The sequence below is a fragment of the Chlamydotis macqueenii genome, chromosome 23 (assembly GCF_036417535.1).
Source record: "Chlamydotis macqueenii isolate bChlMac1 chromosome 23, bChlMac1.mat, whole genome shotgun sequence".
Lineage (NCBI taxonomy): Eukaryota > Metazoa > Chordata > Aves > Otidiformes > Otididae > Chlamydotis > Chlamydotis macqueenii.
This window is the reverse complement of record NC_141578.1, coordinates 6,133,765-6,199,289: the sequence shown is the minus strand read 5'-3', so window position 1 is coordinate 6,199,289 and position 65,525 is coordinate 6,133,765. Positions and strand designations below refer to the sequence as shown.

Here is a 65,525-nt window from a genome sequence, read left to right as displayed (position 1 = left end):
TGGCCTTTACCTGCTCGCTGCCCCGTGTTTGAATGCATGCCTGGAAAAGGAATTGATGCACAGGAAATCCTCTGGGAACGGGGCTCAGCAGCTATTTATACCTAATCTGGCTGCCGCAGCAGCGGGATAAAGCGGATGATCTCCTCCTGGACCGGCCCCGCGGCGCGGTGGCTTTGTCCATTGACAAAACTCTGGCTTGTTCTCTAACGAAGAGCATCCCTGGTTTGTAGCGCGTATCATTTGCCAGCCAAGTGCTTTGTGTATCAGCGCTCTGTGCCATCAAAATGCTCTGCAGCAGGCACTACGCGTTCCCAGAAGCTGTGAACGCCACGGGGCAGTGTCTGGAGGCTGGGATGGCAGCCAGCTCACCCCAGCAGCTCTGCCGTGGTACCGTAACCCGGCTGGAGAGCCGTACTCGGGCCCGGCTGAACGTCTCTCAACGCCGCGGCGCGTGCTGCTGGCGGGCAAACACCGAGGAGGAAAGTCAAAGATAAAACTGTTTGTGCTTTTAAAGTGACGAGGAATGGCACAGGGACACACGAGAGCCCCTTGTATGGAAGGGAGCTGTAGGGATGTGTGGACAGGACAACATTAGGTGGTCCTTCGGGTTCACCTGCGCAAGCCTGTTCCTCTTTGACCTCTGAATTACCACAGCTTTGCATAGGGGTTCCTTTAGCACAGGCTAGCTTTTGAGGCTTTCTTAGTCCCCAAGCCGGGTACACACGCCAAGTTTGTTCGTTATCATCTCCTAACAGCTCTGCACAGACCAGCGTGCAGCCCACACCCTATGGGGCCTTGGCTTTGAGTGGTGGGCGTGTGGGGGACCCTCATCCGGCGCCTCTGCTGTGCTCCCCAAGCCCCGGCTCTCCAGGTGGAAACCTTCCAGCAGGGACTTCCAAAAGTGACGAGCAAAATCACCCACTGCCCGACACTCTGCTTTATTCTCACCTAGCTTCTAACCTTCTGCTTTTAGGACGGCTACATGGATTTTATGGAGTATGTGGCAGCTCTGAGTCTGGTTCTGAAAGGGAAGGTGGATCAGAAGCTGCGATGGTACTTCAAGCTCTACGATGCTGACGGGAACGGCTGCATCGACCGGGGAGAACTGCTGAACATCATCAAAGTGAGTGGGCTCAGCTTTTTCCGTTTCCATCACAGACAATGGTGATGAGACGCAGACAGACAGAAAGGTTTTAACAGGAATATTCCAGCCCGAGAGACAACTCCCTGGGAAATCAGCAGGCACTGGCCAAACCTGCCCTTGCCCCCTGCCAGCCCTCCCGCCGGGCTGGCGTCCCTGGCCGGTCCCGTCTCGAACACCCCACCCGCACGGCGCCTGCGTGCTGCGACACGCGGCGACCCCATCTTCTCACTGTGGCTCGTTCAGCCACGTCACTGGACCCCGGGCTGAGATAAGTGCTTGGATTTAATCTACGGATTTTCAGAGGTGAACGGCTCCTGGCTTATCCCAGTTTGCCCGCTTAATCTTTTAATGCATTGATTGCCTTTTTCAAGTGATTTTAATCTCCACTTTTTCAGAAAGGACTTATTCCTTTCAAAACCCAACTGCCGGCAAAAAAGCTTGGCTTCTCACGTCCAGTCACTTGGCCACTCATACCGAGGGGCACACAAACCCGCACAGCGCTCCGTAATCGTCCCCTGTGTCCTTTCTCTCCAGGCTATTCGAGCCATCAACCGGTGCAACGAAACCATGACGGCTGAGGAGTTCACCAACATGGTGTTTGACAAAATCGACATAAACGGAGACGGTGAGGAACTTCCTTATGTGATGCCAAATACCGCGCCCGCTTCCCCCTTGCCCGCAGTCCAGTCTGCCAGAGCAATTCCAGATGCTGCACCAGCACACGGGGAGAGCTGGCAGAAAGCGGCTCTCCGTGAAGGTTTAGGGCTGCAGCCGGCCCGAGGGGACACCGCACACCGCTCTTCACCGTGCGGGCAGGGTGGGGGTCTGCGCGGGGTGTAGCTGCGGTGGGGTTTGGGGCGCGCGATGCGCAGACCCAGGACAGGCTCCGTTTTCCAGTCCCGGCAACCCCTGCGGGGCTGCTGGCCGAGGGAGGAGAGAGGCTGCGGGATTTAACCACCGTTTCTGAATGTTCTCTCGCAGGCGAGCTCTCCCTGGAAGAGTTCATGGAGGGCGTGCAAAAGGATGAGGTGCTGCTCGACATCCTCACGCGCAGCCTGGACCTGACGCACATCGTCCGGCTGATCCAGAACGACGGGAAGAACCCGCAGGAGCCGGAGCAGGAGGCGGAGGCTGCCCAGTAGGCTCTGGGACGCGCTCCTGTCATCTCTACCTTTTCCCCCTCGCATTATTAAAACGAATCGGGCTGTGCTTGTGGGAGCTGGCGAGCCGTCCCAGCGTCGGTGCGAGCAGCGATAGATGATCCCGCTAGCGCAGAGACCAGGATCTGCTCCGCACCAGCCGGCGAGAGGAAGGGCTGCTGCGACGAGGGGGTGCTGTGAGGGCGGCTCATCGCCCCCGGGATTGCCAACACGGCCACGGGGCCCTTCGCTGCGTGGGGGGCTCGGGATGGGGCAGAGTCTCACCTCCCCGAACGCACCGAGAGCGCCTCAAAATTCACCCCGAGGCCATGGCCAACACCAGCGTCTGCTGCCTCTGTGGGGGACGAACCCCGGGCTGCCCCGGTGAGAGGGGGCCCCCAAGGACACACCTGCGAAACCCGGAAAGCGGACTTGCACCCTCTCTTTCCCTGGACATTTCCAGAGCACGAGAGCAGGGGGCTCGGTCGTTGTTCCTTGATTTGTTATATTACGTTAGCAATCATCAGTGATAGTGTGAGATAAAAGCATCTACGAGCCCAAAAAAGGAGTGGTGAATGCAGTGGCTTTTCTTTATTCAAAAGCACTGAAAATGTAGAAAGGTGCCTTTTTTAACAGCTGTCTGAACTTCAAGGACCTTGAAATACCTGGAAGGGCTGCAATGGCAGTAACGGGAGAGGAAAGTTTTGCGTGTTTGTAGGAATACTCCTGCCTGTCTTCTCACCCGCACAACAAACCTGAACTCCCCCGCACGTTACACTGCGTGGCACCCTCGAGTTTTAATTACGACGGCAGGGAACCGTCTGCAGGGCCAGACACAGCGTCCGCGCCGCGAGCATCCGCAGGTACCCGAGCGTTCCCGGGCAGGCGCTGGTACCGTCACCTCCGCGGTACCGTGGGCTCGAGCACCGTCCCCCACGGAATAAAACCCGGTCACCCCTTATCACAGCAGCCAGGGCACAGCCGGTGCCAGTCACCAGTGCCAGGAGCAGGGGCTGCACCCAGGACCCAGCACACGCACAAGGGAGGCTGCGACAGCCGCGGCCTCTCCCCCGCACCGCGCGCCGTCAGCCGGGGCTGAGCCTTGCCTGCGCCGGGAGAGGAGCTTCCTCATCCGATGGGAGCCAGTTTCAGGCGCGGGGAGGCAATGCAGGACACCGGGAAGGATGTCTTGCCCAGCTGAAAGACTTGGTATCTAGCACTGGACTCCTGCAGTTCATAAGCAACTTTCTGGCCATTGTTTCATGGGCATCTTTTTCATTTGACAGCGTCTTACCTGGAAGCTTTTGTACTTCCAACCTGATAGTGAACAAATAAAGATATTTTACAGGATTATTTCAGGTCATGCTTTTTCTTTCCTTCAGTCATCCATTCTGTTTCCAGCAGGACAGAAGAATTCTCTCATGCAAGAGCAGAACCCTTCGTTTTGGCTTCATTAAAATAGTTCTTTTGCTAGAAGCATCCGCGTAGAAAAGGGGCTGCTCCCGGATCCTCGCATCCCGCAGGCGCTGCCTGCTCTTCTGAACCTCATCTGCCCTGCGCAAGCGTAGCTTGCTTTAACAAACCTCACCCCCCTCTCTGCTCTGCTTCACCCATCCACGCTTCTCAGCACCTCCCTGCTGCCTCCTGGGCTGCGTCCGACAGCCCGGCTCACGCTCAGTGCTCATTAGAGCGGGGCTGAGCGCCTTACTCAGCGCGTAACGCTCCTCCTTGCAGCAGAATTAACTTCCCCACAAACGATCAGCACAAAAATTTCTGCACTTTGTCTTTACACCAGCAGCGAGGTGAAGGCTCCCGTGCACACTCCCTTGCAGAGACGCACCCCGTCCTGCCCGTGCTCCCTTCGGCCCCTCTCTCCTCTGCCCCAGAAGCCACGAGAAGCAGCCCTGGCAAGCTCAATTTCTATTTATAAAGACAAAGTTATTCTAAAAGGGCTGTTTCAGAATTGCTGGCTGGCCGAAAGCACCTTTCAGACCTCAGCGTCTCTCCCCAGAGGATGTTTTTTCAGCCTCTAAGAAAGCAAATTAACTATAATTAAAAACTCATATTGTGACTCTCCGTGCCTGAACTCCTGCATAATGAATTTATTTCAAAACCGTGGTGGCTGCTCAGGTGCCAGCCATGGAGCATTGCTCACCCTGGGCAGTCTGACCGGTGAATGAGCTCAGCCTCGCCAGCGAGCGTGGGAGAGGCTTCTTTTGGGAGCTGCCGTCTGAGGGGCGATGGGCCTGCGAGGCTGCGCAGGTCTGAGGTCAGGTCCTGGCTCTGCCCCCGCTTTGCAGTGACCTGGGACAAGTCCCTGGAGCCAGGTGTGATAAAAGAGCCACAGCTACACTAAAACCAGCCAGCGCGTGACTTTCGGCAGCACCGTGCCATTTCTCACTGGGGTTCAGGTGCCAACACACCGTAACAGCTGCCACGCACACCTGCCTTCCGAGGGAGGCAGACATCCTAGATCATCCTAGATCATGGAGCACCCGGGGTTGGAGGGATCCTAGGGGGACTCTGTGCCCGCATCCTGCCGTCAGCAGGGCTAACCTAGAAGCTGGGCTGCTCAGGGCCATTCCCAGCCTGGCTTTGGAGGGAAGATGTCGAGCAGCCTTTCACACACCCTCCGCGGTGAGGGAGCCCAGCCCAGGGCTCTGCCATCCCTCTGCCAAGGTACCCGCCCGACACCGCTGCTCCGTCTGCTTGTGCTGCTTGTCCTGGGGAGCCAGGGCCACCCCATCCCATCCTCATCCCCGCAGTGCCAGCATGGGGTGGGCAGTGGGGGTCCCAGTGAAGGCACCTCAGGCTGCAGAGGGGGAGCAGCCGTGCTCGGGAATCCTGGGAACCTGCTGGGAGTTGAGCCCACGGGCTCTTAGCAAAACCAAAGAGAAGCGAGATGATGAGCTCAGGAACGGATGATGGTAAATTGCAAAAATATCTCCTTTTGCATCCTGATGCGGCAGGATGTAAGGCTCAAAAGGCAAGGAAATGAAACAAAACAGGTTCTCAGCCAGGTGCTTCTAAAGGTCCCTTATCCCCAGGGAGACAGCAGCCCTAAGGCACCACTCCGGTGTTCCCATGCCACGCATCAGATTCCAGGATACCATTACATTACCTTAAACACGGGGTCTTCAAGGGTAATACACTTGAGATGCTTCCTAAACTTCTGCACTGTCCTTTGAAGAGAAGGAAGAGGACAGAAAAGTCTTTCCCCACACTGCCAGAGCTGAGCAGCAGCGCAGTGAGAAAACGACCGAGTACAGTGAGACCACAAAAAGCCCCCATAGCGATCAGCACGGGGCTGCATAAGTCCTGGCGCGGCCACTCCGGTTTCCAACACGACATTCTCAAGGGGAAGCTGCATGTGGGTGCGTTGGGAATGACCTGGACACAAATCTTTCCTCTGGCAGCCACCGAGCCCCAGCTACTCATGGGTCAACCTCCCCTCTCAGAACATCAGGTGTGCAAACAAATAAAGAGCATGGCTAAGCATAGTGAGGCATAATTACCTGCTTTCCTTCTCAGCCTCATTACTTCTGCTGCTTTCCCTGGGAACACACCTTACAGAGTATTTTAGGATGTGACACCACCTTGGTGCCTGTTCCCCGGTGCCTTTCCCCATCAGCAACCTCCAGCAACAGCCTCACCTCCAGCTTTCTAACCTGATTATTTCATCTTCAATCCCGCCTGACTTCAGGGCCTCAAACATCGGAGCAGATGGTGGAAGCTCAGAAAAATCACACAGCATTTGCCTTTTCCAAGCCATCCTGTTTCCCAATTTAGACCAAAAAGAAATCCGATCAGTCAAATCCAATTCTAGCTGGGCTGTAAGTCTGGAAAGATGGATTATGCAAAATGTCTGACATCAACAGCTTGATGTGAATGTTGAGTCGAGTTTGGGAGCAACTCAAAGTGTTTATACCTATGGATTTAAAAATAGGACTCCAACTAAAGCACCTTGCGATTTCTTGACAAAAGATTACACGATCGATAAGAGGAACTATTTTTCCAGTGGGTTATGCCAGCACTTACACCAGCGTTACTAGCCACGCGCACCTCTGCCATCCTAGCTCTACCCGTGCCAGAGGAGGTGGAGGCGCCCGGCTGCCGAGTCCAGCGCTTGCCCCTGAGCCCTAAATTCTTCAAGGCTCCCGGTTCGGTCCTGGCAGGGGCCATCCCATTGCAGCGCTGTCAACTCACTTTATTGTAAGCTACTATTTCAAATTCCATTCAGGAAATAATATTTTTTTTTTTTAGTGAACACATGCTTGCCACCCTCATTACATGGAAGTTAAACAGAAGATACTCCTTTCCTACTCTGCATCTGCAACAGCATCACCATCTCCGCCTTGTATTTGCCTTACCCAGGGTAGCTGCTGCACTTAGCACCTCCCTTAATCCCACCTTGAAGACTACCATTCTGGTCTGGTACCCAGGTGCTTACACAGGTCTTCACCTCCGTTCCACATGGAAATTAAGCACTGCAACAGAGTTTTAATAAAGAATGCTTTATTAAATTCACATTACAAAATTTCTACCCCCAGCTGTGCCAGTGCTCAGTGTTAGGATGCCCTCTACCACCACAGCAGAGGACTGCCGGCGCGGGGACAGCCAGCACTGCCTCACTGCCCGGCCTGGCCATAAATAAATAAAAATGGAAAGCAGTACAACTGCAGTATGCAGCTACAGGAACTAAACATCCACTTCACAGTTAGAAATTGTGCAAGAAGCAGAAGGAGAATGTGTTATGTTGCTTGAGATGCTGAAATTTGAGGAATTAGGGACTTGCATCCTATCACAAAAACATTTGTTCATAAGTTGGAAAATCAGTAAAGTGAATCTTTTCTCCCTGGCCCTCAAGTCAGAAGTCAGATTTTCCTTCCTGCTCTTGGCTGATAAACTATCAACTTGAATGAGCTTTAAACAGCCGCCTTACCGCAGCATGAACCAGGAGTCTGATCAGCTCCGAGAAGTGAGCGTGCCACAGGTTAGTATGTATTTACAGAGAGCTCTTCGAAAAGCTCTTTAGAGGTGGAGATGTATATGGATTTGAACTCTTGCACTGACTGGGTCTTATCCCAAGAACTTCCTCATGTTCCTGAATTTAAACACTGGTTAAATTGACAGGACCACAAATCAGCAAATGAATCAATACTGAAAGATACTACGGTCATAAAGGCCACAAAAAAGGACTGCAAATCTTTCTGTGGGTATGTCCTGGCCCACTGGTCGCATGAGAAAAGTAAAACAAACTCATGTTATTTTCCTAAGGAAATTTTCCTTGCAAATAATCCAATAAATCCAATAAATGTGAACTAAAATATTGGTTGAATTCAAATTCTCTGGTCCTCAGGAGGGAGATGTAAGGAGTTACTGCTCCTCCTGTCCAGCCCACACAGCATACTTTCCTCAGCACTGTGGACTGTCTTGGCTACACCTTATAATTCATTTTTGATAATGATACGTTGATGTTCAATAATTTTACAGCAGCAGCAGTATAATCTACTAACTATGCATTCAGACATCCTGAGCGTAGAAACCCCACCAGAGCACCTCTTCCATTTCACTTTTGGTCCAAGGTGTTCGTACTTCTGCAGGTACCACCACACCAGGGTTCCTCACTTCCCAATCCCTCCTGCCATCAGAACAAAGCCCTGGCCAGCATCCGCTGCAGGAAACCATGAGAAGTTTGTTCCTTGGGGTGTAACCAAAAACCAGAGCTGGCAAACACAGCATTGTGTACACAGACAGACTTATTCATGGGTCAAAAATAGTCTCTGGGTACCAGCAGTAAGCAGCACATGGGTTTTACACTGAGATGTGGCTTCTTCAACCACTGAAGTTTTCATCTGGATGCTGAGATTGTGTTAAAAAGGAAAGCCACTACCACCCCCAGTACAAGAGCCACAGTTGTAGTCAGCACCATGTTTTCAGCCGTATCAAAACGGAATTCTCTCAAAACAAAGCACTCTTTCTCCTCTGCTCGGAGATCCATCCCCCAGGGTTTACATCCATTTGCAACATCTTCATCACCCACTTGTCTTTCCTGGCCCCATCAATGAACTCATCAAGAGACAACTGCCCTGTGTGGGAGATGAGGAGAACACAAGTTGGGGAGATAAGACACAAGAAAAGGAATGAAGGAAGGAAAAGTAATCTAATTCTAGGCTACTAATACAAAAGCTATACTTCATTTCCCATGTGGCTTGGGCCAGCAAACTGAAAGCCAAGCCCCCACACTGTAACCCAGTGCAGTCCCACCAACCCCAGCCCACTGGCTAAGACAAAACAATGCATTAGCTTACAGGTGCCTCTCCAGGAGGACGGCACGTCCGATCCCACCAGCTCCAATCTGACTGGAGCCACTGCTGTTACCCAGGCTGTTTGTGCTGGGACTGGGATCTGCACCTCTGGCTACCGAGGGCTTTCAGAGGATGGGATCTGTCTGGCACCAAAAATCCAAACAGAATAGTGACCCCTCTGTATTTTACATTAAAATAGCAATGAAAGTTATTTCCTCCTGCCGCACCAAGTTGCTCCTGATTCCAACAAACACACCAGAACCAAACCCAATGTGTCTGAGTAACATAGAAGTCCTAAGGGATTTCTTGATAGACATAATTAAAGCTGGCCTGCCCAGCACTGATAACTTCTCATTATGCATGAATGCAATCTGAGCCATCGATCACTCACCATCCCCGTTCTCGTCCACCAACTGAAATATCCTGTCCACAACCTCCTCCGGCGTGAGCAGCGGGGTCCTCTCCTCCACATCCGCCCGACACACTTTCTTCAGCTTATAGATAGACTGAAAAGAAGTTCACAGATTAGGAGGACAGGAAAATGAAAAGCAGTGAACTCCATTATCTTCCCATCAGCACTTTTAGGTCTCTTACAAAGGCTGCAGCTTTAACCTTTCTGTAAAGGTCTGCCCCTCACCAGCCTCAGACCTCTAATGAAACCTCCGACCTTACGCTCACACACACTGATTACTTAATTTGCTCTTTGAAGCTGCTGCCCTCCTGTTTCCCTTACACATGTTGGCCAGACCTCAGGGTTCCTTTGCAAAGAACAAGGCAAGAGTTTCACAGATGGGAAAGTCACTTGACTTTGGAGTAGGATTTTTTTTCTAACATCTGAGGCCAGGCACATCTGGCCTTACCCAGCCCTCTCTCCCAGGGAATCTGTGCCCAAGCTGCAAGATCCAACACGTATTAACACATATTTTGACCCATGGTTTCTGTTCCTCTTTGTCACTGGAAATGGGCAGATTTTATCTGTTCCTCCCATGACAACCACCTGCTCATTATTAGCTTTCCTCCTTAGGCTGAAGGGTTTTGCCTAGAGCCTTCCCAGAGAGGGGATTAGCAGGGCCCTAACACAGCCCCGGCCAGTGCCTGTCTGACCTCAGAGCTATAACTGGACCTGCCCCAGACACTCCCACAGCTGCTGCGGGTAACAAGGGTCACACTTCCCAGCCAGACGGACCTGCTTCCCACAGGTTCCATTCCTGAGGTTCTCTCGATATTGCATTTCACCTAAGGTGCCGCAGTGTTTGATAACCATTCACTGAGCCTCCCAAGTGCTGCTGTGCCAGGGTAACACCCCTGTGGTGCAGGGGTGACTGTAGCCCAGTCACCGAGGTATTTACCTGAAGAACCCCCGTACCCTGTGTCTGACTGTCTGCTAAGCCCAAGCTTCCTCTCACGCCTTCACACGGCCACTAATTAAAGCCAAGTGCAGAACATAAGAGAAACCCAGAAAGGGATAATTACAAAAGAGATTTCTGTACTAATTTGTGCCTCTCTGTATTCTCACCAGCTACTCAGGCAGGAAACTTGGCTCCTGTAAGGGTTGCGGGGTGAACCCCTCTTCCACTGGCCAGTGCAATGAATCTTGGTGCAAAAAGGTTTAAATGAAAGGCAGAGTGGAGATACAGGAACCCCACAACAGTGCCCAGATGCCTGCAGCGGGTGCAGCTGGTCCCTCAGCCACCCCACAGGGCTCCACCAAGCCACCCAGTCCACAGCCCTTTCACCAAGGTCCGGCATTTTCCCTTCATCACTGTCCACAGCTGCCTTGACACCCGATTATCACAAACCCATATGCATCATTGCATTGCCAAAGAACAGCGATTGCTTAAATAAGTGATTAGGCAATGCCTACTCACCTCAACGATTTCCAGCAGCTCAGGTTTATCTATGCAGCCATTCCCATCCTTGTCATATACTTTGAATGTCCACCTCAGCTTGTGTTCCAGTTTTCCTCGTAAAACAAGATTCAAGGCTGCCACGTATTCCAGAAAGTCAATGGTATTATCCTGTAGAAACAGAAAAGCAGCAGCTGAATGACACTTAAGTGGGCACAGTTGATAGAAAACTGCTTACAAAACCTGGATAAGAACTGACAGAGATGCTCCATGGGACAGATACTTATTTGCCACTTTACAGAAGATTTGTGCCCGTTGGAGACCACCAGTAAGCCCAGCCATAGCCCTTTGCACCAAGGATGAGTTCATGAGGAGTGTGACAGTGGAGAGCAAAGCAATTCTCCAGTGCAACAAGGGGGCAGACCTGCCAGGACTCCAGAAATGAGGGGTTTAAATTCCCCAGGACAACACAGATGACAGAGGATGGGGGGGCAGGTGGAGATCAGTGCAGGCAGCATTGCCTTTTTGGGAAGGGATTGCCATTCTCAATGCCCTCAGCTGCTTCACCACTGAGACCAACACCCAACCATTACTCCTTTCTTCCATCCTTCCCCCTTGTTTGATCTTGATTGATCTGAGGAAGAGAATGAAAATGTCACCGTTCAGGAGGAGGCAGCAAGAAAACCCACAGTAAAGGATTTACATCAGGTGTTCATCCTCCTAAACACTTCAGACAGTGAAGGGATGCAGGGCTCCCTGGGCAGCCTCCAGCTCACCCTCACGCAGGTCAGCACCGTGCCAGGGTAAGCCGGGGCCCCGCATCACCTCACAGCCCTCCCGACCCAGTTAGCAAAACCCCCTGGAAGATCCGGGCTGCGCATCTCCTCCCCGGCACCCAAACGCTCTGTGGTAACCGGCAGCAAAAACCGCTGCTACTGGACTTGGAAAGCCAGGAAGCATAGAAAGACAATTGGATCTGGTTTTATTTCCTTACCATATTACTAATGATCCTTTAGATTGTTAGTTCCTGCTCAGCTGATGACATACCATGGCCATATCTAAGCAAACACATGAACCTGGGCCTAATTTAGTGTTGGTAATGCAAATACCAGCACCCCTTAAAAACAGATTTTCAGTCTCATTAGGAAAACTCCTATAAACCAGGAATGGAACCTTGCCTTCTCTGCACACCATTTGCTCTGCAACCCGTTCTGCACAGCTTTATAACAGACATTGGACCTGGACCTTGTCTCCCCTTCTCTTGTGTTGATGTACAGCAACAGCCAACCCCAAACTTTGAATATGATCAAGACCTTTTAAAAAAAAAAAAATCGTTTGGCAAGCATTGCTTACCCATTTCAAGATGAGAAAGGCAACCGTATTACATTTCTCCTATCTGCAATATCACAGGCTATATTATGCTATCTTCTGCGCCAACACACGGGTATGCATGAACTGCAACTAAACCAGAAAGCCCGCTTTCCCCAGGTGTCTGGTGACAAATACAGCAAAGGGAATCAAAACCAGAATGTCTGAATTGTTCAGCACTCCTTCACTTTCGAGCAGTAAAATCAATATTTTGTTACATGCCACCTGGCCACGCTGTAGATGTGCAATTCTTCCAGCGTACAGCAAGCCCGAGTAGGCCTTTCATGGATTATAATTTCTCCTCTAACATAACAGATAAATATTTTTTTCCCCATGCAGCAACCTTGGCTATTTGTGGACCTTTCAACAATACTGTCTCAAAATGTGACTGCCTAAGTTTCAACCTTTTAATCCATCCTTAGTCCCATAAAGGGACTTTCTAGCCTTAATTTGTGCACAGACGTATGAGGGATAACTCCATACCAGCCCACGTGGAGTGGTGCAGCACACGCTCTTCTGCCCTAGCAGGTCCATCACCCCCACCTTAGTCTCATGAAGCGTAGCAACAGGGGTGGGAACTGCACCAAACCACCTCCAAACTGCAGGAAAGAGAGGTGTAAGTTATTAGACAAATAATTGCAAAAGCTCCTCACCACTTACCCCGTTCTTATCAAAAGCTCTGAACATGTTTTCAATGTACTCTGTTGCTTCCCGGTTGTCCTGGACCCCAAAGAACCGCTTGAACTCGTGCATGAAGAGAGTCCCGCTGGGACACTCAACCACAAACTTCTTGTACCATTCCTGCAATTCAGCAACATCGATCTCTCCCTGCTCCCCTTCAGCGTTGGTAAACTGCTGTCCCATTTTGCTCTGTAAATCAAAATTTTTAAAAAAAAAAGGAGGAACAAAAGAAAAGCCCTGCCAGAGTCCTTTGCTTGTACTGTCCTTTTACCACCTTTAGTTGTTTTTCCTTTGTTCTTTTTCTTCTTGCTGCCTTGTGCCTTTACTTGATGTTAATATTCTGTCTTGTTATTTCACTTTTTTTTTGTTTAAATTTCTTCTTTCTCTCCCACAGTTTTCACTGCCACAGTTTTGTGTGCTTCCTTGGCGATCGGAGAGTTGCTTCTCTGCGTTAGGGCGGTCACACACGGGGTTTCAGGCATGTATAAAAATAACTAAGACCATTAGGAGATTCCCATTTATGAGCCACAGGGACCTTCAGATGTTCTGAGCCGTGCCCTATTTAGGAGCAGACTGCAGGGGCTCAGGGCCTTTCTGCACATTAATACCTTCGTGTCTAAGAACTCAGGAGCTGAGGTTCCCTTTACACCAACCCCACTGGAGTTTTTCCAGGGAAAAAAAAAGGATTGTAAGTGAACATCCCTAGCACTAGTTTTTCAGCACTGGCATACACTACCTGCTTGTGGGGGATGCTCCGTGTTTCAGTGAAATAGGAACCACTACAGAGAGCAAATCCTGAAAAAATAAGCAAACAACTCACACAAAACCTGCTACTGCATAAAGTTACCTGAATGCCTGCTACAGGCTTCACTCTGTACAGTGACAACTAGCAAACACACAGATGCAAACGTGTGCATTGCTGTCACTTTCACAGTTCATTCTTAGAACTCTCAGTGAAGAATAACAAAAACATTTTATTGCCATTTCCTAAAGCAGGGCACTCCTTATTCCCTTTCCTCCGGTTGTGCCTTTATCCACAGAAGCACTGCTCCCGCTCACCCCTTCCACTGCACACCCACTGTTTTTATCACAGACAGAACACAGCTCTGCCCCAGCTCCCAGCCACCTCCTCCCAAAGCCCAAGCTCTCCTCCCCCTAGCAGCCCCCTCCTCTGTCCTCTTCCTGCTGGAGCCACCGGCTTTTATCCATACCAAGCAGGTGTTCCGAATGCCACCATTATCTGTGTCAGCTGGGAAGAAACGCCCTGTAGCTATAAATGCATCTGAGCCAGCCTGATATCCAGCTAGGATTCTCCTTTTAAGAGGATTGGAGCAGTGTGAGCAGGAAACTATAGACTGCCCATTGTAGCCATGGTAAGGCCTATCAGGATTTAAGCTATTCCTTTTTTCAAATTTTTCTTTTTTTTTTTTTTTAATGGGCTTGGCAATAAGAGTTTCTTACACAGAAAAGCATCAGTTAAGAATCAGTCTAGAACTTGATGCTGCAGAATAGTACAGCAATCTGTATTTCACTGTAAGATTAAGATTTGCTCTGGATCTGCAAGTAACCCACCAGAGGTACAGCACACGCATGTATCTATATAGAAATCTGCAGGAACACGTTACAGCTCTGCACATCAGGGTACCCAGGCAATGCACAGTTTCACTTCAGAGTCTTAAGCAAGAAGAGGACACAGGCAGTGCAGCAGAAGTACGGAGATGGATGGGAAGGACCAGAGGGGTTGCCAGAAAATTTGACTCCTCTTTTTCAACAAAAAGGTTTTTATCTCATAATGCAGGGGAGTCCTGTTTGTCTCTCTTTGTGCCTAGAAGAATGCAACACAGCTACTGACCTCCATCCTTCCTTTTGGAAATGCTTCGGTCAGACTTCAGCCCCTGACTCTAGGATCACCTGTCTGCAGCAGAGCAGCCTGGGGTCTGGCTCAGCAGTGAAAGTTACACTGGATCCATCCCCCAGCACTTGTCTCCTAGCTAGACCTACGAGAACGAAGCCTTTGGCAGCCACAGTCACTGTGGGATTTATGAAATCGTTCTGTTATGTTCTCCATTTCTCTCTGCTCAGTTATGTACACCACGTGAAGAAATAGCTTTTTCCCCCAATGGCTTTTCTGGAGTCATCTTGGCTAACATCTGGGGCGGGCATGGGTTCTCTCTGGGTCACAAAAAAGAGGTGGAGGTGCTGCTGCCGGGGCAGGGGTGGGGAGGGCTCATCCCAATTTTCCTGCAGCACGGCTGGGGAGTTTTGCAGGTGCTGGGGTGAAGCCTTCCCCCATTTCGTGCTGCTCTCCTGCACCGAGGCTGCATGCTGGAATGTGAGCGCTGAGAGCACGCAACAAGACTCCACATGCCCAGGACATTGTCTTGCCTCGTTGCATAATTCTGTTTTGCCTTATGGGAACTTAGTGAGCTGTTCCCAGGAGAGAAAATGGTTCCCCTTTGTTTTGATGACTACAGTCTTTCCCAGCTAGGAACAAAGGACTGCAAGAGACCTGTGCTACAAAGCCTGGTGCTATTGCAGGTATCATGACATACAATCGTGTTGATAGAAGTACTGATGATAAATTGGCACTGAAATAAAGTAAACCTCATAGCTCCTGGTATGAAAATTCCTCTGCATACACTCTCATTGTACAAAGTGTGTGCTCTGCAGACTGTGTGGAAAGATGCTAGTAGAGGTAAATATAAGCAGGGAGAACTAAACATTAAAAGAATGATTTCCAGAAAACGCTGCACTAAGGAGGCTGGTGCTATTTGGCTGCCTGGATGGTTAGGATCGATGCTTTATATGTTATGTCAGAGCGAACACTTTGGATGCTCAGACACAAACAGGTAACATCTGATTACACGTCCTGCCTAATGAGCTGTCCCTGGATTATCACGTATACAGCTCAAAAGCTACCGAGTTTCCCAGCCAGCAGCATGGAAAAAGACAGCTTATTTCCCGTCGGTTCACTGCCACAACATGCTGCCACATGCTTCAGCAGAGCCTGGTAGAAACTCAAGGGGAAAAAAAAAAACCAACCAACCACCAAACCCTGCAGAGGGCTGGGAAGACTCATTAGTTTGGCATCTGTGTTACCCCTCGGCGAAGGCAGCCGAGGCTGTCACGAAGGTGGCAGGGTGCAGGCAGAGCTGCCCGGCGCGAGAGGAGCAACTTCAGTGAAACCGGAGGCGAGACTGGATCCTTCGCCCACGCCGGAGTGGCCTCACCTAGTCGTTTGGCCACGTTGCTCCATTATTTTCACCACCCCAGCCCTGACCTGCCCCAAAACCCCTCTGTGGGCTGGGCAATCCAAGCGTCCTTGCGGTGGGCCTAGAAAGAGCCAAGCTCTGCCCGGGGCTGCTCCCAGCCCTCGGTCGCAGACTGCCCGGGGCAGGCCGTGAGCGTGTGGCATCGCTGCCCGTGCCCGCTTCCAAAGCTCCCCAGCATCAAATCACAAAGGAAAGCAAACCTGAAGCATCCTTAAATTTACCCGTCGCCAGGCAGGATGGACACGCGGAAAGGAGGAGTGCAGGGAGCAGCGTTTGTGCTGACCCATCTGAGAAGAGATCAAAGATCCCTCACACTTTGGCTGGGAGTTCAGCCCAGTGTCTCCAGGCATCTCTTCCCAGTTGCTCACCAAACTGGCCATACCGTTGCACATTTTTGTACAGCAGGAATAGCGACACGGTAGAAGGTTGTGTTCCAGGGGCAGCTGTCACTGTTTTGCATATCAGAAATGGTACAACTAACCGAACCCATCTGAAATCCACCACTGCGGTGCTACCCCACAAAAAAAAAAAAAAAAAAAAATCCACTGACCTTTGAGTGTCACTTACTGTCTTTTGTTTATTCCCAGAAAGATTTTACTATGTGCTGACAAACTCCTGCTAAATGTGACCTCTGAGTGGCTACATTTCGGCCCGGAATATTTATCTTATGAGGGAAACTTTCCCAGAGAAATGCAGAATTAGCTTTTCTCTCTGCGTGTGAAGATTTTTACAAATTTTGCATCATTCCAAAGTCCTGGCATGGGACTGAGCTTGGGATGTAAGTCAGCCTTTCCAAAACCCGGACTCGGCGCTATCCTAGTGTTTATGATGGGAGGAAGGGAAATTCCCACTGGTTTTTTTTCTGGTTCATTGAAACCGAATAGCAAAGCACGGTATGATCTCCTGAAACCCAAGATTCACCACTGAGTCACGGTTCTCCACCTACGAGGAAAGGCGAGGAAACGCGGGGCTGGCGGCGAGCGCGGGGCAGAGGCGGCGGAGCCCCCGAGGTGGGTGAGCGCGGGGGGCGGGGGGGTGGCGGAGAGCAGCGGCTTTAACGCGGTCTGACGCGAAGGTCCGTCCCCGCTCCGCGCTGCGGGTCGAGGGGCGTGGGGAAAGGTCGGGGTGCGGGGGGTGCGGGTGCTCCGTGTGCCCCGGGGGCGGGGTTGGGGGGGACACGGGACGGGACACGGGGCTGCCGCAGGCCCTCCCGAGGCCGGGACCGTGGAGGGGACCCCTCGCCGGGGCCGTGGGCGCGGAGCGGAGCCCCCATCCCCCCGGGGCCGGGGCCGGGCCCGCGGGGGCGGAGCGGGCGGCGCGGCTGCGCCCGGCGCACCTGGGCAGGTGAGGGCGGGGCGGGCGCTGAGCCTGCGCCGCGGCCGCGCTCCCCCTTCGCCCCGCTCCGCCGGCGCCGCCCCGCCGCTGCGCCCACGCGTGGGGGCCCCGCGGGGCGGCCGAGAGCCCCCGCGGGCGCGGAGCCGGTACCCGCCCGCCTGCACGGGGTAAGTTGCGCGGGGCCGCGGGGCGGGGGGGTGGTCGCGGTACCCGACGGGACCGGCCCCGCCCTTCGCGAAGCCCCGTTCCGCGTGGGGCCGCTCCCTTGCCGCGGCGGGGGGAGCGGGGTCCGTGGCGGGGAGAGGGCAGTTTGGTTGGCACCGGGACACACGCGCGGCGGCAGGGACGCGGCGTGCGCGGGGCTGCGCCCGGGACACGCGTGGGTCCGTGGGAAGGTTCGCGGCTCGGGGCCGGCGTCCCCAGCCGGGCTGGAACGGGGGGCGGCGGTGCGCGGGTGGGGGGGGGGGGATCTGAAGGCAGCCGGGAAGGTAAAGCGCTGAAAATGTCTCTGAAAATGCCTGTTCGCTGCGCCCTTCCCCCGCGGCTCCCGCGGCCTGTGCTGTACTAGCCCAAGGCTACGCCTTTCAAGTTGGCGTAAACCGAGGCCTAGACTTAGGGCAAGGGTCAGATTTGGCCCCTCAGCCCTGTTCACCGACAGCTGTTTTCGGACCGCGCCCCGAGAACCCAAATTACCTGTAGGAGCTCCTGCCCCTTCCCTGGGTGGCCCGGGCATGGCGGGGGGCTGCGGTACCAGCTTGGGGCGCAGGGACCGTGATTAGTAAGAATTAATTGTGTCGGGGTGCGCTGCTGGCCCCGCAGGGCGGGGGAGCACGGGTGGCTGCGAGAGGAGTGATGTACGGACCTCTGAGAGGTGGGAGCTGTAGGTTCCCTATGTAGGGAGGGGATTAAGTGTCAGACACTCGGATGAAAACTGAGCCTGTTCCTCTGTGGAAGCACTGATGTTAAGGGTGGGGTGGCTTGCCTTTGAAAAAAATAACACAAATCCGCAAAATACAGGATAGTGTGATCAAACAAAGGTAACGGGCAAGGAACGCGGTCTGTGGTACGGCAGCGGCGAGCCCGGAGAAGACCCCTTCCTTCTTCAGAGGCTCGGTGACCGGGGTGGAGCGGAGCGCGGAACACGCTGGGCCGTGCAGGTGGAGAGCCGCAGCATCTGCGCAGCGAGGCTGCGACAGGCTCCGGGTCGCGTCTTCCTGCTGCGCTCGGTGTTGTCACCACAGCTGACCGGGGCTGTCCCCAACCTCGGGGACGTGGCTGCAGGACGCTCCTGGGCTTGCGTGAGTTGTTCTTGTTGGGATGAGCATCTCGCCTCCAAGGAAAAACGTGTGACTCGGCTAATAGCTGAGGTGCAGGGAATAACTACATCACTGATGCGTGAGCAGCACAGGGATGTGCTAATTACCCCTGCCCCACCCCGCACCAGCTGGTTTGAGTGGGAATAAAGCAAACTGGAGGATTCCTGGGTATGTGCACCGAGGAGCACCGAGTGAGGGCCAAGCCGCCCTTGGCAAATCCAATTTCTAGCATGGAGCCGTTCCCCGAGCTCGCCCCTGCAGCTCTCGGAGCGGGAGCAGGCTCTGGCGTTGGTGGACCCACTGGATGGGAGTTGAAGGCTGCGAGAGGCTGACTCACCGCCGGAGCCGAGCAGTGGGATTCAAGTTGATTTGCTCTCGGTTGTTGTGTCAACAAGTCATTGGTGATAAAGGGTCATAAAGCATTGTAATGTCGCGTATTGACAGGCGCTGTCTGCCATCCCAGGGACAATCCAAACCTCGTACGGCAGCGCCGGCGCACCCTCCGCGTCACCGAACGTGTTTTGTTTGAGCGAGGCATGAATTTTCCTCCCTGGGTTTGAATTTACTCTGGGTCTGGCAAACGCGTGTGTGTTACTGGAAGCAGAGGGGACTGCTTGCGCAGTTAAGCGTAAAAGAGAGCGTGGAAGCAAGCTTGAGTTAGGATTTCTCCGTTACAATGAGAAGTCACTTTTTTTCCTTTGCAAGGGAAATCGATACCTGGTTTTGGTCTCAATTCTAAGTCCAGGATTAACCTGGACTTTGTGTCTTTGCAAACGCACTACTGCAGGTTTAATTGGATAGGATTTTCGACATGGATAACAGATACAGAGGAGTTTCAGAAGCACAAAAATGATTTTGATGATTGTTTTCTGATCCTTTTGCAGCTCCTGGGAAGCAGTCTGCTAATGTGCCCAGGTCCTTGACGAAGCACGTTTTCAAACTATTATTTAAAGATGATTTGCAATTGAATCTGAACATATTTTTTGCTTAACAGATAAAATAAGTTGTGTTCAGATTAATTTTGTGCGAACACTTGCATCTGAAAGGGATCTGCAGGTATTTGAACAAATAAAACCTGTTCCTAGACTAGTTCTTGGATAGGATTGTTTAATCTCCTCTATCTCGGCTACTAGACACATTTTGCAACTCCTGCAGCAGTATTCAGAGCTTATGGCAAAGGTTTTATTTCTCCTGTAACTGCTTTATTCATGGGAATATTTGTCATTTCTCACCTCTGTTTCGAGACTTACAGATGAATATGGGAGATACAGCTTCTAAGCACACGTGTGGCACAGAAGTCCCCTCCCAAATGTAAAGATACCGAACGCCGTCTCTTCCTGCAGAGCGACAGTCATTGGTTTTGCTTGTTTGGCTTTCTATCTGCTCTGCACAAGAAAAATATTGTCAGTCGGTTGCAAAGTAGTAGCAACACAGGGCTACTTAACAACAGATTTGATCAGTTAAGTGCAGCACTGGTTTTTTAAAAAAATGTAAATGTAAGTCAACATGCCTTGGTTTTTAGCGCGAGCGCTGGCGGACCTGCGGTTTGTGTCCTTCTGGATAAACATCCTGGTTGCTATAGATCAGCGATGTTTGCCAGCGATTACACCGCTTTCAGAGCGTTCATGCAATGACTTTGAACGTCTGTCTCTGCTGAAACAGTCCCCTCCGCTTCAGCCCGGTGCTTCCACCTTTACCTCACCTGGGGCAAGAGCCCCTGATTCCTCATGTGTCTGTGTTCCTCCTGGATGCGAGCCTGACGCGGCTGAAGCAGCAGATCAGATAGGCCCCTTCGCTGAGGCATACGTGGAGGCTTTTGAAATTCTGCTGCCTGTTCCTGCTGCGGCTTGTTTGTGGCTTTCTCTCCTGCGCAGCGTTTACAGCTCAGTTTGACTGGGGCTCGCCCTCCCTGCGCTCAGTTAGCACAAATAACGCCCTGTCTCTGCTTACTGGAATATTTCGTAGTCAGTTGTTGTTCTTGTAACAATTACGGTCCCCGCTTCGTGATGCGTTTGTCTCTCCTGGCAGCAGATTCGTCTGCGTTAGTGGTGTCAATGTGCAGTAACATAACAAACGGTACCAGTAACACTGCATAGGGTCCTTGTTCATCAAATTAACTTTTTTTTTGTAAAGCATATGAGTCTTGGCTAACCCTTAGCAGCTGGTCTACTGTTATCCCTGTCTTTTGTAGACAATGGCGTTGCACCCGCGAAGAGTGCGCTTGAAGCCGTGGCTGGTAGCCCAGGTAGACAGCGGTATGTACCCCGGCCTCATCTGGCTGAACCGGGAGGCGAAGCGGTTCCAGATCCCCTGGAAGCACGCAACCCGGCACAGCCCGCAGCACGAGGAGGAGAACACCATCTTCAAGGTGAGGGAGGGGAAGCGTGGTTGTGCCACGGCTCTTAAGCAGAGACAAAGGGTTGAATTGTTGGCCCAGGAGCTGGATAGGCATCTCGGTAGCTGTTTCCAGGCACATTTTGTCCTATTTCTTTGACCTCAGAAAAGCCATTTTGTGCACCTGGATGCCAAACTTGGCACTGCCTGAAACGGTGTTGAGTTCTTTAACCCTTTCTGACCACCGTAGACCTGACGACGTCTAATTGCATGGACTCTGGAACCTGGCTGCTATTTGCTTCATCTGCTTGGTTTAGGATGTGGCAGCTGGCTTGTTCTTAGCAGCAAACCATTAAATGCTGTTACATAAACCTGAAGAGGTCCACCACAAATTTCCAATACTCGTCACTGGTCTCCTTCGCATTCTTATCTCAAGAGATTAATTATAACTCCTACACTCTTTTGAGGAATTTCTGACCGCTGCCTTGGAGGGATCTCAGACTGATAATCTGATTTTTGGGGTGAGAGAGGGAGAGGGCTAGCGGGACGGCTGCGGCTGCTCTGCCACTCAGTTTTAACCAAGTCCGCTTCTACGCAGGGTATGGCTCCTGTCACAAATGGCTTTTGCTATTGAACCCGAGACACCTAGAAAAACTCAGTGCACAATCCCATAGAATTTGTACTTTCTGAACTTGTATGAAGATGCATGCTCAGAATTGCTACTTTTTTTTTTTTTTTTAAATTTGGATTTAAATCTTTTCCCTGTCTTCTCTTAATTGGAAAAGCTATTAAAGCGGGAATTTCTGTTGTTGTTATCAGAAGAGCTATAGTTAAAACTTCTGCAAGACAAGGATTTTACAGTGAATTTGTTTGGAAGCTTGATTTCTGATAAAAGCTGCTCTGTTGAGAGGGCTGGACTGAGTGCTGTGTACTTTGTCCCCAGGCTTGGGCTGTGGAAACGGGAAAGTACCAGGAAGGAGTCGATGAGCCGGACCCTGCCAAGTGGAAAGCTCAGCTCCGATGTGCTCTTAACAAAAGCCGGGAATTCAATTTGATGTACGATGGCACCAAGGAGGTGCCCATGAATCCTATTAAAATCTATGAAGTGTGCGATATCCCGCAGTCCCAAGGATCAATCATTAATCCAGGTGAGGGCCTTGCTGACACAGGAGCGGTTACTGAGCAGGCGTTGCTCCAACCCGAGTTCCTTTCCCTCCGTGGCGTTAACTCTCAAGCTGCCTTTGTGCGCAGCAGAAAGCAGCAGCTGCCTGTAAGCCTGGTTGTACTCAAACTAAAAGGACTTTGAACCATAGTGTACCTGTACTAAAATTAATAAAGCCATACACCGTTACATGTTTTCTGCTAAACAGCCCAATGCTGGCGATAGCTAATCTGTTTCCTTGGCTTCCTAGAACTACGAATTAAACTGAAAATAATATGTTGTACAGATCAGATTTTTCCTTTTTTTAACTTGTATTCAGAAAAGACACAAATAAATTTCCAATATTGTGCAGAGCCAATAAGAAGATTACATTATCTTTTCAAGAGATGCATTGCAGTGTTTCACGCTGATCGACAAGGGTGTGCTTGTCTGCAGGTTCCACTGGCTCAGCTCCCTGGGATGAAAAGGATAATGATCTTGATGAGGAAGAAGAGGAAGAATTGAATCAGTCTCAGCATGTCCCTATTCAAGAGACATTTCCATTTCTTAATATCAATGGTCGGTGGCACAGACTAATGTATTAGTGAAGGTGTTTGCTTGTAAATTGGTGCATGCCTGAAAGAAAATCTTGGTTTATTGAAGAATTGTTTCCTTATTGTAGATTCTCCAATGGCTCCAGCCAGTGCAGAAAACTGCAGCCCTGAAGCTGTGTGGCCAAAGAACGAACCTCTAGATATGGAAATGCCCCCAACTGCGCTGCAGCACGACTTTTTCAGCAGCCCTGAGCTCTGGATCAGCTCTCTGCCAAGTATGTATATGGATTTGTAGTGCTTCTGTCCTTGTACTTTAAAACAAAAAGCAAACAAAAAATGTTTTGGCTTCTGTCCTGTGGCTGTTTGCTTGTTAGCATGGAGAACTGTGTCTAGTTTAAACACCCCTGTGACTGTGGCATGGGTGGCGTGGTGTGTCTCTACTGCTGACGCACTACATGCGAAGGTCCAGGAAAAGCCCTGCTGACGGTTTCTCTCTCAGTGACAGACCTGGAAATCAAGTTTGAATATCGAGGAAAGGAGACTGGACCGACGACGACTGTAAGCAACCCGCAGGGATGCAGACTTTTCTACGGAGAGCTGGGTCCTATGCCAGACCAGGAAGAGCTCTTTGGGCCTATTAGTTTGGAGCAAGTAAAGTTTCCAGGAACAGAGCAAATCACCAATGAAAGGCAGAAGATCTTCACAAGTCGGCTGCTGGATGTTATGGACAGGGGACTGATCCTGGAGGTCAGCGGCCATGCCATCTACGCTGTCCGGCTCTGCCAGTGCAAGGTGTACTGGTCTGGTCCCTGTGCGCCTTCCTCCACCACACCAAATTTGATCGAGAGGCAAAAGAAAGTCAAACTCTTCTGTCTGGAAACGTTCCTAAGCGGTAGGTAGCTTCTGCTTCTGGGAAATAGCTTTGGATACTGGTCTGGGCACTTGGTGGCAGTGCTGGAAAGGGTGGTCTGCACGGGGGCTCCGCCTGGGTGCACCAAGTAGTTTGCTCATGTGTGGAGCCTGGGTAGGGGCCACTGCTTCCCTGACTTCGGTGGATGGTGGAGTAGGTGTGCATCAGAAGAAAGTGAATGTACGCTTATTTAATGCTCAAAAAAACATTGGTGGGTCTTGCTGTTAAAGAAGGCTTTTCTGGACTCAAGAAATAACCTGTAATTGTGTATGTGTAAGAGGTGGCTCTGGCAAAGGTCTGTGTGTAGGTAAGACCTGGGACGATACAGTGAGGTGAGTGTTTCTAACCAAAGGAGAACAACCCTGCAGCGTTCTGCTTTTCTTCCTAGAGCTGATTGCCCATCAGAAAGGACAAATTGAGAAACAGCCACCATATGAAATCTACTTCTGTTTTGGAGAAGAATGGCCTGATGGGAAACCCAGGGAGAGGAAGCTGATTGTGGTGCAGGTAGGAGCTGGGGCCAGTGTGTTGGCTCTGGATCGATGCCCATGGATACCAGAGACATGTTCTCTCTCGTGGTTACTGACACTGGGAAATCCCAAAAGGCTGGTGGGTTTTGTCACGACAGATGCAAATGCTGTGTGCCAAATATCTTCGGTCTGGGTGCGCTTTAGGTTATTGTGGAAACCATCCCCTGCATCAGGGCAGGGGATTTCTGCAGAGTAACAGGCGCGTACTGTGTGACCGTCAGACTCAAACAACTGACTTCTTCTTGACCAGGTCATTCCAGTTGTGGCCCGGATGATCTACGAGATGTTTTCCGGTGACTTCACGCGCTCCTTCGACAGCGGCAGCGTGCGGCTCCAGATCTCTACGCCCGACATCAAGGACAACATCGTAGCCCACCTGAAGCAGCTGTACCGGCTGCTGCAGAATCACCAGGAGGGCTGGCCCATGCAGGCCCCCGCCATGCACATGGCGCCGCCGCTCCCGGCCCAGTGACAGACGCTTCGCTTTGCCCCCTGGTTTCTCATGTTGTACATAGAGAAAAGTATTTCTTAACAAGTGCCTTGCTTAGATCTGAATAAAGTCTGTAAATCTGGTCATCTGATTAAATTTCAGCAGTCTATGGTACCTTTCTTTTTGTGTTTAAAATAGAGGGAATTACAGGAGTACCTCTCGCTTCGTCGCTCTTTTCAGTTAAACAACCCGTATGTATAAATCAGCTTTTCAATTCTGTAATATTTTTTTTAATCCATGACTGATAGATTGTATATAAATATTTGATCATGAGAGAGGAAAAAAAATAATAACCTATGCTCTATTAAAACCGCCTGGAGAGAATCACCTCGTCTAGTTTTATTTCTCTCTTTAACTGGTTTGTAGCTGCAAGCAGGCTGACGCTTCTCCCAGCGTGCTTTTTATGTGTATATACACACATATATTTAAAACAAACAGCTCTGCGCGCTCCCAGAAGCCACCTGAAGCTGAATGCGGCTCTGAGAGCTGGGGGACGGCTCTGTGCTGTATCCCCCGCTATCATCGTTGCCTCCCCAAGCTGTGCCTGAGGGTGATGGCAGCGGCCTACTCTTCTTTCTCGATGAGGCCGCCTGGGCCCGGGCCCGCCCGGGGAGGCCGCTCCGCCCGGGCCCGGGCGGAGCGGCCTTCCCGGGCGGGCCCGGGCCTAGGCCTAGGCCGGGGCGGAGCGGCCTTTCCGGGCGGGACCCAGCCGCTCCGCCCCGGGCCACCGCCCACGCTAGCGCCGAGGCCGACCCGGAAGCGGTGGGCCGAGCGCCGGTGGTTTCCCTTCAGCTATGGGCCCGGCAGTCGGGACGGAGGCGGAGGCGGAGGCCCCGGCGGGCAGCGCCGTGTCGGCGCCGCGGTTGGTGGTGGCGGCGGCGCGGGAGGAGCTGGGGACCGGGCGGCGGTGGCGGTTGCCGGCGGCCCGTGCCTTGCAGCTGGCTGGGGAGGTGCTGGCGGTGGCGGCGGGGCTGAAGCCGGCCCTGCTGTACGACTGCGGCGCGGCGGGGCTGGCCGAGCTGCGGCGGTACGTGGCCCGGTTGAGGGAGGCCGGGCTGGCCCCGGGTCGCTTGCACTTGCTGGGCATGGAGGGCTCGGCCCTGCTGCTGCACCCGGGACTCGCCCGGTGGAGGCTGGAGGCCACGCTGCGTGCCCACCCCGCACCCTTCATGGACGTCTCGGCAGGGCAGCAGCGCCCGGCTCTCTGCGGGCCGGCGGAGGCCGAGGCCATCAGGGGTCACCTCGCCGCCCTCCTCGCCCATTTAGGGGCCGCCGAGTCCACAGCCGCTGGCCCCGTGTCCTCCAGCGAGGTTGACCCCACGGGTTGGAACCTCTGCACCATTGTTGGGGTGCTGCTGGGCTACCCGGCGGCGTACGCCTTCGCCACGGAGGAAGGCGCTGAGAACTGCCTGGCACTGACGCCGCTGAGGGTGTTCACGGTCCAGGCGTCCTGCCCCAGGATAAGGGACGGTCTCAGGGTCCAGATCTACTCCTTCAGCATCCCAGAGAGCCTCTGCGCGGAGCTGAAGGAGCTGCTAGACGCCTGGTGTGATGGGCTGAAGGAAGCCTTCAGCGCACAGAGTGACTTTGTAGATCTCAGCATCTCAAGCGAGGTGGTGTCTCTGCCAGCAGTTGCCTTGTAAAACACAAACTCGGACTTTTTGACCCATTTCTCACTTGCATCAGGGACTAAGGCGAGAGGTACGGGTCCCGTACGTGCAGCCCGCTGAGGTTCTCAAAGCCCCTGGGCGCCAAAGGCTGAATTGTGTCCATCTCCAGCCTCTGAACTCGTACGCCAGTTGCAAATCAAATACCTGTACTTCCCCGCAGACCAGTGCGTGGGTGTACGCACTCACAGCTGCGTCCTGGCTGCAGTGTGTCCCGTAAAGTCAGAGTATATTTATTTACTGCCAACAGCTGAGGATTAATAAAAAATTTGAACACAACAGTATTTCGTCTTTGTGAAGTTTATTGTGGGCTCCGTATCATATTTACTGCTTGTGCAATGTGGTGTCATGCTCTGTCTCATTGAAGGAGGCGCAAGTGCTACCACAAAGCCTGCACAGTGCAGCTCCAAAAGGAGTTTAAAACCCCTGTCTTGGCCGAGTTAACGTCGTGCTGGCACTGGAGGGGAAGGGGATGTGGCTGTGGGGACTTTTGGCCATGAGACAGGCTCAAAGAGCAGTGGGTGGGAGACGGGAAAATCGCTCAGGACAGGAGTGCGTGAGGGAAGCGTGAGGGGACTGTGCTAAAAGGCCTCTCAGAGCTGTGTTCCTTTGTCAGGTACCAGTAGAGATGGTCCAAGGTTAAACAGCTCCTACTTAGGGAGGCAGTAGGTAAAGGAAGGTAATTCTGTAGTCCTCTCTGCCACAGGGCATGACAACCAGGGAGGCTGGATCCCAAGGGCACGAGATGCCCTGACCCTACTGCCCCGTCCCTGCTGCCCGGGGCGAGCCTTGGCAGTGGCGGTTGGAGTGGCTTTGTCCCTCGGTGCCGCAGGAACCGGGCAGCACAAACTTCTGCTGACGCAGAATAACCAAAGCAGCCAAGGGAAGGGGCGATGTCCCCGCGTTTATTGGAGCCGCGGGAGTTTGGAGTGAGACCAGCTCAGGATGGGAACCAAACAGGCAAGTACATGGCGGCAGAAGGTGCACTGCGCGAAGGTGTGTGGCTGCTGGTGAAGCAGAAGTCAGTGCCTGCAGTGAGATCGCTCACTGAGAAGGTCCTTCATGGTCTGTAGCTGGCGAGGAAGGTGGCTATGGCCATCGCTATCACCGCCACCAGGAGAGGGATCCAGTGACCGCGCTGTCTCTGCAAGGAGAAGCAAGCGTTACTAGGAAATCGGCGGGGAGGAGAAACTTCTCACCTCATCCCTAGCAAACATGTCATTCATCTTTCCGCACTGCACAAATAAATGGGGGGGATTTTTCCCAGACCGATCCGCAGCCCCGGTCCGAAAGCAGTGGAGTCGGGGTGAGGAACGCCTCCCACCTTCGCCTGCTTGCTCTGGACGTGGTTGAGCTCATCCCGGCACTGGCGCAGCCTGCTCAGGCAGGAGCGGTACTCCTCGCTCAGGGCCTCCAGCTCCGAGCGCAGCTCCGTGCACTGCAAGCAGAGCAAGGGCCCGTTAGCGGGAGGGGTCCCCTCGCTTTCGTACACACCGAGAGCGGCAGGGCTGCCGCAGCGGCTGCAGTGCTTCGTGCCCGCATGGGCACTGCGGTGATGGGGGATTTTCACCTCTGCGACCTGTGTGTCCGCAGGTACCTAGGGGACAGAGCAGAGCTCGGTGTTACTGGGGGTGTGGTGGCCGAGGCAGTGCCCTGTCTGTTACCGTCCCGGGAGCTGCTTGGCTTCGCTGCCGTTCTCACATCACGTGAGAGAAAGAAGCGGTGGTTAGTTTTATGATCATACAAGAAGACACAAAGTGCAAACTCATGGAAGGCTTTTCCTCTCATTCCGAAATTCAGTCTGCATTTCACTGGCTGCAGGAGCAGCTGCAGAGTCCTTTAAACCCCGCTCCACACGGAACAGGCACCTTGGTTCCGCTGCGCAGCCCCAAAGCCCAGGGAGCGTCTTTGGTCCGAACGGCCACGCGATGCGAGGCCGCGCTGCGGGAGGGGGCTGCCCGTGCCGAGGGGTGGGAGGGCTGGGCCGCCCAGCTGTTCCCGCTTGCCGTGATTGTGCTTCACCAAACCCTTCCCCAGGTGACGCTGGGTGATGCCTGCTGCGGGTGCCCTCGGCAGCCTGGGTCAGTAGGACAAGCTCTCCTCCTGCGTGGCTCTGAGCTCTGCTATGGTAAGTTACAAATCCTTTTTTGCAAACCCTTGCTATCTGAGTGGTGTGGTAAGAATTGTGGGGCGGTTTGTTGGTAGAGGGCACAGTTTGATGGGAGAGTGTGCAAGAGGCTGGAAAGCTTTGAATTTTTTTGCAGCCCAGTTGTAAGGGCATTGCTTTTGTTAGCAGACCCTTCCTGTTCCTTGCAAGCCTTTTCTTTTCCTCCTCTCCTTCGTGCTCAGGGTTTCAGCTCCTAGAGCGTGGCTCTGGCTTTTCCCTGTGAGACTGTCAAGGCTCTGCTGCCTGTGAGAGCAGAACCGGGTTTGTACGGAGAGGGCTCTGCTGCAGCCCCGGGTGCCGGGCTGCTGGTGCCCTGCCCTTGCCTGTGGATGTGGCATCGGGGGTTTGGGTGAGGCTGGTGTCAGGAGAAAAGTTCAGCAGAGGGAATCCTTACAGGAGATACCAAGCTTGGGTCACTTCCAGGAGCTCTGGTGCGTTGCGGTGTGCCGCTGCTGGGGCGCTTGCACCGGCAGCTCCCTCCCCGGCAGCGCGCTCCGTCCCAGCTGCCGTTCGGTGACTTCCTCACCTCCTTCTCCTTTGCTGTAAGCCGGGATGTCCTTTTCTGCATCTCATCCTTCAGACTTTCTTCTCCCTCCTCCTCCTCGGGGCGCTCTGACAGAGCGTTTTGTTTTTCCTTGGCAGGAGTGAGAGGTGGGGTCTGCGTGGTGAGAACCTGGTCTAGAAAACAGTCAGGCTTCTGATGAGAAACAGGTCCAGACTTTGTTTGCTTGTTTGCTCAGCACAGTTTAAAGATAATATTTGCCCGCTATGCACACAGCAGCGGACACAGGAGCTGAGCTAGTTATCTCAGAACTGCCTCTGCTGTAGCTACGAGGTAATTATCTTTAGAGGAATAAGTAGTTGCCAGAAATGGAGCGGAGGGAAAGTTAAAATGCCTTTTATTCTTTTTTTTCTTTTTTTTCCAAGTACAACTGTAACTGCAATTATAAACTGGAATCTATTTTCTTTGGAAAAAAATGGCATAGCCACTGAAGTAGAATTTGTAATGAAATTCATTTATTTTTTAACGTGTTTGCCATCATAAATACACTTATGTTTAACGTTAACTAGCAAAATATAGTAACTCACTTTGTGCAGCTTTAAAATAAACCTTTATTCTAAACAAGTGCAGGCTTCTCCTAGAGTCAGGGCTAACGGTCCTGCGCCCAGAGGAGCGGGAGTTACAAAGTTTGCTGACCTTTCCTTTGCGCCGTCCCCTCCTGGCTCTTCCGCTCGTTGGCCTGGTTCCGTATCGCGTCTGTGAGGGTGGAAAGCCGCTGTCACGGTCATCGTCCGCAGCGCTAACGCAGGGCTCCCGCTTGGCGAGTCTCCGTGTTACTTACGGTGCAAATGGCTGATTGTCGCCTCCAGCATTGCCTTCTGGTTTTGTTCCTTTCGCAATTTATCTGAAATAATGATGATAAGACAGTCAAGGCTGGTGCCAATCTCTGTAGCTTTATGCAGGCATGGCAGCGTTCCCTTTCTCCGCGTGTGAAGTGGAGTGGATGTTGTTGGCTACGCTGAGCTTTTCCGAAGGGATGGGATTTTTAGCTGCTAATTGCCCTTTTGGTTTTGGCAGCTTTTTCTGGTGTGCCTTATAGTATGTTAATTTATGGTTTATTTTGAAGCTGCTCCTGTGAGACCTGTTGAGAAAATAGAACTGCTACCCATTTACTCTTCCTTAATTGAGTTCTAAAACAGCCGTGTGAGGTACGTGTGAGATTCCTCGCCTCTGTCAGAGCTGGTACTTTAAGGCACCCCTAGCCGGGATTCGAACGCTGGCAGTTCCCACCACCACACAGCAGCTCGCCGCCTTGCTGCGTTTGATGGGTCTGCAAGGATGCAGAAGTCCTCATCAAAGCTGAGGACTCATCTTTTGGGTTTTTTTCAGGTCTCCCATTCCATCCTTTCTTATAGAAAAGTCACTTGACTTCTCTGAAGCCGTTTAATCTCATTGGAAACGAATTGAGGAGCCCTTTGGAAACCAGAGGCTTTCTCGGCGAGCTGAGATGTGCAGCACATTCAGAGACAATCTTTTGCACGCGTGTGTGTTTGGCTTTAAGGACCAGGAATTCAAGAGTGTTTTCCTTACGTCCCCGGTTCGTTTGGAGGCCGGATCCCCGCCACCCCGCTGCAGGCCGTACCTTCCATGGCGCTGATGTGCTCAGCCTTCTGGTCGTTGTCGTCCCGCAGGGCGCTGGCTCGCCGGTGGAGCGCGGCGTGCTCGCTCCGCAGGCTGCGCAGGGCCTGGCCCAGCTCCTCGTTCCGCGCGTCCGCGCGCTGGGGGCGAGAAGAGCCCCAGCATCAGCCCAGCCCCGGCACCGAACGGCAGTCCCAAGCCGAGAACCGAGTCGTGCATGTGATCACTGTGCTCCATCAAAAGGGATTTATTACACAGTGGTCTCAAGCTGGGGGTTTCCCTGCTTGCGACTCGGGAAACGTGAACTCCCGCGGATGCCGTTTCTGCAGGGAACTAACGTACCTGCAGTTCGCTTTGCAAAACGTGGAAGCTGCTCTCGAGCTCGCTGTGCGCCGTGGTCACCTTGGTCAGTTCGGCTTTGAGCGTGGCGTAGTGCTCCTTCCAGAAGGCGAGGTCCTCCCTCGTCGCTGCCAGGCTTCTCTAGGGAAGAGAGCGGGGACCCCCGGGTGGGCTTTGACCCCCCGCCTGGCAGGGCCACGCCAGCCTGCCCCAAACACCCGCAGTCACCCGCGTCCTCCTGCGCCAGGGCCGCGATAACCCGTGCGGGTCTGATGCCATCTGATGGACGGCGTGAACACGGGCGGAGGCTCGCTGTGGAACCCGAGCAACTCCACTGCCGGCAGGAGTTAGAAAGCTGGGAATCTTTGGGATGCAATTTATTTATTGTTCTGAAAATCCCGGTTAGCAATTTGGTTTGGCCCACAGGATAACTCTTGGGGAAAATCCATTTCCATATAAACGAGCAACTCCAGGAAAAAAGTGTCTCTGGAGACCTGGTGCTCTGGGTGTCTGTGTGGGGCTCGCTTCTCCATGTGTGCAGAGCAGGGAATGGGGAGAAGGGATTACACTTAAAACTGCCAAAGAGCGGTGTATTTTCCCACTTGTGTGCCGTTTTGAATAACCTGATGTGCGGCTCACGAAATGAGCACAGGTTGCCACTAAGCTGCTTTGGACTCTGCTCAGCAGCTAAAAAATGGTATTTCAGCATGGTTGTTACTAACGGTAAGCTGGCCGTCGCCTTTCCCTGAACTGTGGGGACTCTGTCACAGCTGGACTAGCTTAAAGCAAAGCCAGGTGTAGAACATGGGGCTTACCTGAGAGTTTTGCAGCTGCTGCTCTGTTTGGAGTTTATCCTCCAGCATCTTCTGAAGAGCCTCCTTTGCCTTCTGCTCGTAGGTCTGCTTCTGGTCCTCCATCTCTATCAGGATCTTCTTCACGCACTCCTTTGAGTAACTCTTTAAAGGAAGAATTGCAGTGCTTGAAGGGTCCCATCTGACAGACCCCTAACCTTGCTAAGCCTGAGCCTTAGCAAATCCAGAGCGTGTAAATGCTGCTGCTAATTTGCTGTGAAGCATTGCTTCAGCAAAGAGGAAAAATCGTTTTCAGATCCATATCTAATCAGATTGCTCTAGAAACTGAGACCAAACCTAATTATATGGTTTGGTATTTCGTTTTCGTGCTTTTCTTCACCGTGTTTGTTTCTCAGTGAATCAGACGTTACCTGGGTGCAGGCTTGCAGCTGATTTTCAAGTGCCCTCAGTTTACACTTCAGTTTATCTTCGTTCAGATGGCCCTGGGGAAAAAACAATCGAAGCGATGTGTGGAATCATGGACTATACACAGCATGTCCCCAGTGGTTTGTTAGCGTGTGTTTTGATTCATTTTCTCCCTTTTCTTTGTGTAGAATATTGTGGTTAAATTTGGTCAAAGGCTTTTCAGCGCTCAGAGTTCAAGCAAGCCCTTTACAACCTCCGAGTAAATGGGATGTGGGGGAAGGAAGGCTTTTACACGTTGAAAACCTCTCCTGAGGCGGTTCCCCTGGTTAGTGAGCAGGGTGCATGCAGTGAGATGAGAAGTTAGGAGCAAGGGGCTGCCGCGCTGCTCTGTCCTCACGTGCGGCCGCGCTCCCTGGCTGATGGGCGCTCCCCGGACGCTCCTTGCCTAAAGCTCCGGCTGGTGCCAAGGTCTTGTCTTGCTGGTTCCCTTAGGAAATAGGTTGCGACATCGAGCAGTTGGGCAGGGGGACAGAGAGCAAGAGCGGTGATTCATTTTCCCTGTTACAATCTCCTCTCCGTGTTAGTCAGGCTGCTTAGGTTTTGTGAAACCAGACTGCGTGCAAATTCAGATAAAATTTCTAGCAGAGTTCACGTAGGCTGTTTTTCCACCACTGACACTGAGAACGCCGGTGATCTCTCTGTGTACTGCTGTTTGAAGCCAAGCTCTGAAAAAGCAGCTCCTTGAAGCTACAGGAATAGCTGTTCGAGCCAGGCAAAACCAGGTTCTCTGGTGACTTAGCACTCTTTAAGTTCTCACAGCAGTAAGTTTACAGTGCCAAAGACTAAATCTTCTCAGTTCAGCTGGTGGTACAAAGTACTAAAGGCTCTGTCCTGTTAGAAAGGGGGTGGAATTTTGAAAACCATTTTCTTATGTGAAATACTACGCCTGGTTTTCTTCTGCAGTTTATTTTATCCTGCTGTCTGCAAAGGGTCACGTTGGAGGGCGGTGGTGTTACGGCCGATGTGCACAGATATAAATGACCGTGCAAAGTTCAAGGCAACAGAGAACCGGGCCCTTCCTACACCTGAGAGCAGAAATGTGCTGGCAAACTCCTTTCGTGGAGGCGCAGCTTATAAATTGGGAAAAGAACATAAAGGTGTCCCTCAGTGGAATAAGCTGTCTCTGGGGCTGTTACCAGAGCAGCGTGGCGGTGAGGAGTGAGTGTGTGCAGGTACGTGGGAGGGTGTAAGAAACGATGCTTCTGACCAGAAAAGTGATGTGAGCAAATGTTGGTCAAGACCTTGTCCTGAAGATTATCTACATGAAAGGGGCTGCTTTAAAAAAAAAAAAAAACAAAACCAAAAGAAAACCTCCCCAAAACCAACAACAACCCCCCCCCCCAAAAAAAACCCAACACCCAACGCAACCTCCCAAACAAACAAAACCCCCACCCACAACTAAACAAACCCCCCCCCCAGCCGCCATCACCAGGTGGTGGTGGGCTTCCCTCTCTTCTGCAGTGTCTCTGGTGACCCTGAATCACGGCATCCCTGTGCTGTGCGTTGCTGGAGAGCCCAGACACCTACTGACAGCCAGGCAGGGAAGGATTATGGCTAACGTGTTCAAAGTACGCCTGCTCCTCCAAATACCGGATCTGAATCCCCTGGAGCCCTCCTCTTCAGAGTCTGGTGAGGTTACCTGACCGGGCAGCTCCGCAAGCTTTTTCAAGCTTTCCTGCGTTTCTCTACTGCTGTCACTTAAGTGCTCTCTTAAAACTGGTTTTGGCTGACAGCTGTAGTGTCTTGGTGGTTCTGTGAGCGGTGAATTCTCTGATAATCCTTCCCTTAGTCATTTAAAATAGCTGGTTTAAAGCAATATAATAAATGCTGTTTCTGGAAGGCTTCCAGTTTGCCCCAACGCGACGCTTGTGCTAGCACAGTGGGTCCATGTAGTGGTGATAATGCACTGGACACGGCAAAGATCTCAAACTCTGCAGAGCTGGAGCTGCAAGGTACTTCTGAAAGTCAGGCTCAGCTCCAGAGGTCAGGAAGGGAAGAAAATATAGTGAAGTAGCAACTTTCTTCTTTAAGAAGAGAACAGCTTAAAACTCATTACTCTTAATAATCGTAACTGAGACTTAGCTTCCTTCACCGGGCAGTGTTTTTGAATCAACTAGGCCAGTTTCACAGCAGATGGGGGGTTTAAGGTACGGACCTGTGGTAGGAAGGTCTCTAACTTAGAAGTAAAGTCGTGGGAGGGGGAAGGAACCATGTGCTTTCTCCCTGCAGTTTAACTACTCCATCAAACCAGAAGCACCCGTGAAAACAAGCAGCACCTCAAAAACGGCTCCGTGGCCATTTCAAGAGTCGCTGCCAATTCACTCAAGCGTATGCAATCACATGTCGTTGAAACACCAAATATTGGCAAGGATTAAAACACCTCTGCAACAAGCATTTGGCCTCTCACCTGGGCCTGGAAATGGGCAAGCAGCCATCGGTTTCCGCGGCACAGCGTTACGGTGTCGGACCCATCGGTGCCTCCCTCCACCAGCCCGTCCCGGAGAAGCCCCTTGCGCCCAGCCCGCCTCCCTCCGCAGCTCCCGGGGGTCCCACCAAGCGGGCAGCACCCGCCCGCTCTGCCCGGTGGCCCCGGTGCCAGCGGCGAGGTGAATTCCAGCCTGACGGAAGGCTGAGCGCGAGAGGCAGCAGCCAAGTCTCTCTCCTGAAGCAGAGATGGCGAGAAGCGAAGTGCACCCACCTGTTTCTCGGCGGAGGTTTCATGGCTGCTTCCTGCTGAGTCTGCCGGGGTGTTTTTTCCTGCTCATTTTATTTGAAGAAGCAAGCGAAGACGGAAGCTTCTAACCGCAGAATATCTAACACAAGCTTTTCGTACCCTCTCACCCAATCACTCACTTCTCCTCCCCAACAGAACTTTCAAACCCCTTTTTGATGGCATGAAGACTGTAAATTAATATTTGATTTAATAATCCTATATAAGCCACTTCATGTATTGCAAAAAATGCATCACCTTAATTTTACCTCCTAATGGCAAAAAAATGGGCCCTGGTTCCGTGCTGCCCGGAGGATTTGTTTGAGCGTGCATGGGGTGGGGATTTTTAGCTGTTGTGTTTGCAGATTAAAAGACAGCCTGTCCTTTCCCCCATCCAGCACGGAGTTTGCCAGCACTTGGATGCACCAGTTCAGTGTGTCTAAACGTTTTTATTTTTTGGGGAAAAAAAAAAGGTTCAAAATATTTGAAACTTGTTTTGACTAGGAAAGAAAATTGGGTGGATGATGGTTGATTGGGTTCGTTCCAATTTTCCTCTCCACTTACACACTTCTGTTTGCTTTTTATTTAAGAAAAAGTGGGAAAGGCAAGTATCAAAAAGGAAAACTCAAAACCTTACAGATGAAGAGTTCTATACTTCCTGTTGATCTGAAAGCAAAGTATGCCTTGTAACAAATTTTTGGGGGACGAAAGGGAAAAACTTCAAGCAGAGCACCTTGCTAACTCCTGAGCCTGTGTTCAGCCCGCCCTGAAAAGCAAAGCCACAGCAGGGAGAGAGGCAGGGCAAGCAGCTGCTTGCAGGTGGATGCTTCTGCACAACGTCTGGTCTGCTAAGCGATGGGGCTGCGTTTCAAACATCATTGCGCCTGCGAAGCCCGGTGCTTAGCTCCGCGAAAGGAAGGGATGCTCTGGTTTCTGCCCAGACGCGCGGCCCCGCCGAGGAAAAACCTCCCCCCAGCCCGAATCGCCTCGAGCAGCCCTCGGGTACCTGCCAGGATTTTTCCGACGCTTGCAGCAGCGTGGAGAAAAGCTCCTGCAAAATCACCATCTTCTGCTTGAGCAGCAGCTCGCGGTGCAGGGCTTCCTGCGAGGAAGGGGAGAGGCGGTCAGGGGGGACCCCCGGCTCCCCGCTCCGGCACAGGATCGGGGAATTTCAGACAGGTCTTTGGGATTGGCGGCTTGTCCGTAGGCTCTTGGCCACGTTAAAATTGGGCGTGTAATGCCTCTTTATTAAATAATAATTACAATTGAGGAGAGGTGTTGTGCTGCCTGGCCGGTGGGTGCACGCACCCCGTACCTACCTTCAGGTAGTTGGACAGCTGCAGCATTTCCTGAAAGGGAAAGGGCAAACGTTTGAAAACTGATGGATTGTTTCTGTTTGCAACCATTCCGTGAACTGGCTACAAAACCCAAATATTTTGAAATAAAACTGAAGTTAACAGCCCGGTTCGGGCGGAGGAGGAGAGCCTGCTGGGCTTTGTTTGTTTGTTTTTTCCAAGGAAGTGCAAATATTTCTGCAGAAATTTACAGCACTGGGGTTACGGCACCGTTGCCGTGTAGTGTCAGATCAGGGCCGTTCCCGAAGGAGAACGGTAGATGCCCATGGGACAGAAGTCTCTTTTGCTCCTATTGCAGCAGCATCATGATTTTTTGAAATGCTAGAAATTTAGCACCAGTCAGTGTCCCAGTTAGAAATTTTAGAACTGATTTCATTTGCAGGAGTTCAGGGCTAGTTATCAGCTGTGCTTCGCGTACCTTGTTTAAAACTGCTATTCCAGAGCTGAAATAAAAAAGAAAACGTGTTACTGAGGCGAGGGAAATGCAGGTCTGCAGCCAGCGGTGGCCCTGGGCGCCGCTGCCCCGGCCCCGGCGTGATGGGGGTACTCATACGGCGAGGGCGTGTGCCGGGGTGGGCTTTGGCGTCGGGGCCACCGCCCTGCGGGTGTCCGCGTTCGCAGCCCGGGGAGGGAGGGCAGGACCGGCTTACTCTGTCTGCTGGCTCGAGTCTTTCACTCCTGCGCTCGGGTTGGTGAGGGTCTGGGTTCCTGCGAAGGCAAAGCGAAAGGATGTGACCAATCCCCCGTCCCGGGGGCCGTGGGGTTCGTCTGCTGGGGTGTCCATCTCGGAGGTGGCTGAGGTCGCTTCTAGGATAGAGAGCTGCTGTTTAACCAGCATCCAGTAAAACACCTCAGCAGGGACAAAAGCCAAAGAAGAGTCCTGCTCAGACGGACAGAGTGGTAGGAGCAAGCCTGCAGACTGGAGCCCCCAGACCCCTGGATAATCTGGGGCGCTCACAGGGAAACCACACGGCAGAGCATCTGCTGGCTGTTAAGCTGTGGGCAGGGCTGGTTTATCCCTCCACAGGAAAAGTGTTCTTAACGCCTGTAGTCTGCAGGGAAAACTCAGACTGGGGTGGTAGAACTCAGTGCAGGTGTGGGGCTGCTGGCGGGGGAGCTGCTCGCATCCCAGACCACTCGATGGAGACTTAGAGGTGGGAGAGAAACCGCTGCTGATGTGCTGGGAAACCCGAGCAGCCCTGCATCCCTCACCTACCTTGGGTGCTCACGGAGGTGCCTCGCCGGGGGACAGCTTCTGCCGAAACGCTGAGGGGGACGCTGAGGCTGGGCAGGGAGCATGCAGGGGGGAACGTGGCACAGCTCTGCGGGCGCTGGAACGAGAGGGCAGCTTGAGTCGGCATCTCTCCAGAACGGGCTTGTGAGGAGTGGAGGGGAAGGGGCTGTGGCTGGGCCAGGCTTTGTCCCTGTATTTGCTGTGTGAGGAGCATCAAGGAGATGCCAAGAAACCATAGCAAATCCATGGGGATCTGCTGCTTTGGCTGCTCCAGAGCTCTCTGGGGAAGTGGGGGAAAACCTACTGGCTTCTGCGGGGTGACACTGGAACAGGGCAAGGAACCCCAAAGTGTCCTGAGATATTTTTGGAAAAGATGAGGACTTTTGCCGGGTCCTGGCTTGGGTCTCTGCTACTGTTTGGCTGCCTCGGAGCAGAGGTACCTGTTCTACACTGGGGCTGGGGGCGTGGGGTGCCCCCCTCATCACCCCTCTGTCCCCCAAAGCCTCCCCACCTTGCTACCTCTGCAAAAGCAGGCAGGGAAGGCGCCGTGTGCGGGCTGTGCATGTCAGCGCTTGTTGCAGATTCCTGCTGTCTAGCAGGTGATGGAAGGCAGGGGAGCAAACGGCAGCGGGAGGCAGGTGGTCGCTCTGCTCGCTCTCGGGGACCCTGAGCGCGTGCCTGCGTCAGGCGCCTCGCACGGGCTTGTGGAGCCCCTGGGACGAGCGCGCGGCGTACCAGGGGATCTGTTCCTTTTGCATGGGATCTGAGTTCAGAAGGAAAGCTGTTTGGCTCTGATTGGGGTGTTTCGCATCGCATCTTCCTATGGAGGTTACCCAGAGCTCTGGGTTACGGTTAGCTCTGCGGCACAGGGTAGGTAGCGAGAACCAGGGAGTCTCCGAATTCCTGCGCCCTGCCCGCTAACAGCGAAGGGGATGGAGGGCAGCCAGGTGTTTCGGGCTCGGTTTTCAAGGGTAAAAATAATTTGTGTAAGTGCAAAACTGTAACCTGGCAGCTAGGATGTGGGGTTGCACTTGGAGGAGTGGCAGAAGATCTGTATCTGGTTCAAGGTCAGCAAAGTTCAGGGTTTGGGAAACAGGAGAGGGGCACACCGGGAGGGAGGTGACAGCGATTGTCCAGGCCTGACTCCGCAGTTCGTAAGGAAATGCAGATTTATCGGTGCGTGCTCGCTTTTTGGCTGTGCTTTGATTTGGATCCCGATGCTGCAATCGGTGGACAGGCCGCGGGCGCTGGCAGAGCACCGAGCTGCGCCTCGGGGGCTGGCGTTACCTGGGCTGGGACAGGTGGTCTCAGCTCCTCTGGCGAGCAGGGGGCCAGGGGGACGCGTGCTTCGGGCTCCCGTCCCGGCGGTGCCCTCCCAGCATCGCTCGCCAGGTTTCTCCTCCTCAGGAACTCCCTTTGCCGCGGGCTCTGCGGCGGCTCCTCCGCTCCCCTCCTGGGGCGGCAGCAGGTCGTCACGTTGTTTCGCCGCCGCAGGTTCTCCCGCATCTCGTGCCGCCGCTCGCACTTCTCATCGTAGCTCTCGCGCCGGCGCCGCGGCCAGGCCTTCGTGGGCTGGCTGATCATGTCGGGCAGCTCTGCGGGTCTGTGACCGCCCCGTCCGCTCTGGGGTCCTCTGTCCTGATGGAACCAAGGGAAAAGACACAATTTGAGTGAAAACTTAATTGTTTCTAACATTAAATAAATGGGAGGTATCGGACGCCGGTTCTGGAGTCCTCGTGCAATGGATGCAAGTGGTGTTCCTGGCGAAATCCGCTGGCCGTGAACTCGTGTGGTGGCTGCGCAGGGGACACGGCACTGTTCTTGCTCTTCTGTGGGGGGGTGCTGACCCCAGGGATGCTGAGAACAGAATTTCAAACAATTAACGCAACTGCGTGAAGTTGGCCTTACTACCAAGTAACGATGCTCCCACTGCTTCCTCTGGGAGAACTCCTTTCCCAATGAAATAAAATCCCTCTGTTATTCAAACTGATTCCTTCATGTTACAGCTCTTTAACCAACCTGAAGAAATCAGTGAAAACACAGAAAGAGCAACAGCTGCTATTTCTGCAGTAAACTTTTTAAAGTGTGCGTTTCTTTTGCCAGTTTATTTTTTTGACAGGTCCAGGTGTCAGGATGCTGTGGTGTGAGTTACTCTTCAGCAGTTGCACTGTATTTCTTAGCAGTAGTTGCCTTTTCTGTGTGCACAGAGAGGTTTAGAGCGGCGAAAACCTTGCCGCGTTGTCAGGGTTTGGTTTGTTGGGGTTTTTTTTTTTCCCCCAACGGAGCATCTGGCAAAGTCCCCCAGGTCTGAGCGCAGCCGCTCTGAAGGACACAGCTGCCAGGGCTGCTCTCCCTCACCTCCCGGCTGCTCGCTCGGATGCTGTAACGCTTGGCCCTTGGCTCGGATGCTGTAACGCTTGGCCCTTGGCTCGTTCACCTTCGCGCGTCCCCCCACGGCCAGTCCGGCCGCGGCCCTGCGTCCGCGTGCTGCCAAGCTGTGACTTGGTTCCCTCATTGCAAACACGAGCGTAGCCTTGGGTCGTTACGCTTTGGAGTTAATTAATTGTTAAGCTGTGGTACCAGTTTGCTTTAGGCACGAAATCTGCCTGCACCTCTGTTTGGGGATTTTGTGGCTCAAACACGGCCTGGCCGACAGAGAAGCTCCTCCGTTTCGCTCTACTGCGCCGTCTCGGGGCGCGCGCAGGGGGTAGGTCATATCGGGTGCGTTACACCTTCACCTCTGCATCAGCCAGAGAGAAAGCCGAGCAGTAACTGCCCACCGCTGCTCCTCTTCCTTCCTCCCCTCCCGCGAAAGCTCTGTCCCTCTCTCCTGTCCCCTCGCCCCAGCGGCAATGAGGACGCTTGTCGTCCCAGTGAAGGATGCTCGGAGGATGCCCGGCCCGGGGGGCTCAGCCTGGGAGCTGCTGTTTGGTGTGGGGTTTTCTCGTATTTAGTAAATCATGTTAATGGAGGAAGGAGCGGAAAATAATTTTCGTCTCTGAAAATTCAGGTTAAATGTTCTTCAGTGTCAAACAAAACCACCAAGACTTCATTGGTCTCATTCTATCTCAAGCAATTAGGAAGTTGTTGAGTCTAATGGGAAAAAAACGGGAACAAGTAAATCCCATTTCATACATACGCTTCCCTGCTTTTTAGTCTGCATTAAAATCTGCTCTGTAAACCTCTTCATCGCCCTTCTGCTAGCTGTGGTGCCATCAAAGCTCACCCCAAGTGCTGCCTTTTCGCTGTGGGGCGGCCGCTGGAAGGAGAGCGGCGCCTGCGAACCCGCAGCCAGGATGCTGCTCCCGGCACCGAGCCCACGCGGGACGTGGCCTTCGAGACCCCTGAAGTGGGGCACTTGCTTATGTGCTTTTATTAATTTTTATTTGAATGTTCTCTTCCTTGAATAGCTTCCGAAGCATTTCTGGTTTTAGCTTAAATTTACCAATGGATCCCAGCAGTGTTTCCTCCTGGGATGCCCTTACAGCCGGAGGGGGCTGGGGCTATAAAAGGCTGAGCGGGTTATTCCCGGCAGCTTTTGCGGCTGTACCGTAACAACCCCACCGTGCTCGCCCAGGGCCTTTCCTCTCAGGGCACATGCGCTGTCCTTAGCCCAGCCGGCAAGGTCTGGCCAACAGCTTCACGCGGAGAAATGCAAGTTGGGCGTAGGCCAGCGCCCCACAACGTGTGCTCCCTGGAGCCGGGTACAAACTCCACGGCTTGCGACAGAGCGTGTGATTTCAGCCATGCTGCTCCGAACTCTTCAGGACACTTTAAAAGCATTTTTCAACTAATCTGTCTTAATTTTAGAAATGGCCCCATAGCGTGTTGTATCTGGACCTCAGATGTCCTGCTCGGTCCTTGCTCATCCAGCTCTTCCCGTCGGGAATAGCTCAGCCCTTTTCCCACCTGCACGGACTCTGTCACCCGGCATCCCAACAGCAGTGATTAATGTCCTGGGTTAACCAAAAATGCGCTCTAAAGCAAGGTAAAGCTGAAAGAAACACACGGTCCATTACTCACCCCACGCTGAGCAAGCTGTCGAGGCCTTCTTGACAAGCTAATATGCTATTTCCTCCTTCTGTTACCCCAAATTACCCTCCCTCGTTAGCAAACGTGTCATTTATCTTTGCTTTCCAAGCTGTTACGCTTCTTGCTTCAAGGGAAACCAGAAAACAAAAAAGTGCTGCTTGCTGGTTCACGTTACAGCCTCCCGGTGTCAATCACGTAGGCTGAGAACGGGGTGAAAAAAGAAGAAAAAAGGTGCACGCTGCTGGCCGTAGCGCGGCAGCCTCTGCTCCCCTCCATCCCTCGCTGGCCCCGGCGCTGCGGGCGCTTACCTGGCCCCCGGGGGTCCCGTCCTACCCCTCGACCGCCGCGGAGGAGCGGGGTGAGCAGAGGGTTATCGGGCGCCAACACGCTCCAACTGCCATCCTCATGCCGACCGCCTCATTCTGCGGCTCTCGCTCTTTTTCTCGCGCTGTAAAACAGGAAACGTTGCGGCCGCAGCCGAGCCCCGGTTCCTGTCTCTGCTCACAGCCCGGCCGCGCGGCGCGGGGGCCCGGCTCACGGCGAGGTTTGGGTTATCTTGGGACCCCGAAGTCTCCAGCTTCTCTCTAAGCAGAGCCAGCAAATATCTTTTGGGCCATCTCTCTTTATCGCTCTCCAACACGCGGAGGTTGAGCGCTGGGTCGCGGGGCGGCTTGTGCCACTCGCAGCCTGAGCTGCTCTGGGGCAGAGACTTGGGGAAGTACAGCAATGCTGTTATTTTACGGCTCCTTGCAGACTGGAAAGGAAAAAAAGTGTGTACCGGCAGCTGAGGAGGGGTCACGAACGGCAGAAATTCGTTAAGGTCTTTAGAGAAGTGAAAGCTGCGTTAATGCAAATCATGCAGGGAGGTCGTTTGATGAGGGCTCTGCGCCCGTGCAGGTGGAAGAGGGACACAAGTAGAAGCAGGGATCTCTTAAAGTAAGACAGGATTTATTTTTACAGAGACCAGCCTAGAAAGGATCCATGACAAACAATTTCCCGGTTCAAAGACCCTCTCGTGTGGCTTTGGGTGGTTTGTGCTGCTTGGCCCAAATCCTCGTTCTGGGCCGCGGCTCGGCTCGCACCGCACGCAGCACCGCTGCCTTTGTGGCTTTCGGTGGGGGAGTGGCTTCTGGGGGGCGAGCAGGACACCGGCAGCAGGTCCTACTGCCAGGACCTTCTCCAAAGTGCCTCTTGGTTGGAAAAAGCCAGTTGCAAGAGTTCATTACTAAAAAGGACGTTTTCGTGCCGTGTGTTACAGGCTTCTGGTGTGTCCCGCCTCGGGTTGCCAGGGTGCATCAGCGCGGGGCTGCCCCCGCGGCACGGGAAAGGGCACCCGAGCAGCCAAATTAACACCCAGCTCCCTCGTGCCTGGCCCACGGTGTCCCGGCGCGCTCGCCGCCCCGGGGGTTATGTTCTTTTGATGTTTTCCACCTTATAGTTGCTCACTAGGAGAGAGTCGAGGAAGTCGGGGGCGATGTCCCGGAGGAGGAGCAGGCAGCCCACCTGCCAGGACGGGTAGTGCAGCTCCCGCCGGCGCAGCGCCCCGCTCTTGATGATCTCCAGCGCGCACTCCTCCTTCGGCGCTGGCGTGCTCTGGATGACGTGCGAGACCGCTCGCACCGCGCTGTCTGCAGGGACAGAGGACAGGGAGGGAAGGAGCCGTGTGGGACGGAGGGGCTGCCGCAGGCACCGCGGGCGCAGTCGGGGTGCCTGTAGCTTCCTCTAACAAACTGACAAGCTTGGGAGATCAGACTGACTTAACAAGGCTTGGAACAGTTAAAATAAATAAATAAATAACAGTTATAGCAATGTCCTTCCCAATCCTTTCCACCTCGTGAGTGACCATAGGATGGAATCCCCATCTGCCCTGGGTTTGCTGCAGGGAGAGCAGACTCAAAGGTCTCAGCTCGCACTTTTTAAAGAGCTGGGGTCCCATTTCCACCATTGCCCAGCCGCTGCCTGCTGTGGATCCAGCTGCGGCGGTGTGCTGGGCAGACTGGGGCTGGGGCGCGGGCGGTGGGCTCGGCTCTCTGGAGACGCACTGAGTCACCGGGCCGCCGTGACGCTGAGCGTACCTGTGTTGATGTAGCCCAGGATGCAGAGCGTGATGGAGACGTTGACCTTGTCTATGATGAACTCTTGTCGCAAGGAGCTGAAAAATCCGTCTAAGGCGAATTTAGTTGCGGAATAGGGAGCAGTAAATGGGCCAGCAGTTTTACCTGGAGCAGAGACACGTCGTCAGGGTTTGTGTACGGGCCGCGCTGCACGGCTCTCCCTTTCTTTTGCCCTTCAAGTAGCTACGGTATTGTGATGTGGGGTGATGGAGTAAGCTGTCTTGAATGACTAATAGTAAACAAATGCAGGAATGTTTAAAATGCAATGTGTGGCATACAGTGGCATGAAGTATCTTCAGTTGTGGGTGATGCTGTTCTTTATTCCTGCATAAATACCTACGTAGAGCAAATGCATGTGTAGATGTGGTCGTGCACATAAAATGACCCGCAGTGGCGTACCATCGACTGCAACGCGTGAAGGTGATCACTGGATGCAGAGAGAGTAGCAGGACAGGGTATAGAATATAAATCCCCCAGACGACTTGAATTGTGCATCCAGGGTATAAATCATCTGCTGATCCCGACCCCCAGCGGGGTGGCTCTCTGCCTTACGGTCCCTGTTCGGTCTTTTGAAGAAGGCTGCGCGGCAGCAGCGGTCCCTTGCAGGCAGAGGAAGGGACGTGGGCAGGGAGAGCCTGGCCCCTTGTGTGCTCACCTGCCATGGAGGAAACCACTACGATGCTGCCCTCACTCTCCTTCAGCATGGGCAGGGCGGACACGGTCAGCGCCACGTAGCTGAGGAAGTTGGTCTCCAGGAGCTTTCGTACGTGCCCAACGTCCCCATTGAAGTAGTTGAAGTAGCTGAAACCAATGTGATTTATGATGAGCATGTCAAGGCCTCCTGGAAGCAGAGTGTGTTTGCTATTAGCAACTGGCATCTCAAAACAAAGCATCTTCTTGGTGGCCAGGATGGCCCCAAAATGTAGCACAGGGAGTGAGGAGGGGCAGCTCCCCGCCACCTACCCCAGGTGATCTCAGCCTCCTTCACCACCACCATGGGGAACGTGGTGTCCTCCATGGAGCCGCTCACGTAGCGGGCGGATGCGGCGCCCAGCTCGAGGCACCGCTCCACAACCTGTGGCGACAGCGAGGACGGTGTTGGCAATGGACCCCCCTCCACAGACCAACCCCTCGCCCCGGTCCCACGAAGGCTCTTGCTGTCTCGGGGCGGATGGGCAGCGCATCTCCCTGTCCCGCTGGAAACCCTCCTCCCCTCGTGGGAGGAGACACGTTGCTCAGAGAAACGTTTCTGGCTGCAGAGTTAAACAATGGCACATCTAAGCCAAATATTTAGTATTTATAAATAGGGCCAGATATTTAGTGCTTATAAATAGGGATATGATTGCTTAATTTTGATTCTGTTATATGTGGGATGCAAAACCAGTTCAGACTTTGAGAAAGGGCAAGGGTTGATCAGACCAGGACTTGGGCAGACCAGCATTGTCCTTGGTGCTGGAGATCAGAATTCACAGCTGAAGGCTGCAGGGAAAGAAATGCCGTGCTGCCAGCACTGAAAACGCAATTTGTTGCGGTGAGGGGTGTGTGTACTAGAACAGGCTCATGCTGGGGAGACGCTGGGATGGATCTGTAAGGTATGTGGCATCCCGTGTGCCCGGGCCAGGGTGGGTATCTGCGTTCTGCCTGCCTGTGGGGTTCTGGATTGCAAATGCGTTTTGCCAGCCGGGCACGCTCTGCTTGCCATTTACTTTCTGCAGCTTGGCCTCCGTCCGCGCTGTGAGCAGTAGGTGGGCCTCCATGCGTGCCAGGTGATACGCCATCTGCTCCCCGATGCCGCTGCTGGCTCCGGTCACGATCACCCGTTTCCCCCGGAGCATCTCTGGAGAGGAGGGCACAGAGCTCAGAGCCGGTGCAGCCCACACCGTCCCCCCAGACGCGGGCACCGTGGGTCCTCTCTGCCCCTGCCGCCCCTCACGTTTCCGTGCAGACCCCGCCTGGAGTCTGATCGTTAATCCCGGCTTGGTGGGGAGCATGTGTAAGGCTTGAGCTCTGCATCCAGCCTGGTCTGGGAGCGGCTTTCATAAATGGAGAGAGTTCACTAATAAAGGGATTAAATGTTTAAAGTGGAAAACTGCATGTTTCCTAAAGAGAGAACTTGCTGAGGTCAGATGCTTGCTGTGCGCCCCAGCACACCCAGGGCAATCCCGTGAGCTTTCCTGTGGGGTGCTCTGACCCCTTGCAGCCGGGGCTGCCTGCGGTCCCCTCCGAGCCCTCAGCTGTCCCGCGCTCCAGCTTTTCCGGCTGCGCCCCGAGAGGCCCTTCGGATGGCCTGCGCTCTTCTACGCAGGCACACGCTGCCGCGCTGGCAGCAGCCTCGCCGACTCTGGTTTTAAAGTGTGTTTTTCAATGACTTACCTTCATTGAAATTTTCTGGTGCTGAATAAAAATAAAAGGCCAGCGCCAGTCCCAGCAAGGGGGTGAAAATCTTCAGGAGCAGACCCATCTCTGCAGAAGTACGGGCAGGAGCGAGACAAACCCCGCAGCTCTGACTGTGGGGAGGTGGCCGTGGCGTAGGCTGCAAACAGGGCTGGGAGTGCTAGCAGTTTGGAACTGGTTCTTATCATGGACAGGCTTGCTGGTATCTGTTGGACCTTTTGTTTGCACTTCCTGTGATTCGGCAAACATTAACCTCATGGAGAGTGTGGCTTTGGACTTTAGGCTGTCCCTCTGCACCCTTGTCCTGCCAGGAGCGTCAGGTGTGTTTCTGGAGAGCGTTGAAGGGAAGGCACTGAAAAGCTGCTGGCTCCATGGAGCGGTGGGCGTGTGTGGTGGCTGCCTTTGGGGCTGGGACACCCGTGTCCCCTCAGTGCAGCCTCCGTGGGAGAGACACCTTTCTGTCCACTCCGCGTCTAAACCGGAGGCAAGGCTTCACTTCCTCGCTGGCTGCCGCAAGGATTTATCGATCAGCAGTATCGCTGTGGCACAGGTTCATATGAACACCTAGAGAGAGCAGGGCTGGCAGTTTGTGTTTAGAGCCTTATCGGCGCTTCTGGCTTATCCCGTGTGATATCACCACTGGCAGATTGTTGGGTGGCTCTTATACCTAAAAAAATTGCACCCTCGTCTTGAGGAATCCACTGATTGCAAACGGCAGTAAAAGAGCCCAGCGGGTGAATAGGAAACATTTTAAGCTTTCTCAAGCGTTGTGTGTCGCACTGCTCAGCATCTGCATGGCGAATGGGTTTGCAAACAATGTTCTGAAAGAGGAAGTTGAAAGGGCAAAGCCCACTCTGCGGGCACTGGTTTGGGCAGGCGCTCTTGGGGTGTGGAGGACAGAAATGCCAATTCCTGATTGCCTTTAGAACGTGAGGAGCAAACCAGTCCTGGGGAGTGCTTCAGTGGGACGGGTTTGGGGAGGTTTCGCCTTGCTTGGTCTCAGAAGAATGAAATAATGAAGGATTACTGCAAAGGTACAGCTTTCCTGTGAAAGGCAAGTCAGTGGAGTTGTGTCTGTTTACAGGAGCATTTACAGATGGAGAAAGAGCATTAAAAAAACCAACCAGCCAAAAAACCCCAAACAACACGCAAAACGGTTAGGCTAGTAGATTTTATTTAACAATTAGTTTGTTCCTACTCTTCCCTCTCCGGGGAAGGGACCGGGTGTAGGCAGGCGGGACGCGGTGGCCGCAGGGGCTGCCCCGCTTCCGCGCCCCGTGCCGCGCCCGGTGGCCGTCCCGCCAGCCCCGCCACGGCGAGGCGATCTATTTAACACCGAAACAGGAATCCCTTTCCAAAGGGCAAGCGCACAGGTGAGGGGGGGAGGCCCGCGTCTCTCCGTGCGCGGAGCGGCCGGGCCCCGCTGCAAGACCCGCCCGCGCCGGCAGAGGAGGGTGTTGGACCGGCGAGCCCTCCCGAGCCGGCGGCCGCCGCTAATTGCGCCTCGATGGAGCGGGAGGGCGGCGCTGGGGGAGGGCGGGGCCGTCGTTCCCCTCCAGGCCGTCCAGCCGGTAGCGGCTGCGGACCAGGTAGTCCAGCAGCTCGGCGGCCCAGTCGCGCAGCAGCAGCGGCAGGCGCGTGGAGCCGTACCGGTAGTAGAGCTCCCGCCGGCGCAGCGCCGCCCCCTTCAGGATCTCCAGCGCGCACTCCTCCCGCGGCGCCGGCGACACCAGCAGCCGGTCGGCGGCGGCGCGCACCGCGTGCTCTGCCCGGGGCACGGGCGTCAGGCCGGGTGCTGCTGCCCGAGGGGGCCGGGGGCGGGCAGCAGAGCGGGCCGGGGGACCGCCCCGCGGGCCGGGGGACCACCCCGCGGGCCGGGGAAGGCCGTTTCCTTAACGCGGGGAGAAGCGGGGCTTGCAAAGTGTTCAAATTGGACATATCGGTACGGGCGTCAAAACAGAGGTGAATTCAGAGACTGAACTCCTCTCCGCTGCCCCAGGCACTTTGAGCTGCCCCAGCCGTGCACTTGCATCCCCGTTGTCGCATCAGTAGATGGGATTAACGGGAGGCAGGAGGCTGGCACATCCGTCGGGACCGACTGAACGCTGGTGTGCGTGCGGGGGCTGGGGTTATGTAGTGTGGGGAAAGGAGTCGGTTGTGGGACTGTTTTGTGGTGGAAGAGAGGTAGGATCCCCCAGAAACGGGAGTGTGTTTGCATGCACTCGCGCTACCGCCGGGCCGGAGGAAAAGCAGCAGTGGCGGGGAGAGGGGAGAGCTGGTGGCGGAGGGATGGACAGGCAGGGCAAGAAGCTGATGCTCAGCTCCTGGTCAAACAGCGATGATCTTACCAGTGTCGATGAAGCTGAGGATGCAGAGTGTGATGGAAACGTTAACTCTCTGAATGGTGAATTCCTGCCTCAGGGAGCTGAAAAATCCATCCAAGGCAAACTTAGTTGCAGAGTATGGGACCGTAAAGGGAAACCCGACTTTACCTGGACACAGAGTGAAGTTCTGTTATAGCGCGGAAAGCGGCTCTGCCCGGCCTCTGTTTTGCCCTTCATCAGATGAAGTGTTTTACCCAAAGGGAGTTTCCTGTTAGTGAAATGTCATCCTGGCACCCAAACAGCAGCATTACAAATATTCCTGCCAGCTTCCAGCTCATTTAAGGTCTAAGGCCAACGCCATGCCTTGTGTCTCTGCTCAGGGTCTCTGCAGTCACTGGGAAACCCTCAGAGGGGAGAGATGGAGCAGAGTTTAAACTCTTGTCTCTGGATACCGAGCTAAGCTGATCTCCAGGAGACTGACAGGCATACCAGCTGTGAGTGGGGACATCTGCTAGTAATTTGGTTTCCTGACTTAACAGAAATTTATTAGAACAGAGTCATGTTTTTGTGAATCGAGCCAGCCGATAACTCACTCTACAAATATTAGCAGGAACTTGACCTACCAGAGCAGGACGACCAGTCAGAGATCCAATGCAATGAGAAATTACTGCATTTCCACTTTCCTCCATAAAAACTGGAGGTGTATGAGCTCTGCTGCTCTAATGAGCCTGACATTAGGGTGTGGGGTTTAATTACAGGGCTGGTCAAAAAGCAAGCTGGGGCGACTGGATTGCATCAGAGAACAAATTCTGTCAAGAAAATACAGAAACGATCTGGATTTGGGTTGGGGTTTTTTGAGTACATTAAGCAGTTATGGCTTCTTTAGGATGCCTGGTGTCTCTGCATGCTGCTTGCTTCTGAAAATCTGCCCATCGCGTCTTTTGACTGAATTCCATGTCACCTGCCTTGCTCCCCACTCACCTGCCATGGAGGAAACCACTACGATGCTGCCCTCACTCTTCTTCAGCATGGGCAGGGCGGACACGGTCATCGCCACGTAGCTGAGGAAGTTGATCTCCAGGAGCTTTCGTACGTGCCCAACGTCCCCGTTGAAATAATTGAAATATGACGTGCCAACGTGATTAAGAATCAGCATGTCTAGGCCTCCTGCAAGCAGAGGAGCAGGCGTTAGTGTTGAGTGGGAGAGGGCAGAGCAGAGCACAGCCTTTCCAGGAGGAGAATACATGCCGTCCAAAAGAATCATGGTTTTGGGTCAGAGCTGTGGCCTGTCATCTCTGGAGCAGGGATATAGCCTGGGTGGTGGCTGCCAGTAAAAGTTTTGTTGTGTGATTTTTTTGTTTGTTTGCCTGTTTTTTCCCTGGTTCAAAACACAAATACCACAGCAGAAGGGAGATGACCCTCGAGCTGTCTGTGGGCCTGGGGCGGGAGCGAGGGTGCTCCATGCAGGGCTGAAATATTGCGTTTCCGCAGCCCTGAGCCGTGACCGCAATAGCAGGGCTGCTACGGGCCTGATGGACCGTTTCAGACCGCGGGAGCGGGGGATGATGAAATGCAGGATGGTGTTACTGGAACAGGATGTCATGGGGACACAGGGCTGAAATCGAGAGCGCAGTTCAGTTTGAGCTGGAGCAGTGAAGCTGGGCAGAGGAGCGGGACTGCGAAGGGCGTAACGAGGGAAAAACCGCTCCCATCCCCCTCCTTCTCCATCTCTCCTGCCTTTTTTAGTGGGCGTGTGGCAAAAAGCAGCGTGGCCGAGGAGAGATGCGATGTTGCGCTGTCGCTTGCGGACAGCGGGCTGTAAACGTACCCAGCGAGGTCTCTGCCTCCTTGACCACGTGCTCGGCGAAGGCCATGTCCTCCATGGTGCCGCTGACGTACCGCGCCGAGGCCGCCCCCAGCTCCAGGCACCGCTCCACCACCTGCCGCACAACACCACGCGTCAGAACCCCCTTCCCCGCCCCGGCAAGCCTGCTGCGGCAGCAAAAGAGGGTGTCTGCGCTCCCTTGTGATGTGTCCCCGCCTTAAAACAGCGGTTTGGCGTTTCGGGAGTACGTTTGGAGCTTTTTAAGCTTCAAAGGGATCCTGAAAAATTATTCCTTTGGGGAATGCATTACCCCAGGCGGTCTGGCTCTTGATGGAGCGCTCTGTGCCGGGATCGTACGCGTGCAGGCTGAGCGGGAGCTCGTGTATCACTGCCGTGGAATGAGGGTGTGTGTGTGCTGAGGGAGCCGCGTGTGTGGGGATGTGTGTACATAACTAAGCACGTTCAAATACCAGTGTGTGCTGTGCAGAGTGCGTGTGTCTGCAGGAGAGGGATTTCTGCCATGCAGGAGCCCCACACAGCGCCAGCGTGAATGTAGCTGTGCCTCTCTGGTGTTGGTGCCACGGCAGTTACATCTGCGCATGTCTTCGCGCGTGTACCCGTGATGTGAGACTGGCCTTCCCGCGCTGGCGTGTGCACCGCCGTGACCACGCGTGTGGGAGTGCCCGGCTTGCCATTTACTTTCTGTAGCTTGGCCTCTGTCCGCGCTGTGATGACGATGTGGGATCCCATCCGCGCCAGGTGGTACGCCATCTGCTCTCCAATTCCAGTGCTTGCTCCGGTGACGAGCACCCGCTTCCCCTTCAGCATCTCTGGGGAGCAAGGCACAGGGGTTTAATTTATCCAAACCCTATTTAAAAATAAGATAAAATAAAATCCCCTGGAGCCCCCGAGAGTAAGTGGTTAACTGGAAGCTGAGTGAGCCTGCGAGTGCAGCGTGCCCAGCACCAGGACGTCTCTCCCATCCGCTGGAAAAAGCCGTGCTGGGAGCAGCTGCAGCTCCGCGCCGAGCGCGGTGACGCGGGGACAGCGCTCGGCTCTTTCAGCAGTATTTTTTTTTTTTTCCACAAGTCAAGACACAACTTAAAAACACCCCAGCTATTTTGTAACAAAAATCATCCACTGAGTACATGCTTCAAATCTTAAAATCCAACATTTAAAAGTAACGTTTATAAACTCTTTTGCTACACGCTGGAAAATAGAGTGTTAGAGCCCGCTCCGTCTCAGCCCCCTGCCTCACCTGCTCCCTCAGAAAGTATTTCTGCACGTTACTCGCTTGTTTGATTTCAAATCTTTGTTAAAACAACTTTCCAGTATCAGCCACCGCACAAAGGCTCGGACGTGGTTTGGTTCAAGCTCTGTACAGTTTCTATGCAAGACAGTCAAATCTGGCTTTTGATATTTGTTCTAAAAGACAGATTCACTTTTAATACTTACCCGGTTTGAAATTCTCCCTCGCAGAGTAAAACCAGAAGGCCAAAACCAATCCCAAAAAGGGAATGAGAATCTTTTGCAACCGACCCATCCCACTGTGGAGTCAGGAAATAAAGCATGAAAGAGAAGGGAGGAAAAAAAAAAAAAAAAAACCACCCTCTGTAGAGCTGCTCCAGAGGAAAGCAGCAGTGCCAATCCTTTAAAACCTGTTAGCGAAGGAACTGCAACTTCCGAAGCACTGGAAAATCGCGGGTGGATGGATAAGCGAAGCAAACCCTTTGATCTGCTCCCCGCTGGAGCTGGTGAGCCGCGGCCTAACCGAGGGGGCTCTTTGGGCTCTGCCCGGCTCTTTTCATATTTCCTGTCCTACGTTAAAATGCAGAATTTTGCACAACACCCTGGAAGAGGTGTGTCTTTGCTGAGCAGCGTCAAGTTTCACTTCGAGAACATCAGAGGCAGCCCAGTGCAGGTGGTTGAACATCGCCTGTTATTCCCATGGGCACCGTGCGCGGGTGCGTGCGGGGGTCCGATCGCTGCCGTGGGTCAGGCGCCGGGGCGCTGCGGGGGACGCGCGGCAGGACGCGCGGCGAAGGTCCTCCGCTCCCCGGGGCATCGCCGCTCCGCGCCCCGAGGCGGCTGCCTGCGGCGGGATGCTGGCACTGGGGGCCCAGCAGCATGTAGCCCCCAAACCAGCTCCAAAAATGCTTTGCCGAGGCAGGGTTTATTTCATCACCTCTACCTACTCCCGCGAGCAGCTGAGGGAGCAAGGGCTGAGCTGAACCCATCACCGAGGGTGCGACCGTCCCAGCTCCGAGGGGTCATCCTGGCGTCCCAACGAAACGCTGAATGTTGTTTTCTGCAGAGAAATAAGGGTCCTTGCTGCCGTGGTTCCTGCTTTGCGTTTTGCAAGAGCTTTGTTCTTCTTTTTGAGTGAATATATTCTGGGGAAAAACCACGCAGCCTCCGCCAGCTCCCTGAGCCCAGGCAGCAGCAAACCCAGTGCCGTTGATCTTACGCAATAGGTAGGAATTACGCTCCAGCCTTGGTCTGGTGCTGGGCGTACCGGTACCTGCTGCGGTACGTGGGACGGGGGCACGCCACGGGACCTTCCCGTGCTGCTGGAGCTGCCTCGCTGGAGCCTGCGCTTCCCTGGGGAGAGCCGTGTTTGCCGGGACGGGAGCCTCCCCCGCAGTGCCGGGGCTGCCCCGTGGTCCAGCTGACGTGGGCGCAGGGCCTGTCCCTCTCGGCCGCCTCCGCCATAGCCAGCCAGCAAGAATTATTTGAAGAAAACTTTTTTCCCTATTGCAGCTTTAAAATAAAGATTTAATTTTAGTGACATACCAGGTGGGGCAGTGGAGCTCCTCTAGCATTGCTTCTACCTAATAGATTATTTTTTTTTTTAAGTATTATTTTTTTTCTTTTCTGCCTTTCTGCTTCAGTCTCAACTTTCCCTGTGATAAGAAGCCCTCAGCCCACGCTTGGTCAGATAACACCAGTGCAATCTCTGCCTTTTACTGCCTGCCTTGGCTTTGAGCTTGGGTCATGATCGTGGGGCAACCGTTTCATTCCTTGGCTTGAAAAAAAAAATGAACTCGTTAACCTTACCTCAGCTGTGATCTCGTCGGCGCTGCCGGCAGGGAGAGAGGCTTTGCAGATATTGTTTGCGACGAGCGTCGTGGTACCGCAGCAAAGCGGTAACTCAACCTTTGCACGCGCCTGCGTGTCGGGAAGGTGTCTGCTCTTTGCTCCGCGCCGGTGGGGGCGGACGCGGGGCCGGAGGCGGCCGGTGGGGTGCGGAGCTGGACGCTGCGCTTGCCTTGCTGGCGTGTCGTGGGGTGAGAGTTGGGGGTTTGGTCTGTTTGGGGGTTTTGCGCAAAACAAAGTAGCTGATAATAAAGGACTGAAATACTGAATATTTTGGACGCGAGTTAAACTTTTTATAAAAGAAGACTTGTGCACGTGCCGTTTCGGGTGTCCTGTGTGGAAATGGAGCGCGGGGGTGGGTGCTGGCGTGGTCCCCGGGAGGGCTGGGGGCTGCCGGATCCGGCCGCGCTCCGCTGCCGGCGTGGGTTTGCTCTTGGCCGTCTGTCACCCTTCCAGGCACCGCCGCTCCTCACTCCCACTCGCAGCTTTTCCTGGGTTTGTTTTGCTGTGTGCAACTTAAGAACTTGTTTTTAACCTTTTCCCGGGGGTGGGGAGCCAGGGAGGGAGAGGAGGGCAGGGAGAGGTGACTGCGGAGACGTGTTTTTTGATCCCATCTGGTCCTGGCCCCGCTGCTGCCAAACCTTCGCGCCCTGGCAGATGGGAGCCCGGCGCGTGCCCAGCCGCGGGCCGGTGGGATGGAGCCCCGGGAGCCCAGGGGAGCAGCCTCTTGCTTCTGAAATGGCTTCGCCCGAATTTTCCTGCGTGTACCCCCCACTTCACATCGCTTCTGCTTGCTCATCTGTTCGAAGCCATGTTTTTCAAGGGGTGACGCTCGGCGTTGCGCTAACGGCTCCGCGCGGAGGAGGTTCTTCATTTAGCGCTGCCTGGAGCTCACGGGAAGGAGACGAAGATGTGGAGGAAAATTGTTCTGCCGACAAACTGGCAGAGGAGCAGAGGGGAGCCGCTGGAGGGGAGCGGCTGGAGAGCCCCCGCCATCCCCTGCCGGGGGGAGCGCGTTCCAGGGGTGGGGCTCGGGCAGGTTCCTGCCTGCAGCTCGGGGACTCAAAAGCACTTGGAAGGAATTGGGATACCACTTTTTTTTTTTTTTTTCTTTCTGTTTTGAGTGGTATTTGGCTTTTTTCAGCCCATTATCAAATCTTTAAATGTCCTCCCCCTCACTTTCCTTTGTCACGTAGATGTGAAAACATTATTTCTCATACCCAGCTCTCCCAGCATGCTTTAGCACGAGCACAGGTTTAATTATTTTATTTACAGATATCACCGCCGTTATACAGGGCTGCCCTGGCGTTAGGCTGACGTGCCTGTGACACGACGCTATTGGGCCGTGTCGGCTGTGTGTGTTTTTCGGCGCGGCTGCACGCCGCCTCGCCACGGCTCCTGGACACGGCCCGCAGGCAGTGCCGACGTCCTGCGAACGCCGTCGCTGTCACATCTGCGCCGCTCCCGAAAAATGCACTCTCAGATCCCAAGGGAGACGTGAGACGATTGCAGGACTGGGTTTCGTTTGACATGGCGTTGCTACTCACTGCCAGTTTCGAGAAAGTACGATGACGTTTAAGCCATGGCTAAGCACTAAATTTATTTTTTTCCTGCGTGACCAAATCAGGACTCGCTGCCTTGGTATTTGCTTGTTGGTACCGTGGCTGCTTTAAGTCTTGGCCGCTATCCACGTTCCCAGTGCCCTTGGTGTTGGGTGGCAGAGGCTGGGATGCTTATCTGGGCCCCTAATTTTAGCCTGGCAGCTCTTGAAACATCCAGAGTCCGAACCGCAAATAGCGGGTGAGGACCCTTGAAAGACGTGCGGCTCGTGCCCTTGAGGGTTGGCCTGTGAGCGAGGGCTGCTGGCGTTAGGTGGCCTTCAGCTCCCTGTGATGAAAGCCAGGACGAAATAAGATCTTGGAAGAGGTGTTGCAAGATGGGGACAGACAAATACCAGATCTCAGGCCAACTGCAGTTTTCCTGAGGATTCCATGCACCAGGAAAATGTCACATTTACAAGTACACTGGGTTTGGACAAGTCTTAAAAGAAAGAGAATAACAGAAATGAACTTCCTGTGACACTTGGCGATCTAACTCACACCTTGGGCAACGTGTGGCTCTCCTCAAGAGCTTGTCCCTCAGGATCGCTTTGGTTAACTCTTAAACGCTCCATATGCTTCTGCACTGTGGCTTGCCTGCGGTGTCCTCGCTACCACCGACTGTGCATCTTCTTCCATCTGGTTGCTCTCTGCTCTCTCTCAGTAGTCATAATTAAAATTCCTCTTTGCAATTCACACGCGGGGTTTCGGAATGACTCTCGTGCTCCGCTGCCAGCGTGCGTGGATGCCGTTTGCTGGTTGAATGGGGTTGTGTTTGTGGCAGTTCTATCGGCCAGGGCTTTCTGCAGTTTGTCTGGTGCTGAAGTACAGACGTGATGGGGCTGGGAGAGAGGCAGGTTTGGAGAGCCGTGCCATGGTTTAAGGATGGGGAAGTTTGCTGAAGCCTTTTAATCTGCTGCATCTGGCAAGTCTGTCATTCATCACAGTTAAAGTGATGCTAAATGGGTTACTAAGCCTCCGTGCACACTGAATTTATCGTTGTGAGGTTTAAATAAGGCTTTAAGTAGTCATTGTGGTAAAATCAGCCGTTGGTACGTGTCTAATTCACCACTGCGCAGAGCTGGTCCTGCCTAACGTCACCGCAGTCTGCTGTGGAAACGGTACCGCACAGGCTTGACCTCTCAGGCCGCCCTTTGGGGCGACACGCGGGAGGTGACGACCTCCGAGCTTGCCATGCGTCGGGAGCAGGAGATTGTCTTTTGCAGGACGTGGTTTTACCGAGTTGGCTCCAGAGCCGCCAGCGCAGCGTGTGGTTGAGCTGTCTAATCCCGTTAGCTGTCTTAGGAGGAACTATTTTGACTGTTCCACAAACCTCTTTGCATTTAAGCTCATAAACCCTGGGACTGGATAGCTGCGGAGAGGAGATGTGGGCAGCAGGGCGCTGGCACAATGCGAGGAGGCCGTGTTAGTGGTGTGAAGATGGCCTGAGGTCCATCCCAGAAGTGGTGGAGGTCAGCCTGGATGGGCTCGCGTGGAGCTCCCTACTCACCCCTGGGCTGCTTGAGACCAGACACATCTCCCAATTTTTTAAATTTTCTCTTTCCCGTAGGGCAGGGTGAGACACCTGCCACTTGTAGAAAAGGGCGAATCTCAGGAACCCACGTGGGATTGCCTGAGTTTGCAGCTGCCTTGGACAAAGGTGTGATTCTGATCTCAGTTTATCGGCTGTTCAGCTCTGCCGCGGCGGCGATGCTGCAGAACCACGGTAATGTGCCGGAGCTCAGACCTGGCGATATTTCCACGCGTGATGCAGCCATGGACATTCATGTCCCTGGTTTATCCGTGCACCAAGCGTGCCGCAGGGAATGCCAGGTCAGCCTTCCCTGGCCCGGAGGCCACGCTGCAAACCTGCTTAACGCTGGAATTAGACGCACGCTCATCGGCCAAGGGCTTTCTTCAGGCCTGAGTTCTCCTTTCACGTTTGCCTATGAAATCTCCATGGGTATCAATGAGGTGCTGGATTGCTCAGCCTTGCCAGGGACCACAAGGCCTGGTAATGGATTAAATGAAGTATTTCTCAAAGGCTGTTTTTAATTTAGTTGGACTCCGCTCCTTCCCCAAGAGGAAAAGGTACTTGATACTTGATTTGAGGCTTGAACAGGGTTTTTGTGCAGGCTCGGTAGGATTCCTCCTCCACAATGTGCTGCTGTTGTTTTGAAATAAGTAATTGTCAACAAAATGGATCACATGGTTATGTATTACGAAAATGTAAGGGTGAACTTCAGCTGCGTTCTTATATTTTTGGATTCTGATCTTAGCTTGTGCAGCTCTGGTAGGAGCTATACGTTTGGCACTGGCGTCAGGCAGCGCTTTTTCATTTTCCGTAATCTCCTGCTGTTCCTATCCGTTGTTTTGCTTTTAGCTAGATGTGCTGTAGCACTGGTATGTCTCCCAGTTCCCGGGCAAGGTGTGTGGCCTGCTCCCACCTGTGTCCCGCTGGCCATCTCTGTGCCATTGAGAAGATGAAGAGGATTTTCTGCCCCCACCGTGGCTGGCAGGGACCATTTCCCCTCCCTCCCTTCGGTCAGATCTTTCAGCTGTGGCTGTCCGGCGGGTTTATTTGACTGTCATTACATAATCCCGAATGCAACAGATTCTTATGAAGCCCAGGGAAGATTTTTAAATAGGTGAAAGTCCTCTAAGGAGTCTGGCAGTGCCCTGGGTTCAGGGCTGAAGCTTGCACCCCCCCGGCTCGTTTGCCGTCACATCTCTCCATGCTTCACTCTTTCCATCCGTGACACCCCTCTGATACCGGACGCCAATATTATTCGGCACAATGAGGTGTCTGTGGTGGGTTTGTGAAGGATCTCGGGAAAGGCAGAAGATATTTTTAAAGCTTTTTTAATCTATGCAGAGGCTGTAGCCTGGTAGAGGACTGCTGGGGGATGGACAGGGATTTTTTTTTAAGTTCTGGGCACGCGTGGCTGTGGCAGAGACATGAATGTGTGCCATTAAACCCAGATGACCCCGTGAAGTACAACCCCACCTCCCACTCCAGGCATGTGTCTGTCACCATGTGAGACAAATGCCACCTCCGCCTCCCAGTCCAGTTGGCACATTTTGGAAGGGACCAGCTGCCAGAGGTACAGAAACGCCACCCCTCTGGTCCCAGAGCTGCCTCAGTGAGGGGGGAGCAGCCACCACCCTCCCCTGTTCCCTGGGTCCCCCCAGCTGCGCCCCGAGAGGAGCCAGAGGCACAAGTGACACTATTTGCAAATCTGTAAGAGAAGGGTTTGAAATGAAAGCAGCTGGAGAGCACTGGTATGGTATAAAATATTTATTGATTTTGCAAAATGTTGTAAAACACATCCATAATAAAAATAAGAAACCATGCTGTGCATCGTGCACATTTTCATACCAACAAAAGGTATTTTTTCCCACTGCTGCACAGCAGCAAATATAACCATTCACTCCTTTCAAGTCTTGCACTTGCGGTGTCCTTCAGCCAACCCTTCCCTCTCCTTGCTGGAACCACGGCCGGTGGGACGGGGCCGCAGTGTCCCGGCGGGCGCCCCTCGGGCGCGGGGCTCTCAGGAGGCGTGCTGCCTGGTCACCAGGGCCCTCTGCATCGCCACCGGCTTCTTGCTCTTCTCCAGGATCAAATCCTCCTGTTTCTGAGGAAGCGGCTGCTCTCGCGTCGGGGCAGGTTTCTTCTCCTCCTCCTCCTCCTCTAGCCTCCCTTCCGAGGTGAAGGGGCTGCACACTGTCTCCACCAGACCGATAACCACCCCAAAGAAAGCCAGCACGCTGCCCAGCATGTACAGCTTGACCATTTTCCTGTTGGGCTTCTGTCTGAGCATTTCTTTGGCGAAAGGGATCAGCTCGTGCATGGTTTCCATTTTTAAATTTGTTTTTGCAGCAGCAGATTTGGAAGATGTCAGTTCTAGAAAAGAGAAGAGAAGGACGTTGAGTTAAATCCAGCTGCTTTTCCCTGTAGTGCTCGGAGCCCCCAGGCAGCCCAAGCTCTCCGCAGCCCCCCCCGGGCCCTGCTTCGAGTGAGGGACTGGGATTTTTGCTGGAGGCTGGCTTCGGGAAAACGCACCCACCCCAGCGCGCCGTGCCCGGGCAGCCGCGGGAGCGGGAGCAGCCCCTTCGCGGCCGGAGCCGGGCTGCGGCGAGTGGGAGAGGGTCCAGCCGGGTCCTCCCGCATCCTGCACCGCATCCCCCCACCGCACCCCCTCTCCGCATCCCCCCATCGCACCCCCTTACCCAGAGGCGGCGGCTGCTGCGGGGCAGGGGAGGGGGCGGCGAGCGCTGAGCGGGGCCGGGCTCTTCTGGGCTGAGCTGAGCTGCGCCGGACTCTGCTGGGCCGGGCTCGGCTGCTGCTCCCCGCCGCCGGCCGCTGCCGCTTTTTATGGCCGTTGGGGCGGGCGGGGCCGGGGCCGGGGCGGGCGCGGTGCCCCCCGCCCCCCCGCCTTGGCAGCGCTTGCCCTTAATCCGGCCAGGCTAAAAAAAACTTTTTTGTTTTTTTTCTTTCTCCTTGTCCATGCTCTCCTCCCCCCCCTCCTTCCCCCCCCCCCCCCCAAAAAAAAGAAATAAAAATTCCTGAAGTCTTGATTTCAGAGCCAGAGATCTGGTGCACGACCTGCAATGCGGCTCCGCAGCCGCTGCTGTGAGAAACACATTTAATGCGTTAACAGGAGCTTTACTGGGTAATTCTCGGGTGTGAGGGAGAGGGTCTGCGTCCGTAGCTTGTGAAATATTGTGATTTGGATCTAGGGCTCGGGTTTGGGCAAAGTCCGGTTCAGCCAAACAGCTGTGTTCGCCTTGCTGCCCTTTCTTGTAGAGTAGCAGGTAAAAACAATGCCTCAGTGGGGCATAAGCAAGGTGTCACCCAGGATGAGGTGTGGAATGCGTGTTAGGGGTTTCTAGAGGTGGTTTGTGGCGAAGGGAACCGTTAGAAAGCAGATAGATGCAGTGCGTGACAGCACCTTGATTTCCTGGAAATAAGAGAATAACTGGAAATTCCTCAGTTAGCGAAAGTTACAGGCAACTTGTTAAGATCCTGTTTTTCACTTTTCCTGCACTGGATGCTGAAATTCTGTAGCAGCCTGCTGTAACTCCCTGTGATTCACCTGAAGGACAGCGTGTTTCCTTTTTGGGCAAAACCCGAAGGCAGCGCTGTCACGCTTCCCTGGCTGGCTGCCTCAGCGCGTTGCATCAATAGCATAACGCACGTTACATCATCTTCTCCCACTCGCGCTCGGCCGGCGCGCGTACGCGGCTCTGGTTGAAGAACCGTATAGATTTTGGTGGCTGCTGACCTCAGGGAAGTTGCTAAAGCCATGAGACGCTGTTAGGATTTAAAGCCCCTCTTTCGCAGAGCAGATGACGGCGCCCGGGCAGATTTCTCATCTGCTCCGTACGGCTGCGGCGGTGGGAACCGCTCTGCCGGGGCAGTGCGTGGGAATCACAGTCCGGTGGGGGTCGATCCATAGGAGCGGCTGGTGTATGTGGAAGGAGGTGAAGCCCTCGCAGAGATGCCGTGAAGGGGGCAGCTGCCTGGGGGTTCCCCAGGCTGACTCTCCTGGAGGGGCGCCCAGGGGTGTCCGCAAACCCCGGCGGGGTGCAGTCCGAAGGGTGGGCAGGCAGCCCCAAGGCAGGCTGGAGCAAAGGCGGCTTGTCCTCAGACCAGGGAGGGGAAAAGGGCAGTTCTCTTACTCCCTGCTGCCAGCGCATAGAAAAGAGCGATTGTGGCACAGGGAATGGGGGTTTGATGCTCCCAAGCTGAGTTTTATCTCAGCTCGCCCAAGAGAAACCTCTCTGAGACCGGAATAACTTGTGACATGGGTGGCTGGTGCTGCGCTTCCCCTTCCAGCCCCTGCGGCATCGCTGGTGCTGCAGCCGGCACGTCCGCGTGCGTGGCACAGCTGAGGCCGAGCAGCGGTTTCACCTTTGAGTGTGGGGAAGGGGCAGAAGAGAGCTCTGAGAAATGTGGGAACTGCTGGAGCGTGTGTTAGTTGGCCAGGTCCCTATTTTCTTTTGCTGGAGGATTTAAACACTCTTCCTTCCAAAACACTGCCCTGTGAGATGATACTGCCCAAATTCATAGAATCACAGAGCGGTTTGGGTTGGAAGGGACCCTAAAGACCATCCCGTTCCAACTCCCCAGCCCTGGGCAGGGACGCCTTCCATGGACCAGGTCGCTCACAGCCCCGTCCAACCCGGCCTTGGGCACTGCCAGGGATGGGGCACCCACAGCTCCTCTGGGCAACCTGGGCCAGTGCCTCACCACCACTGGACTGGCTCGTAACGGTTGGACTGGGTGATCCGTAAGGTCCCCTCCAACCCAAACGGTTCTCTGGTTCTAGAATTAAAACCAGCCTGAACTCTGGCTCGTTTTGGGGCCATGATTGTGAACTCTGGGGTGAGGACCATGCTGTCTGCCCCCCCGGGCGGCAGACGCCAGTGCCCCGCACGCTGCCGGGTTCTGTGACCGCGGGAGCGTGGGCACTGACCAGCCCGCTTCGCCACGGACGCAGTGCTTGAATTTGGTGGGGATTTTTTTTTTTTTTTCCCCTTCCTTGCTGAGCACCGCTGTGGGCTCACGCGGGGCAGTGAGTCAGCCCTCGCTCCTCACATCCCGCACGTCGCAGGGCGGCTGGAGGCTTCCCCGCACCCGCGCCGGGACGGAGGGCGTTCACGGCAGGCGGGGCGCTCCGAGGAAACGCTGCCAGTGAAAACTTGGGGGGATTTTTTTTGCAAGTTTTGAATGTGCTTAGGAAATTGTATTGCAAGACTGGCTGTAAAAGTTGCTAAAGACTTGTCTATCCCTCCTCAGTGTCTGGGTTTTTTTCTTTAAATAAAAGGTCCTTATCTTCTCTGCCAACTTGGCAGCAAAGGTTGCAGCTGATGCCTGCATTCAAGCGATGTTTTTCTGTTCTGCAATGCCTTGAAAAATGGCCGTTGCCGAGCAGAGAGCTGGAGGAGACGGCAATCAGACAGGGAAAGTTCAAGGTCAGCGTACCTGCAGCCAGGGCTGGCTCGCCGCGCTGTGAGCCGTGCTCGCCGACGGCCCCGGCAGCGCTGAGCGGCAGGAGCCCTCCGCAAACCCCAGGAAGCAGCGTGTCCATGCGGCGCGCAGCCCGGAGACAAAGGTCACTGCGGAGGGCTGGAATTGTGACATTTTGCCTAAAAAAAGCTGGTGTGGGTTTTTTTTTCTGGGTTGGTTTTTTTTTTTTGTTTCTTTCTTTCTTTTTTTTTTTTTTTCTTTTTGAGGCAGTGTTTTCTTTGCCTCCCAAACAAAGTTGGAAAATCTCTCTTCCAACCTGGGGGCTAGGAAGAGTACTTTTTATCCATTAAACACTGATGGAGATGTCTATGCAATCCCAAAGTACGAGGAGCTGGAGTAGCAGGGAGAGCACAGAGCCCAGGATAAATAATTTTGAGAGCTAACCAAGCAGCTGATAATCATCTGTGGCAAAAGCCTCTTCTAGCAGCACTCAGACTCTGTGGATTTAATGAAATAATATTTAATTCAATTTTGCTTTAAATTCCAGTTACAAAGTCGGTGCAAGCTTGTTGTGTGGACATTTAAATTGGATTACGGGTAGATAAAAGGATTAATGATTTACACTAAATTAGACTAATTTTAGCTGTTCCTAATCTTATTTAGGAGACTCTGCACACGGAGGTTGTCAGGTTTAATTGCAACTTTGATTAAACCGGGCTTTGTAGCTGGGAGAACTGCGAGAGTTTAACGTCATCGGGAAGAAGGGCTCTGCCCGAATTTGCAAAGCAGCGTAAGCACCTGGGGCTTAGCCTGAATATTCCCGGCGGGGGAAGGCCGCGACGCGTGCCCGCTCGGAGCGATGATGCTCCGCTTGCCGGCTCTGCGCCTGCCGAGCTCGGCCGGTGACCGGTGTTCCGCGCCGGAGCCACCAGCCCGGGTAAAGCCGCTTCGAGGTGGCTTTGGAGGGTGCTGCCCGCGGGAGCCCGGGTTTAGCTCTGCTGCTGGCACGGCTCCTTGGCGACGCTCTCGGGAACGGGGGCAGCGGGAGCGGGAGCTCTGCCCTGGCTGCGGGTGGACGTGCGCGAGGAGAGCAGCCGTGAGCAATTCCAGCTCTGCAGAAGGGCTGGAGCAGGGTCGGCTCTGGTTTCAGCCGCGTCCCTTGGCCGGCGTGCGGCTCGGTGCTGGGGCAGCTGGCTGTGCTGGGCAGGGGCCCGGCAGGCGCTGGGCACGCTGCGGGCGCGTGCTGGCGCTGGGGAGGTGCAGCTGCTGCTGCAGGGGCTGGAAGGTGCTGGGAGGGAAACGACCGTGGCGTAAGGGCCAGCTGCTGCTGCCAAAGCACCCCCCCACAAAACTGCACAAAATATTCGGGACAGCTGGTCTGCTCGGGCATGAGCTTGCTGTAGGTGTTATCTCCCCAAAACTCTTGAGTAAAATAGGGATGTTCAAAGAAAAGGAAATCCCAAAGCCCAGTATTAAGGGTCTGTCCCTATTAAAAATGAATAAATGGACACACCCTGTGGTTTCATTACACCAGTGGTTTCCGCTGCACTGAAGCGCTGTGTGCTGCTTGGTGCGGGGGGAGAAAAGCCCACGGGCTGTGGCGAGCACAGAGCGAGATAGGTGAGCGCAGGGCGTGCGATGGCTGCGGTGGCCCGGCCGCGGTGACCCGGCCGATGCGCGGCTGTGCTCTGCTGCGGCGTCCCGAGGAGCGACGGCTGCCTCCAGGAGAGGAGGGCGCAGGGACTCCAGTGCCTAGCGCCTAGTATTGCCTCCATTTCCCAAATGCCGAATCCAAATATTTTATTTTCATTTCATGTTCTTTATCTCGGAGGAGGACACTCAGAGATTATTAACACAGTGCTTTGTGCAGGAATTGGGTCTGGGAGCCCACCCTGACCTAACTGGGAGGCCAGCCCCACGCTGAGCAGCATCCCAGCCTGGACGGCCGCTGCAGGTCCCTTCCCGCCAGCCCGGGCTGCGGCTCTGGGTTTTGCAGTCATGAAGGGGAACCTGAGACAAAACGCCAAGTGACACCCAGCCCCCCCTCTGTCAGCAACACTTCCCAAAACGTGGCGTTGGCTCGGCGGGAGCACTGCTGCGGTGGAAAGGTGGGTGGGTTGCCTCATCTTCCACACATCCATGCACGGACAAGGGTCGGGCGCCGCTGGACTTTGTCCGTGACGAGCGCGCGCTCCCCGGGGCGCGTGGGGCAGCTGGTGCGCGGTGGCCGAGCCTGGAAAAAAGCAGGAGAAGCTGAGGAGAGGTCTGAGGCACGGGGCTGTGCTTGCCCGTTCCAGCACCCTGTGCCGCCCAGGGAAGGGAGAAGGATGGAGCAAAACATTTGTGTTTTCCACTGGCAGAGCAAAACCCGTGCACAGTGCGTCTCTTGTTCCAATCCCAGCAGATGGGGGAGGAACAGGCTGGCAACCAGGAGCAGAAAATAGCGTGACCTCCGTTCGGTCACTGCTCGTGGTGTCAAGAAGGATACGTGGCTTAAAGGGGGCTCCTAAATCCCCCCGTTAGCTTGGACTTTCTGCCATTGATGGTTGCTGTGCCAAGGGGTTCGCTGGCTGGCAGCAACGGGAGCGCAGAGACCCCCTCCCTGCTCCGTCTCCGCAGCCTGGAAAAGCCGAAATCCTCCAGCAGCAGGGCACTTTCCTAATGGAGTGTTTTCTCCTTTAGAAAATGGGGACGTGACAGAAATAAAGATGTTCCCCTGCACGGATAATTTTATTGAACCTCCCAGTGGGAAGCAGGCAGGCTTCCCAGCCCGCTGACCCCGCCAGCCTTGTTCCCGGGGCCGGGAGAGCTGTGCCGCGGGAGGTGGGCAGCCACCGGCCGTCCGGGGTCCCGTGCCGGCCCTGTGCGTCTGGGCACGTGAGACTCCGCTGGATGTGGAAAGGAGCTGGCGGGGGGGAAAGGAAAAGTCTGAGTTCAGGGCACGTACTGACAGCCTTTGGTCTACGGCTGGAGCGGCGCTCCGGGGGGCGCGGGTCCTGCCTTTGCCGGGAACTGGGGCAAGCGTTGTGCGCCGACCAGCTGCCCTGCAGCTCCCAGGGTAACTTGAACTTAAGCCTCAACTAGGTCGGCTAGTTTTTGGTTCAAAGTTTTATTTGCTTTCAGAGCAGGTGTAGAGTTTTCAGGGCTTGAATTGGAATTTCGTTAGAAATTCCTGAAATGCTTGTAAAGGAAAATGTGACAATTAGCGAGGATGGCGCTTTAACTCATCTGTGTGTGTGGAACAAGGAGATGGTTTGCTGGTCAGGTTTTAATTAAAATGGGAAATGAAAAGATTAGGTGGAGGAAATGTTGTTTTGTTACTGAAATCAGCAGACAGTTGTCAAAGTTACAACATTTGACAGCATTCTTACCGCCCACAAAACCTTCCCAGGTTTCCCTCTTCCCGCGCAGCTCCAGTGCTTCCAGCTCCAGGTCTCGTCCCCGCTTCCAGGATTTTGCCGCGAGCGTTTGCGTGTGGCTGACAAGAGGCGCAGGGGCTGTACCTGACCTGATGATGGGGAGCGTCTGGGGTTTGATCCCAGCTCTGGGAAGGCGGGGAGCCGAGGGGACTGGCACTCCGGAGTCTGCCGTCCCCTGCGCCACAATCCTGCTCGGCGTAACTGAGCACATCACCCCTCTGCCTTATTTTTTGTGTCAGAAGCTGGCCACGTAGCAGATGTGCTTTCAGGCACTTACTAATCCTTCAATGAAAAATGCAACGGCAGCATTAAGCATTGTTTAACGGTGACATGCTTGAGCTGTAAAATTACGCTCAATTAGCATCCTTTTTCCTTAATGGGGGTTTTGTGTTTCACGAGATTAAGTGTTCCTGCGTGCAGTGCTCTGCCCCTGGTTTCCAGTTACCTTTGTGTTCCTGAACTCCAGAGAGAGGGGTTAAAAGTGAATCGAAC

General features: G+C 53.9%; 8 protein-coding genes across 15 annotated transcripts in view; 3 read left to right on the top strand and 5 right to left on the bottom strand.

Moving 5' to 3' along the window:
- The window catches only part of GUCA1A (guanylate cyclase activator 1A), a 3,478-nt gene extending 1,192 nt beyond the window's left edge, over positions 1-2,286 (top strand). The window contains exons 2-4 of the mRNA XM_010116772.2: positions 974-1,123; positions 1,679-1,769; positions 2,126-2,286. Coding sequence (XP_010115074.1) covers positions 974-1,123; positions 1,679-1,769; positions 2,126-2,286 — 402 coding nt within the window. The remainder of the gene's footprint in view (positions 1-973; positions 1,124-1,678; positions 1,770-2,125) is intronic.
- Positions 2,287-8,244: 5,958 nt separating this feature from the next.
- Positions 8,245-19,676, bottom strand: GUCA1B (guanylate cyclase activator 1B). The gene is made up of 5 exons (XM_086765390.1): positions 19,643-19,676; positions 12,467-12,676; positions 10,460-10,609; positions 8,983-9,097; positions 8,245-8,372 (listed from the first exon to the last, which is right to left on the bottom strand). The coding sequence occupies exons 2-5, from the start codon at positions 12,668-12,670 to the stop codon at positions 8,245-8,247; spliced, it is 597 nt and encodes a 198-aa protein (XP_086621516.1). The 5' UTR covers positions 12,671-12,676; positions 19,643-19,676.
- On the top strand, positions 17,127-24,693 carry IRF6 (interferon regulatory factor 6). Its single transcript, XM_086765385.1, has 8 exons — positions 17,127-17,261; positions 20,602-20,778; positions 21,688-21,892; positions 22,342-22,464; positions 22,568-22,714; positions 22,939-23,331; positions 23,738-23,856; positions 24,130-24,693. The coding sequence occupies exons 2-8, from the start codon at positions 20,605-20,607 to the stop codon at positions 24,349-24,351; spliced, it is 1,383 nt and encodes a 460-aa protein (XP_086621511.1). The 5' UTR covers positions 17,127-17,261; positions 20,602-20,604; the 3' UTR covers positions 24,352-24,693.
- Positions 24,694-25,155: 462 nt separating this feature from the next.
- On the top strand, positions 25,156-26,317 carry C23H1orf74 (chromosome 23 C1orf74 homolog). Its single transcript, XM_010118274.2, has one exon. It carries the CDS (start codon positions 25,164-25,166, stop codon positions 26,010-26,012), a length of 849 nt encoding a protein of 282 aa, XP_010116576.2. The 5' UTR covers positions 25,156-25,163; the 3' UTR covers positions 26,013-26,317.
- A 596-nt stretch (positions 26,318-26,913) lies between these two features.
- On the bottom strand, positions 26,914-41,516 carry TRAF3IP3 (TRAF3 interacting protein 3). 6 transcript variants are annotated; one of them, XM_086765379.1, is made up of 16 exons: positions 41,282-41,516; positions 38,546-38,896; positions 37,241-37,355; positions 36,675-36,732; positions 36,443-36,467; positions 35,989-36,018; positions 35,676-35,771; positions 31,905-31,976; positions 31,498-31,638; positions 30,686-30,823; positions 30,348-30,483; positions 29,547-29,609; positions 29,402-29,461; positions 28,598-28,881; positions 27,361-27,633; positions 26,914-27,180 (listed from the first exon to the last, which is right to left on the bottom strand). In XM_086765379.1, the coding sequence occupies exons 2-16, from the start codon at positions 38,840-38,842 to the stop codon at positions 27,097-27,099; spliced, it is 1,872 nt and encodes a 623-aa protein (XP_086621505.1). In that variant the 5' UTR covers positions 38,843-38,896; positions 41,282-41,516; the 3' UTR covers positions 26,914-27,096. The 6 variants fall into 6 exon arrangements, with proteins under 6 accessions (XP_086621505.1, XP_086621507.1, XP_086621508.1 ...); XM_086765381.1 differs by having other exon boundaries at positions 27,531-27,633; XM_086765382.1 differs by having other exon boundaries at positions 27,361-27,474; positions 41,282-41,515.
- Positions 41,517-42,217: 701 nt separating this feature from the next.
- Positions 42,218-45,968, bottom strand: LOC104480284 (11-beta-hydroxysteroid dehydrogenase 1). Its single transcript, XM_086765386.1, has 6 exons — positions 45,778-45,968; positions 45,111-45,241; positions 44,368-44,479; positions 44,060-44,245; positions 43,366-43,509; positions 42,218-42,918 (listed from the first exon to the last, which is right to left on the bottom strand). The coding sequence occupies exons 1-6, from the start codon at positions 45,863-45,865 to the stop codon at positions 42,698-42,700; spliced, it is 882 nt and encodes a 293-aa protein (XP_086621512.1). The 5' UTR covers positions 45,866-45,968; the 3' UTR covers positions 42,218-42,697.
- Positions 45,969-46,950: 982 nt separating this feature from the next.
- On the bottom strand, positions 46,951-53,121 carry LOC104478145 (11-beta-hydroxysteroid dehydrogenase 1). Of its 3 annotated transcripts, XM_086765609.1 has the most exons (8): positions 53,005-53,121; positions 52,143-52,255; positions 51,206-51,334; positions 50,647-50,777; positions 49,951-50,062; positions 49,104-49,289; positions 48,147-48,290; positions 46,951-47,563 (listed from the first exon to the last, which is right to left on the bottom strand). In XM_086765609.1, the coding sequence occupies exons 4-8, from the start codon at positions 50,773-50,775 to the stop codon at positions 47,292-47,294; spliced, it is 843 nt and encodes a 280-aa protein (XP_086621735.1). In that variant the 5' UTR covers positions 50,776-50,777; positions 51,206-51,334; positions 52,143-52,255; positions 53,005-53,121; the 3' UTR covers positions 46,951-47,291. The 3 variants fall into 3 exon arrangements, with proteins under 3 accessions (XP_086621735.1, XP_086621734.1, XP_086621736.1); XM_086765608.1 differs by lacking the exons at positions 51,206-51,334; positions 52,143-52,255; positions 53,005-53,121 and adding exons at positions 51,403-51,494; positions 51,606-51,740; XM_086765610.1 differs by lacking the exons at positions 52,143-52,255; positions 53,005-53,121 and having other exon boundaries at positions 51,206-51,349.
- A 4,803-nt stretch (positions 53,122-57,924) lies between these two features.
- On the bottom strand, positions 57,925-59,023 carry G0S2 (G0/G1 switch 2). Its single transcript, XM_086765681.1, has 2 exons — positions 58,872-59,023; positions 57,925-58,545 (listed from the first exon to the last, which is right to left on the bottom strand). The coding sequence occupies exon 2, from the start codon at positions 58,499-58,501 to the stop codon at positions 58,193-58,195; it is 309 nt and encodes a 102-aa protein (XP_086621807.1). The 5' UTR covers positions 58,502-58,545; positions 58,872-59,023; the 3' UTR covers positions 57,925-58,192.
- Positions 59,024-65,525: the final 6,502 nt, after the last annotated feature.

Coding starts and splice junctions, on each gene's coding strand:
- GUCA1B (XM_086765390.1), bottom strand. CDS start 12,670: ATGGGACAGCAGTTTACCAACGCTGAAGGGGAGCAGGGAGAGATCGAT. Junction 9,098..10,459: donor AGCTGCTGGAAATCGTTGAG/GTGAGTAGGCAT, acceptor ACTTCTTTTCAG/TCTATCTATAAGCTGAAGAA. Junction 8,373..8,982: donor GGTGGACGAGAACGGGGATG/GTGAGTGATCGA, acceptor TCTCCCACACAG/GGCAGTTGTCTCTTGATGAG.
- IRF6 (XM_086765385.1), top strand. CDS start 20,605: ATGGCGTTGCACCCGCGAAGAGTGCGCTTGAAGCCGTGGCTGGTAGCC. Junction 20,779..21,687: donor AGGAGAACACCATCTTCAAG/GTGAGGGAGGGG, acceptor CTTTGTCCCCAG/GCTTGGGCTGTGGAAACGGG. Junction 21,893..22,341: donor AGGATCAATCATTAATCCAG/GTGAGGGCCTTG, acceptor GCTTGTCTGCAG/GTTCCACTGGCTCAGCTCCC.
- C23H1orf74 (XM_010118274.2), top strand. CDS start 25,164: ATGGGCCCGGCAGTCGGGACGGAGGCGGAGGCGGAGGCCCCGGCGGGC.
- TRAF3IP3 (XM_086765379.1), bottom strand. CDS start 38,842: ATGATCAGCCAGCCCACGAAGGCCTGGCCGCGGCGCCGGCGCGAGAGC. Junction 30,824..31,497: donor AGCAGCTGCAAAACTCTCAG/GTAAGCCCCATG, acceptor TCTCTTCCCTAG/AGAAGCCTGGCAGCGACGAG. Junction 29,462..29,546: donor GACAATCAGCCATTTGCACC/GTAAGTAACACG, acceptor CCACCCTCACAG/ACGCGATACGGAACCAGGCC.
- LOC104480284 (XM_086765386.1), bottom strand. CDS start 45,865: ATGGGTCTGCTCCTGAAGATTTTCACCCCCTTGCTGGGACTGGCGCTG. Junction 44,246..44,367: donor GGAGGCTGAGATCACCTGGG/GTAGGTGGCGGG, acceptor CTCTGCTTCCAG/GAGGCCTTGACATGCTCATC. Junction 43,510..44,059: donor AGTGGTTTCCTCCATGGCAG/GTGAGCACACAA, acceptor TCTCTGCTCCAG/GTAAAACTGCTGGCCCATTT.
- LOC104478145 (XM_086765608.1), bottom strand. CDS start 51,490: ATGGGTCGGTTGCAAAAGATTCTCATTCCCTTTTTGGGATTGGTTTTG. Junction 49,290..49,950: donor GGAGGCAGAGACCTCGCTGG/GTACGTTTACAG, acceptor CTCTGCTTGCAG/GAGGCCTAGACATGCTGATT. Junction 48,291..49,103: donor AGTGGTTTCCTCCATGGCAG/GTGAGTGGGGAG, acceptor CTCTGTGTCCAG/GTAAAGTCGGGTTTCCCTTT.
- G0S2 (XM_086765681.1), bottom strand. CDS start 58,501: ATGGAAACCATGCACGAGCTGATCCCTTTCGCCAAAGAAATGCTCAGA.